The following is a 60,948-nucleotide window of genomic DNA, read 5'->3' on the forward strand; positions in this document are numbered from 1 at the left end:
CCAAGCCTCCAGAGAGTATTTCAGGAAATTCTCCTCATGGAAGAATCAAATAATCAAACTCAAATGCCTACAAGAATCATATCACAATAACCAAACTCAGAGAAGGCACAAAATAATTCAAAGTTCATGAAACCACCAAACCACATATACCAACACAATATGGCAGGGATCAAATCAAACCTCAGAGTCATTACCCTAAACATTAATGGCCTAAACTCATCCATCAAGAGACACAAACTAACCGGATGGATCATAAAATTAGACACCTCAATCTGTTGTCTTCAGGAAACCCACCTCACCACTAAAGACAGACACCTCCTCAGGGTAAAAGGGTGGAAAACATTATTCTAAGCAAACGGGAATAAAAACAAGTAAGCATAGCTATATTAATATCAGATAAAATAGAGTTTGTATCAAAAATAAGCAAAAAAGAAAAAGAAGGCCACTTCCTACTTATCAAGGGAAGAATCCATCAAGAGGATATTACAATCATAAATCTGTATGTACCAGACACAGGAGGACCACAGTTTAAAAAGCAAAACTTACTTGACAATAAAACAGAAATGACCACCAACACCATCATATTTGGGGACTTCAACACACCATTATTAGTAATAGACAGATCATACAAACAGAAACTCAACAGGGAAGAAAGAGGGTGCAACAAAATGATAGACAACTTAGACCTAATGGACATCTACATAACATTCCATCCCAAATCCAGACTACATATCCTTCTCAGCAGCCCATGGAACATTCTGTAAAATAGATCATACACTGGGTCCCAAGGCCTGTGTCCAAAAAATTAGGAAGAAGGACATAATTCCCTCTATGATATCAGATCACAATGCTATATTGCTAGAAATTAACAACAATAGGCCCTCCAAGAATACCACTGGTGCGTGGAAACTGAAGAGCACACTGTTAAACAATAAATGGATAGTGGACAAAATAAAACGAATTAAAAAACTTCTAGAAATGAATGATAATGAGAACACATTGTACCAAAACTTATGGTACACATGGCAGTCCTCAGGGGAAAATTCATAGCACTAAATGCTTTCACAATTAAGACAAAGAAATTCCAAATCAATAACCTAACCATCCACCTAAAGGCACTGGAAAAGCAAGAAAAATCCAACCTAAAAGCTCAAGATGGAAAGAACTAATTAAGGCGAGAGCAGAAATTAATGAATTGGAAGCTAAGATAACAATCAAGAAAAATGGCCAAAGAAAGAGCAGGTTCTTTGAAAAAATAAATAAGCTTGACAAACCTCTGGCCAATTTGATCAAGCAAAAAAATAAATAAATAAATAAATAAAGATATGCTTCAAATTAACAAAACTCAAAATGAAAAAGGAGAGATCACAACAGACATAAGTGAAATTGGGAGAATGATCAGGACTTATTTCAGTAACTTCTACTCCACAAAACTGAATAATGTGGAGGAGATCGATAAATTCCTGGACACATACCATCTATGAAAGCTAAAGTCAGAGTAGATTAACCTCCTAAACAAACCTATCACACTTATTGAAATTGAAAAAGTAATAAAATACTTCCCCCAAAAGAAGAGTCCAGGTCCGGATGGCTTCTCAGCTGCATTCTAACAAACCTTCATGGAAGAACTCAAACCAATCTTCCTCAAAATGTGCCACACAATTGAAGAACAGGGAAAGGTACCCAACTCCTATGAAGCTAGTATCACCCTAATCCCAAAACCAGGCAGAGATGCCGCAAGAAAAGAAAACTACCAGCCTACTTCCCTTATGAACTTAGATGTACCGATACTGAACAAAATCCTCGCAAACTGAATCCAACAACACATCAATAGCATGATCTACCTTGATCAAGTGGGATTCATCCCAGGAACAAAGGGGTGGTTCAACATATGGAAATCTGTCAATGTACTACACCACATAATCAAGGCTAAACACAAAAACCACATGATCATTTCTATAGATGCAGGAAAGGCTTTTGACAAAATACAATATGATTTCATGATCAAAACAATGGAGAGAATTGGCATGGTCAGTTCATATCTTAACAAAATAAAGGCAATATACAAAGCTCCTAAGGCCTAAATAATACTTAATGGAGAGAGAGTGTAGGAATTACTGTTGAGATCAGGAACAACACAGGGTTGTCCATTCTTACCTCTGCTCTTCAATATAGTACTGTAAGTCCTAGCTCAAGCAATAAGATAGGCGAAAGAAATAAAAGGGATACAATTTGGAAAGGAAGAAGGTAAGTTACCTCTATTCAATGATGACATGATTATATACGTAAGATACCCAAGAGACTCTATCCCAAATCCCTGAAGGTGATTAACTCCTATAGCAAAGTAGCAGGACACAGAATCAATGCACAAAAAATCAGTAGCCTTTCTACATGCAAATGACAAAAATACAGAGAAAGAAAAAAAGGGACATGGTCCCATTTTCAATAACAACAACAGCAACAACAAAAAAATAAAATCATTTGTAATAATGTTAACCAAGGAAGTGAAAGATATATACAAAGAAAACATAAAATCACTGAAAAAATACATTGAGGAGGACTTGAGAAAATGGAAAGAACTCCCATGCTCTTGGATAGGCAGAATTAACATTGTGAAGATGAAAATCCTACCAAAGGTAATATACAGATTTAATGCAATTCCAATTAAAATCCCAACATTGTCCTTCACAGAGGTAGAAAGAAATGATCACAAATTTTATATGGAAAGGTAGAAGGCCTAGAATATCCTAGCATTTCCTCAGCAAAAGAAATACCTCTGGAGGCATCACCATACCTGAGCCAAAGGTATATTACAAAACCATAGTAATACATGCAGCATGGTCCTGGCATATAAACAGAAGTACAGACCAATAGAATAGAAGTGAGAACCCAGACTTTGGGTCAATAAAGTACAGCTACTTGATATTTGCCAAAGGCCCTAACAATACAGGCTGGAAAAAGACAGCATCTTCAACAAATGGTGCTGGACAAATTGAATAACCATATGCAGGAAATTGAAACTTGCTCTGCACATCGCTCCAGGCAATACACTCAAGTCCAACTGTATCAAAGACTTCAATATAAGACCAGAAACTCAGCCACTACTGGAAGAAAATATAGGAACAACTTTCTATAATATAGGAATTTAAAAAGACTTCCTGACAAAATCCCAGCAGCTCGCGATTTTAAGCATTCACTCAATCAATGAGATCACATGAAGCTGCAGAGTTTCTTTATAGCAAGCAAACAATAAGCAAGGCCAATAGATTACCCACAGAGTGGGAGAAAATATTTGCTGATTATCCAACTGACAGAGTCCTAATCTCTACAATCTACAAAGAATTCAAAAACCTAAACAATAAAAAGTCAAACAACCCACTCACAAAATGGAGCAAAGAGCTGGACAGGCAGTTCTCAAGAAAGAAATACAAATGGCATACACACACTTAAGAAAATATTCATCATCCCTAATCATCAGGGTACTGCAAATTAAAACAATTTTGAGATTCCACCTTATCCCAGTAAGGATAGCAAACATCAAAAAATCAAATGAAAATAAATTCTGGCAAGGATGTGGAGAAGCATGAACACTAATCCACTGTTGGTGGGAATGTAAGATGCTACAACCACTTTGGAAAGCAATATGTAGACTCCTGAAAAAGCTGAGTATAGAGTTACCTTCAGACCCAGTTATTCCCTTACTGGGCATGTACCCTAAAACCTTTAAACCAAAGGCCAGAGATATTTCCTCAACCATGCTTGTAGTGGCTCAATTCCTAATAGCTAAGAGCTGGAATCAATACAGATGTTCATCTGTAGAAGAATGGATAACTAAGATGTGGTATATCTACACAATGGAATTCTATACAGCACTAAGAAAAAAATGACACTATGAAATTTGAGGAAAAATGGTTGAATCTGGAACAGATAATTCTCAGTGACCTTACCCAATCACAGAAAGATAATCGCCTTATAGTCTCACTCATCTAAACACCTACGCTGAATCTAATAAAGATGCCTTACATACTCAGCAAGCATTTTGAAGACTAGACAATAGGATGGGTGGGGAGGAAGGGAAGGTCAAGGGAGGGGGTGCAAAACACAAATCTAGACCCAAATTGCAATGGTACCATAAGATTCTACATCCTAAAAGCTAGACCAAATGGTTGAACCTTCACCAGGCCCTTAAATGGAACAACTGAGCCGCAACGCAGTAGAGAGGGTTGATGAAGACTGATTAATCTACTACAGCCTCTCTCTCTATCTCTCTCTCTCTCTTTTCTAACTCTTTTATATTAGTTAATTTTTCCTTCCTTTTCTTAGTGGGTGATGACGAATGACTCCCAGTACCAGCATGTGGCTATCATCCACCACCAGCTTTTGATCAGAGAGCCCTACAAGGTTTCCTAAGAGAAAGACAGATTTCTGTCAGGGTACTTGATGACCCACCAAAGGTTAGTGGCAAGACCCTACTGCTGAAGACACCATATGTCGTTGACATGTAAAATGGACTGACATGGCTGGAAGATGGAGGAAAATCAGTCCCCAGAGAGTCAACACGACTAGTGCCAGAAGGTGCTACATGGGCGACTGGGGGAAAATGACCAATATCTGTCCAAGCAACTCATGGTCTAACCTACTTAGCAGCAAATAACCTGCCATGATGCTCACACAAGTGCAATAGTGACACATAGCCATAGTGGGAAACCAAATGCTCTTAATTTGGCTAACTGATCCCCTCAGTGGAACGGGACCCATAGCTGGAGCTGGGAAACAACTCAGAACCATATCCAAACATGAGCACACTTTCCATTATTAAGCTACCACCAATCGTGGGCTACAAGAGTGCCTACAACTATTAAATTCTCTATAAAAAAAATATTGGTTATCTCATTTGTTTGGTGCTAACTTTACTCTTCTTTGGAGAATCTGCTTCTCTTTTTCAGATAGATGCAGATAGTGAGGAGAGAAGCACACTATCATACCTCAAAAGAGCCCCAGTTGAGACTAAGAATAATTGGCTTAACAAGCAAGGGTGCTGGTTTCTTGGTGAACTGGGTACCAGCACAAGGGTGAAGGAGATTTCCACAGAGAACAATCAATTTCTACCAAATAAGAGATCCAGAGACCCAGAGGCCCCCAACACCTCATCACTGAAGCAAACCAAAAATGAACCCAACATGGCTCAGGGCAATTTTGTGGAAGAGGGAGTGGAAAGAATGTTAGAGCCACTCATTGGGTCATGATATGCAGATACATTTCTCCTACCCTAAATGTGGTCTAATCCCACAATGCATGGCCCATATACCTCAACAAGGAGGGGTTAGGGAGAAATTGTAGGACATGGATGAGCCTAACAATGGTACCAACTTAACTGTATTCACTGAGTACAAATATAATTTAAAAAGATGGATCAGATGGTTAATACTGGGTTTTATGTGGTTTTGCATTATTTGAAATTCTTTTTCTCCAAAGTATAGCAAATATGAAATACTGTTTTCTCCTTTCTTCTATTTTCCTCTCTTCATAATTTAAGACATATCCTGAGTTTCACCCGAGAAAGGAGGCACTCTCACATAATATCATTAATGTCTTTTTTACTCAGCTCCACTCTGGTGGATGAACCTCCAAACCAAATGAAGTTGATGGGAAGAAGTGATTTATTTCAGGATCCAGGGAATGTTTCTTAATGGTGAAAGAGAAAAACCAACACCATTACCACCAAAAACAAGAGCAAAGTCAGCAAGTAAACTACAGGGAACCAAAGTAGAACTCATTGTGCATACCTTAGACAAGAATTCAGGTCTGCCCCCAGTAAAACCTTAGAGCTGGATTGTAGGAGCCACCTACATTGCACCTCTTCTAGCCGTGTGGATTGAAATCTATGTTACAAGCATTAATAAAACATTTGAGTTTATTGAGGGACATGAATTCAGACTACCAGATTGTTTAAATTATCTAGGGCATAATTTTGAATCTTTCTCTCTTTTTTGTTTAATTTTGGTGATACTGGGTATTAAACCAGGGTCCCATGAATACTAGGCCAATTAATACATTACAGTGAGTGATCTTTGCACCACTATCACTGACATTGTCTCAAAACATTTAATTTATACATGTAGCTTCCTAAAGCCAGTACAGGCTTGGCAGTGACTTATATGTCATCATACTGAAAGGCCAATGAGTCCCTGCAGAAATGGTGAAGCAATATTAAGGTGAGAAGTTGAGGTGGTGATTCACCTTTTTGATTTTACTTCAATACTTATTTTAAAACCCAGGTTGTAATATTTCTCTAAGGCTAGTACTGACATCAGTTCTTTCCCCGTGGACCATTGTCTACGCATTAACTCTCATGACACACCACAGAGATGGTACATATTTTCTCAAAATAACATCATCAGTGGCAGGTGATTTATACAATTCTTTTATTATTATTAACATGTTTCATATGGATACATCATGTATTGGTACCCTCTTTTGCTTTGTCCTTGTACCCATTCTTTTGGTGACGCTCCTCCATGGGTTGAAAGGTATTCACCATGGGGTTGTGGTTTATTTATTTTGGAATCAATAGTCAGTTAATTTTGGATGGAATGCTTCTGAGCATGATGTGTTAACCTGTGGCTCTTTACAATCTCTCCACCCCCCCTTCCATTAAATTCTCTGAGCCATAGTGGCTGAGTTTTAAGTCTACTTCAGCAATGAGTTCTTAAAAGCCTCTGGATCTCTGCTTTGGTAGGTATTGAGTATCCTTAGAGTCTGTCTCCTACACCATGACACGGATGATCAGGTACAGCATAGACGCAGTACTCTTGCTATCTTCCCAGTTCCTCAGTGGTTCCAGATGTGGCTTGGCTGACCTGTGAGAAATAGAAATTTGGGCCTAGAGTGAATTAGGAGATGTCACCCCACATGCCAATTTGCTCTAGCAAAAGAATAGAACTCTTAGAGGAAAAGAAACTTGTGTATAATTGGATTGATCTGTAGTGTCCCGCCTGCTGCCCACAGTACAGCATGCTACCAAAATAGATGGGTCAGGTAGACTGGCCCTGGAGTCTTCCCACCAAATCTACAAACCAACTGGGTCTTCTCCATGCAAACCTGAATCTGACAAGGAATACAGTTTCTATAGTATAAAGGCTTCAGTCTTCTTCCTGTCACTCTCTCTGGATTCTCTCTCTGCTTGCCTCTCCTTGCTCAGGCCAGTGGAATAAATGTGAGCCTCTACCCCCACCCAACCCGGAGAATGCAATACTGTTTCTTGGCCTGGAGGAATGTATTTTTCACTTGCTTCTACTTTTTTTCCCTCAATTTTTATTAATATTTTGCTTCCACTTTTTACTGTGGTGTAATTTGTCACCTTAATTATGCGTTTCATTTTCCTCTGGTCTCCAGACCTACCTTGTAGATGCTTTTACTAACTCTTGGCCTGTTACCTGTATCTCTAAATTTAGGATAATCATGGGTACAACTGTATATCTACATTAAGATATCTCATCTAAATTTCTTGGTCTCTGCTTTGGTATTTTCACTCTGTTTTTCTTTCTTAGCTTCCCACTATTTTCCCTCTTAATTTCCTTCCATGGGGAATCATAAGGTAGATACTTTACTATGTATGTTTCTCCTAAGTCTCCCTGCATAAGCTTCTGCATTCTATTCTCCACTGCAGTCTTTTGAAAGCCTCAGTTTCACTTAAAAGGGCTCTACTACCCTCCACATATTTTTTTTGTCTCAATATTAGTCTTTCCTTAAAAACCCCAATTTTTGTTAAATTATAAACTATGCTGTGTTTTCCACCCAAAGTGTGTTTCCTATTTCCCACGTGATAATGACTCTGCTCTAACCTTCTTCTTATATCCCAATATCCCTAAAATAAGACAAATTTGTGATTTCTCTCTAAATAAACTTAATACTTCATAATTTATCTGGCTTGAGTTTATTTTATCAATCCTTTGTTAAAAATAGATCAAGTCTGCAAATTTAGGTTCGTAAAGTTATAGGACCCTCCAAGCCCCCTGAAAACATGCATCATTCTTACATTTGAAATATACTTTGCATTACTTTAGCAATTAAGGTGATTGGGAGTCAAAGCATCCCAACAGTATTTCTCAGTCTGTTGCATGGTGCTGTGTATGCTGAACTCATGATGAAGGTTATCATAACAGTGGGAATGCACGTGAGTGCAAACTTCAAGGTGAGATGGTAATGAAGATTGAGGGAGGGATGGTTACTACAACACAGTAAGGCACACTTCTTAATGACTGATCCTCAACACTCTCTGCTCCCAAGGACACTTGGGAGACAAGTGACCTAAAATCATAGCCACTAATACTGGGGCATATTTATAATACACACACACACGCACACACACACACACACACACACACACACACACACACAAACACAACCATTACTATCCCATGTTAACAAATATGTAAGCAAGATGCAAGGATTTATGTCATGACAGTGTCATAGCTGCACAAGTTATTTATGATGGTCAGCCAATTAAGGAACAATTGTAAGCAATGATATCAATGTAATAAGGAATGTAAGGAATTCCTTTCTCCATGGTTTCAATATTTCAGCAATGTACATTTCTCGTTGACTAAAGTACAAGACCATAACAAGATTTGCAGAATCCAAGCCCTCACGTCATGTCATACAAAATTCTTCCTCAATAGGTATCATTATATTCATCATCCTATGGGTAACCAGTGATACTGAGTCCAACTTTATGTTCATGGATAGGTCATGTCCCTATGTGTAATTTTCTTATTTAAAACTCAATCAATCATTGTCTTTCTGATACAAGATTTGACTTGTCTAAGTAATTCATGTTAGACCACTCATATGATACATAACGATCGCTGAGAACAAATGAAACTCACTTGTGTGGGGGAGCAGAAAACTAATTGGGATTAAAAAATAATGTTATCATGTCTTCAGTCTCTAGAGCAACTTTAGTTTAAATTGTAAGGAAAGATATAGATTCAAGAATTGATTTTGTATGTGACCTTGGGAAGAGAAATTCTATCTCGTTGTAGCAAAATAATGTAGCACTTGGGGACAAAGATGCAACCCAATAACCCAGCACTGGAGGCCAGGATTGAAAAGACTTCCACAGCCACCATGAATTTTCCATGGCTGCTTTGGTAGACAGGGAGGAAGGTGACCCACACACTACAGAACACCAGCATGCTGAGGGTCAGGAACGTGGCTTCATTGAAGGTGTCAGGCAGGTTCCTGGCCAAGAAAGCAACAGTGAAGCTCACTATGGCTACAGATCCAAGGTATCCCAGGACACAGTAGAAGCCAGTGACTGAGCCCTTGCTGCAGACCATGATGATGTGTTCATATTCAGAGTGTGCATCTGTGTCAATAAAGGGAGGAGATGTTCCTAGCCACACTGCACAGAGAGTAATTTGGACCAGGGTGCAGGTGGGACTGATGAAGTTAGGTGCCCCTGATACCAGCAGCCCCCTCATCCTTCTTCCTGGAGTGGTGACCTTGAAGGCGAGGACCACAGTAACTGTTTTGGCCAAGACAGTGGAAACAGCAACAGTGAAGAGAACTCCAAATGTGATCTGCTGCAGGATGCAGGTAACAGTGTTGGGACGTCCAATGAAGAGCAAGGAGCAGAGAAAACAGCAGTTGAGGGAGATGAGCAGGACGTAGCTGAGGGTGTGGTTATTGGCTTTCACGATGTGAGTGTCTTGGTGCTTCCAAAACACCCCAAGAACAAGAACTGTGAGTACAGAGAAGCCTAGTGCCCAGCACACAAGAGTCATCCCCAAGGGGTCTTCATAAGACAAGTAGCTCACAGATTTCTGCAGGCAGTTGGTTTGCTGTACATTGGTGTACTAGTCACCTGGACACTTCACACACTGCTCCGTGTCTGAGGTAGAGAGCAAAGACTCATCAGTACAGCTCCCTTTTTCATGAGATGTCTCACATAAGTGTGTCTACCACGTTCCTTCTATGTTGGCATTGACAGAAAAATAAGTGGATTATCCTGAAGAAATGACTCAAAATTAATTGTTCTCACATGTATGGTGAAGGACACCTAGGAACCATTATTACTTTCACTTATCTCACATATGCAAAGTAGTTCATTTATCTTAATACTCCTTATCAGATTCATAATAAAAGTCTTAATTGCTTGGTGTGGTGCCTCACACCTTATATCACTCACTTGGAATGCAGAGGTTGGAAGACCACTGAGAGCTTGAGACCAGCCTTCAGTTACAAAGTGAGTTCCATGTCAGTCTTGGCTAAAGTGAATTCTTGCCTCAGAAAAAACTTGGAAAAAACTTAAACTTGGCAATTCATAATTTGTAAAAGTAATATATGTAATTATTCCGACTGTGCATTCCAACTTAGTGTGAGAGCTAGTACATTCTACTATCTGAATCTAGGTGGAGCTCTGTGGTGGTTACTCACAGTAGGGAAATTCAAATCTTCCCCTATTATTTGGTTAAGTGATAGTAACTTATGATTAAAAGTGGACACCAGGATATAATTATCATCAAAAGCTGTATACCATCACCTTGGAGCAGGCTTTTGCAACTTAATTTTGAGAGGACATGGTTAGCATATATGCATTTTATTGAATTTTACCTCCTATGTAATCTTTTGTCTTAGTAATTTATTCAGGACCTATTGAGAAAGCAGGATGAGAAATATCAATTAACAAATTACCAAGGAATTGATGGTGTGTAATGAGAAAAGGAAGAAGTTTTCACTCCTGTGAGATAGGTTTTGTTATGACATATGTGAATATTTAATTTTAAATATATTTGCTCATTAGATAAACTTGAAGAATAATTTTTTATATTGAATATGTACAATGAAGAAAATACCTTTATTTCTTTTATGTGTGTAAATGTGTGTGTATTTGTGGTGTGGGTGCATGTGTGCACACGCACGTACAAATAGCTTTGTGTTTTACATGTTTCTTTCTGTGTGTGCATGGACCTGGGTGAGTGGGAATTTGGAGACTAGAATTCAGCACTGGGTAGCCTTTTCAATTGTTGTTCTCCTTATTCTTGAGACAGGCATCATTACTTTGTCTGGAGCTGAGGAATTGGACTATACATCACCACCCACTGTGAGACCTGCCAACAGACAAATGCCTCCTCTGGTAAGGTACCACCAATGGAGGTGAGAGATCAGGGGACATAGCCAGGTAGATAATGGGTAGTTGATTACACTAAGGTAAAGCCTGATCAATATGGATATAAATATTTACTTGTTTATAATGATACCTTTTCAGGATGGTGGCAGCTTTCCTGACCATGCCTGAAACCTAGTCAAAGTGTGACTAAGGAATTGTTAGAGGTGATAATTCCCTGCTATGGGTTGTGCCTCCAGATTAGATCAGATAGAGGGCCTGCCTTTGACCAAGACATTGGAGATTAATTGGCAATTACATTGTGCCTATCATCCCCAAAGTTCCAGACAGGTAGAAAAAGTTAATCCTAGAGACTGATGAAGGATGGGTGGTACTCCTTCCCTTTGCCTTGTGGAGGGCCAGGTGTACCTCTTATGTAAAATGAATTACTCCATTTAAAATTATGTATGGAACCCCTCCCCCCAAATCCTGCCCCATATGGGTCTTGAACAGATAACTAACTTTACTAATGAAATGCTTCTTTCTATCCAAATCTTACAAAGAGTCCAAGAATCATTGTTCCAGCAATCAAGGCTGTTTTTCAGACTCACTCTGTTAGCCCCCATCCCTTTCAGCTTGGTGACAGAGTTTAAATCAAGAGACACCATATGGGGACATTGGAAGGGCCCCCACAATGTCATCCAAACCACTCCAATGGCTGTGAATGTAGAGGGGACAAAATAGAAGAGCATCAGACTTACTTTTTATGAAACAAGGGGGTCTATGTGTGGCTTTAGATAAAACTTATTGATTTTATACCAATCAGTTAGGAATAAATCCAAAATACAATGGCTTTAGTTAGAGAAAAGTATCAAAGAAAAAGAACTTCAGAGACAAGACACTAGTAATTGGTTTCAGTCTATGTTTCATTGGTCTCCATGGCTAACTTCCCTTGTCTCTTCTATTGCTGGCCCCCTGATACTGCTGCTCTTAGGCCTTCCCATAGGAGCCTGCATTATTAATGCTCTAAGTAGATATGTAAAGAATAGAATAAATTCCATTAAACTCATGGTATTGTGGACACAATACACCCCCTAGATGAAAATACCCTAGACACTGTTCTTCACAAATCAAGGATTTAAGTTAGTGTCATATCAGAGGGGGAAATGGAGAATGGAATGTGAAAGGAATGGGATGATCCCTCTGTGCAATGCAGGTGTTTACTGTTAGTTAAGGGATGAGATTATCTCTCTGTGCAGTGCACCATGACCTTCCTATATCTCTTTGTTTCTAAATATCTTTGTGATTACAAAGCCTAGACTGTTTCTTTCCTAAGTTCCTCCTATGTGATATATGTAACCTTGCGACTTCTTGTAATAGTTCTCACTTGTTTAACAGAATGTGATTCTGTGATTTAAGTCACAATCCTTTTTTGTTCATTTTTAAACTATAAACATCATGTGGTTATTTCCAATAAAAGTTGACACTCCTAACAGATCAAAGCTGCATCTTGAGATCTTGAATTCTGGGATGAAGCTTTCTTCTTCTTTCTTTTTACCTAATAAAACTTTGATACACACACAACATTAACAACAACAATGACAAAAGCAATGGATTGAAATAATAAAGTATGTATTTTTTTAGTAATTCAATAATTTATCCTTTTAAAAGTATATAAAATTATATAGGTCTCATCCACAAGGTATATATAAATAACATTCAATGGAAACCTTCCAGTTTTGTTTTTTCTTTCAAAGATTTTAATGTTCTGTACCGGAGCAATACTGAAGTTTTACACAACTCTCACATACTTTTGTACTCTTACACATTGTTTGCTATATATAAGAGAAGTTCACTGCAAAATGCTCATTGGAAAAGGAAATTCAAAATTTTCAAGAAATGTACAGATACTACTTAAAAAAAAAGATTCTGAACTATACACAGTAGTATGTCAGACAATTCTACCTTCTCCCATTTCTTTTTCTCACTTTTAGATTATGCCATGGTAAAAGTTCTGTTTGCTCCTGAATTTCCAAAACTAAAAATTAAACAAAAGAACTTCTCACTGTGTAGCAAATCCAGGGTTTGTACATTTCAGGTTATTTCTGTACAAATCTCAAGCGTAAAATAATGCATATTTAAGGGAAATCTTACATAGACTTTCAAACAGAAGTACATAGGAAAGTTTTTTTACAACGATGAGTTGAGTAATAGGGTGTACATATTTTAAGGGGCAATATTGATACATAAATTCAGTGATTAGTAAGACAGAAGAGATTCTTTTCTTTTTTGTTTTTTTCAAAGTATGTTTTCCCTGTAGCTCAGGCCGACCTGGAATTCACTATGTAATCTCAGGGTGGCCTCAAACATGCAGAGATCCTCCTACCTCTGCCTCCCAAGTGCTGGGATTATAGGAACATACCATGAGGCCTTGCTGATTTTATTCTTTTTTTTTTTAATATTTCAAAGGAATTTTACTAATGTGTAGAGGCTTCCCCCCCCCTCAATTTTTTTTAAAAATTTTTATTAACATTTTCCATGATTATAAAATATATCCCATGGTAATTCCCTCCCTCCCCACCCCCACACTTTCCCATTTGAAATTCCATTCTCCATCATATTACCTCCCCATTACATTCATTGTAATTACATATGTACAATATCAACCTATTAAGTATCCTCTTCCCTTGCTTTCTCTACCCTTTATGTCTCCTTTTTAACTTACTGGCCTCTGCTACTAAGTATTTTCATTCTCACGCAGAAGCCCAATCATCTGTAGCTAGGATCCACATATGAGAGAGAACATGTGGCGCTTGGCTTTCTGGGCCTGGGTTACCTCACTTAGTATAATACTTTCCAGGTCCATCCATTTTTCTGCAAATTTCATAACTTCATTTTTCTTTACCGCTGAGTAGAACTCCATTGTATAAATGTGCCACATCTTCATTATCCACTCATCTGTTGAGGGACATCTAGGCTGGTTCCATTTCCCAGCTATTATAAATGGAGCAGCAATAAACATGGTTGAGCACGTACTTCTAAGGAAATGAGATGAGTCCTTTGGATATATGCCTAGGAGTGCTATAGCTGGGTCATATGGTAGATCAATCACTAGCTGTTTTAGGAACCTCTACACTGTTTTCCACAATGGCTGGACCAGATTGCATTCTCACCAGCAGTGCAGAAGGGTTCCTTTTTTTCCACATCCCCACCAACATTTATGATCATTTGTTTTCATGATGGTGGCCAATCTGACAGGAGTGAGATGGAATCTCAATGTAGTTTTAATCTGCATTTCCCTGATGGCTAGTGATGTAGAAGATATTTTTAGATGCTTATATGCCATTCGTATTTCTTCCTTTGAGAACTCTCTATTTAGCTCCATAGCCCATTTTTTGATTGGCTTGTTTGATTCCTTATTATTTAACTTTTTGAGTTCTTTGTATATCCTAGATATTAATCCTTTATCAGATATATAGCTGGCGAAGATTTTTTCCCATTCTGTAGGTTGCCTCTTTGCTTTTTTCACTGTGTCCTTTGCGGTGCAAAATCTTTGTAATTTCATTAGGTCCCAGTGGTTAATCTGTGGTTTTATTGCCTGAGCAATTGGGGTTGTATTCAGAAAGTCTTTGCCAAGACCAATATGTTGAAGGGTTTCCCCTACTTTTTCCTCTAGCAGTTTCAGAATTTCCCGTCTGATGTTAATGTCTTTAATCCATTTGGACTTAATTCTTGTGCATGGCGAGAGAGAAGAATCAATTTTCATCCTTCTGCAGATATATATCCAGTTTTCAAAACACCATTTGCTGAAGAGGCTGTCTCTTCTCCAATGAGTATTTTTGGCATTTTTATCGAATATCAGGTGGCTATAGCTACTTGGGCTTACATCTGGGTCCTCTATTCTGTTCCACTGATCTACATGTCTGTTTTTGTGCCAGTACCATGCTGTTTTTGTTACTATGGCTCTGTAGTATAGGTTAACATCAGGTATGGTGATACCACCAGCCTCTTTTTTGTTGCTCAGTATTATTTTAGATATTCGAGGTTTTTTGTGATTCCAAATGAATTTTTGGATTGTTTTTTTCTATTTCCATGAAGAAAGCCTTTGGAATTTTGATAGGGATTGCATTAAATGTGTAGATTGCTTTAGGTAAGATTGCCATTTTCACGATATTGATTCTTCCAATCCAGGAACAAGGGATGTTTCTCCACTTTCTAGTGTCTTCTGCAATTTCTCGCTTGAGTGTTTTAAAGTTCTCATTGTATAGATTCTTTACTTCCTTGGTTAGGTTTATTCCAAGGTACTTTATTTTTTTTTGATGCATTTGTGAATGGGAGTTATTCTCTGATTTCATCCTCTGTGTGTTTGTTGTTAGCATATATGAAGGCTACTGATTTCTGTGTATTTATTTTGTATCCTGCTACATTGCTGTAGGTTTTGATCAGCTCTAACAGCTTGCTAGTAGAGTCTTTAGGGTCCTTTATGTATAGAATCATGTCATCTGCAAATAATGATAACTTGATTTCTTCCTTCCCAATCTGTATCCCTTTTATGTGTGTCTCTTGCCTTATTGCTATGGCTAAGACTTCCAAAACTATATTAAATAAAAGTGGGGACAGTGGACACCCTTGTCTTGTTCCTGATTTTAGTGGAAAAGCTTCCAGTTTTTCCCCATTTAGTAATATGTTGGCTGTAGGCTTGTCATAAATAGCCTTTATTATATTGTGATATGTTCCTTCTATTCCCAGTCTCTGTAGGACTTTTATCATGAAGGGATGTTGGATTTTGTTAAATGCTTTCTCTGTGTCTAATGAGATGATCATGTGATTTTTGACCTTCAACCCGTTTATGTAATGTATTACATTTATAGATTTGCGTATGTTGAACCATCCCTGCATCTCTGGGATAAAGCCTACTTGTTCAGGGTGAATGATCTTTTTGATATACTCTTATATTCTGTTTGCCAATATTTTGTTGAGAATTTTTGCATCTATGTTCATGAGGGAGATTGGTCTGTAATTTTCTTTTTTTGTTCTATCTTTGCCTGGTTTTGGTATCAGGGTGATGCTGGCCTCATAGAAGGAGTTTGGTAGAATTCCTTCTTTTTCTATTTCATGGAAAAGCTTAAGAAGCAATGGTGTTAGCTCTTCCTTAAAAGTCTGGTAAAATCCAGCAGTGAATCCATCTGGGCCTGGGCTTTTTTTAGTTGGGAGATTATTGATAACTGTTCGGATCTCCATGTTTATTATAGGTCTATTTAAGTGATTAATCTCATTTTGATTTAATTTTGGTAGGTCATATAGATCAAGGAATTCATCCATTTCTTTCATATTTTCATACTTTGTAGAGTATATGCTTTTATAGTATGTCCCTATGATTTTTTGAATTTCTCTGGAATCTGTTGTGATGTTACCTTGTTCATCTCTGATTTTATTAATTTGTGTCTCTTCTCTCTTTCTTTTGGTCAGATTTGCTAAGGGTTTATCAATCTTGTTTATCCTTTCAAAGAACCAACTCTTTGTTTCATTAATTCTTTGGATTGTTCTTTTTGTTTCTATTTCATTAATTTCTGCCCTAATCTTTATTATTTCTTCCCATCTACTGATTTTTGGTTTGCCTGGTTCTTCTTTTTCCAAGGCTTTAAGGCGAAGCATTAGGTCGTTTACTTGCGACCTTTCTAATTTCTTAATATAGGCACTTAAGGCTATAAATTTACCTCTTAGAACTGCCTTCATTGTGTCCCAGAGATTTTGGTTTGTTGTGTTCTCATTATCATTTGACTCTATAAATTTTTTGATTTCCTTTTTGATTTCTTCATTGACCCATTCATCATTTAGTAGTGTATTGTTTAGTTTCCATGATTTTGTGTATGCTCTATAGCCTTTCTGCTACTGATTTGTAGTTTAATTCCATTGTGGTCAGATAGAATGCAAGGAATTATTTCAATTTTCCTGAATTTGTTAAGATTTGCTTTGTGTCCTAATATATGGTCTATTTTAGAGAATGTTCCACGTGCTGCTGAAAAAAATGTATATTCTGCAGCCTTTGGATGAAATGTCCTGTGTATATCTGTTAAGTCCATTCCTTCTATGACCTCATTTAGTCCAGATGCCTCTCTGTTCATTTTTTCCCGGGATGATCTGTCAATTGATGATAGTGGGGTGTTAAAGTCACCCACTACCACTGTGTTTCATGTTATCTGTGACCTTAGTTCTAATAGTGTTTGTTTGACGAATTTGGGAGCCCCCATGTTAGGTGCATATATGTTTAGGATTGTAATGTCCTCCTGTTGGAATGTGCCCTTAATCAATATAACGTGACCTTCCTTATCTTTTTTGACTTACGTCAGACTAAAGTCTACCCTGTCTGATATTAGGATAGCCACCCCTGCTTGTTTTCTAGGCCCATTTGCTTGAAACACCGTCTTCCATCCTTTCACCCTAAGATAATGTCTATCCTTTGTAGAAAGGTGAGTTTCTTGGAGACAACAAATTGTAGGATCCTGCTTTTTAACCCAGTCTGCAAATCTATGTCTTTTCGTTGGGGCATTGAGGCCGTTGATATTAAGAGATATTATTGAAAGGTGTGTATTTATGTTTGCCATTTTTTGTGTGTGTGTGTTTCTGGTTCTACCTGTACTCTCTTCTGTTAACTAGTATTTGAGTATTGCTTGTTTTTTCTAGGTTCCTTATATGTGTGTTTTTCCTTTTCTTCAGCATGGAGGATTCTATCAAGTATTTTCTGTAGAGCTGGTTTTGTCTTCAAATACTCCTTTAACCTGCTTTTGTCATGGAATGCCTTTATTTCTCCATGTATTTGAATGGATAACTTTGAAGGATAAAGTAACCTTGGTTTACAGTTGTTATCTTTCAGAACTTGGAATATATCACTCCAAGCCCTTCTGGCTTTAAAAGTTTGTGTTGAATAATCTGCTGTAATCCTGATGGGCTTGCTTTTGTAGGTAACTTGATTTTTCTCTCTAGCTGCTTTCAATATTTTTTCTTTGGTGTGTGTGTTTGGAAGTTTGATTATAATATGCCGAGGAGAGGTTCTTTCTCGGTTTAGTCTGGTTGGGGTTCTAAAGGCTTCCTCTATCTGCATTGGCACCTCTTTCCCAATTTGGAGGAAATTTTCTTCTATGATTTTGTTGAAGACGCCTACTATCCCTTTGGATTGGAGTTCTTCTCCTTCTACTATGCCCTGAATTCTTATATTGGATCTTTTCATAGTGTCCCGAATATCTTGAAATTCCCACTCATACTTTTCTATAAGTTTGTCTTTCTCTTTGTTGGACTGTATTAGGTCTGCCATCTGGTCTTCTAGCTTAGATATTCTGTCCTCTCCCTCATCCATCCTACTGGTGAGGTTTTCTACAGAGTTTTTTATTTCATTAACTTTGTTCTTCATTGCTAGTAATTCTGACTGGTTTTTCTTTATTATTTCTATTTACTTATTTATGTCTTGTATTGCCTTCTTTATTTCATTAAATTGGTGTCCTGCATCTTCTTTGATTCCTTTGATTTCCTCTTTGATTTCTTCTTTGATTGTTTTCATGTGTTCTTTGACTTCTTTGAACATATTCATAATCATTCTTTTGAACTCTTTCTCAGGCATTTCCTCTAACTCTTTCTCACTGGAGGACATTTCTGATGCATTAATACTTTTAGGTGGATTTATATCGTCTTGCTCTTTAGTGTTTCTTGTGTTATAATGTATATATTTTTTGCATCTTGGATTAAGTTAATGCTTGGATTTTCTAGCTAGCTGTGTATTCTTAGCTGTATCAACTGATTTGATGTAATCTATTTTCAGGGTAGGACCTTAAGGTCTTAGGTGTGGCTCTTAAGACTCTCAGAGTATCTACAAAGATGTTCTTATGGGTTGAGTTTCCCTGCTATAGGAGTATTCAAGCAGGCTAAGTGGAATAAAATACAGGTAGATTCTAAAATTTAACTAAACACTGTACACATTCAATCAACAACAGCCCTGAGTATGTATGCAAGAGTAGTTATTATAATGACCAGATCCTCTATCAACAAAAAGGCTAAGATCTCTGGTTTATTGAGGGATCCAAGTCAGCTTGTGACCAAGTGAGACCCTTCCCTGGTGCAATCCCAGTTACCTTGGATGATTTTGGTCTCAGTCAAGTTGCTGCCTGGGTCGTCGGGCTGCTGTTCTGATTTCTGGAGCTGGGTACTTGCTTTTCCTGCGGGGCCAACCGAGCCTGGCAAGTGTGGCCCTGCAGATCAGCACCCCTGCTGCTGGAACTGCTGCTGCTCAAGTTGCCCCTGCTGGGTGTAGCCACTGCTGCTGAAGGTGTTGCTGCTGGACCCACCAATCCTGCTGCCTCTGCTGCTGCTGTAGCTGCAACTGCTGGAGCCACCACTGCTGCTGAAGCTGCTGCTGCTGTGTCCACTGTCGCTGTTCCCCCCGAAGCTGCTGCTGCCGAGTCTTCCGCTGCTGCCACTCCTGGGTCTGCTGCTGCTGGGGCTGCTGTTACCGGTGCTGGAGCTGCTGATGTTGCTGCCGAACTCTGCTCCTGCTTGGGTCCCGCTGTCGGCCCAAGTTGGCGTGGCCGAGCCCTGGGCTGCTGCTCTGTTCGCTGGAGCTGGGCTCAGGTGGTGGGGGAGGGGAGGGAGCCGCAGCTGCTCTGGTTCTCTCGCTGCTCCACGTGTTCGTCTACCTTGCGGTCTGCTCCTCCACTGCTCGCTGCCACTCTCCCCTGATGTTTCCCGAGTTGTGGAGAACGCGGTGTGAGGGGAAGTGCCCGCACCTGGCTTCTCCTGCGGCTGGAGCCAAGTCTGGCAGCTTTCTGGTGCGCCGCGGCTGCGGCGGTTGGCGGAGCTGCCGGAGCCACTTTTCCCGCCTGTGCAGGCTCTGGATGCTCTGGAACTCTTCTACCTCTCTGCTGCCACTTCAATTTCCTATACATGGCTTTACTAGCTCTTCATTTATAGTTTATATGGTAAAATCTGTGTTTATATTTCAAGTAAAGAAAAAGTTGCCAGACCTGGTAATGTATGCCTTTAAACCCATGACATGGATCACTACGTGTTGTGGCTACCCTGAGACAACATACTGAATTACAGGTCAACACCACCAAACTTAAGCATTATATGGAGGTCATCTTTCTCCAAAATCATTGAAAGTCACTAAAAGTTTCCTTGATTTACATTAAATTTATTTACTTATTTATTTTTAATTTTGGGGCAGTGTTTCTCACTAGCCAAGTGTGAACTGGAACTCATCCTTTGTAGCCTAGCCTTGCCTCAACCCACAGTAATATTTCTGTCTTAGCTTCCCTAGAGGAGATGTCTGTTAGCAAACCTCAGTCATAGTCTTTTTCATGATGTATAGACGCATAGAGTTTTACTTGCTTGGACGTGACAAAGTACAGAAAGTCTTGTAACTGAAACAAAGAATCCTAGAGGAATAGGCGTGAGCATGTCTTGTCAACATTGAGGATGACACATTTGTTGAAAGTAAGTACCACTGATTTTAAGACACTATACCTGAGTGCATGAACCATATTTCATAAACTCATTTCCTATCCTCTGAGAATCTACTTGTTGAAGAATCATTTCATGGAGGGCATGGGCCATAGCATACACAGCATTGTAGATGTTGTAAAACTCTTCATCCATGTCCATGTCAAAGCTGTGCTTTGAAAACCACTCCAGTGAAGGGTTGGAAGAATAGTTGTTCAGTGTTTCATAGTATGATTTGGAGAGAGAACAATTAAAACCCATCCACCTTGTTCTTAGAGAATTAAAGTTTTCTGTATATTTGGAAAAGTTCATTGTCCGGATAAAAGTTTTTAAACTAGAAATCTCACCATGGTGGTGTACGAAAGTGAAAGACCAACGGAATGGATAAGGGATGAAATCTCCCTCACATGGGAGGAGATCCCACTGTGAGGTGGTGACCCAGATTCTCCATATTCCTAAACATTCCCATTTTCTAAAGCTCATTTCCATAATAGGGTTAATGTTACCATAAATGACAACAGCATTTGCCAATGATGTGAAGATTGGATAACGCAAATTTATAAGAGCTGTCAATAATATATCTGTGTTTACAGGGATCATATTTACATATGCTAAACAGATGCCATATCTTTGCATTTCTACTCTCAGATTAGAGAGAAATTGAAAGCCTTGGTCATCATCTGAGATGAACAGCTCCACCCATGTCCAGCTGAAATGAAGCATCAAGGAGACCATGGCAAGGGGCAGGTTTGTATCCTTGGGGGCCACCTGATAAAGATAAGGAAACTTCTCCCGGTCACTTAGTGTAGGATGAAATGGTCCGTAGGAAATCTAAAGAAAACAGAACATTGGAATCTACAAAAGGAGAAGGATTTTGTCAGGTACAAGGTAACTTCTGACTGACCTTTTAAACCAGCAGAAAATGGAAGAAAATCTTGTTCATGCTATTACCATAGTCATATCTTATGTCCCAGACCCTGATAGGAAATTGCTGACCAGTGCGTCCTCTAATATATCTCATTTTCTCTTACATTGTTCTTCTTTTCTATTTGAAGCAAGTAAAAGTTAATAATCCACCAAATCTGAGTGTTTACCAGTTCAGTTAAAATCATGATCAACATAGGAATAAACCACTTGTCCAGTTACCATACAATGCCACTAGAGACTGAGTTTCAACTCCCTCTGTAGACTCAGACTCACCTGTGGCCTTACATAGAGCTGCATGAGCGGTCCTAGTCTGGCAGATCCTGCCCATGAGTGTCCTGTAAGTGCTATCTGACATAGTTTCTGCTCACACATATAGTTCGGAGCATCCTTCGTGAGATTTGGAATTTCATCTTAAATACCAAATACAGAAAAACTCTGACAAATCTTAGAAATGGGATGCAATTGCAATGACACATTGTGTAGTAGCTGGGAGTTATGGTTAATATCTTCCAAGGCAAAAATCAATGCCAGCACATGCTGGAACCTTCTGATTGGCAATCTGAAAGGGGAGCGCAATCATCATCATGGATGAGGTGTCATTCATAAGCTTCATATCAAGCACACTGAACATTATGTAGCAAATGACATTTTCCCTGAACTTCTCTTGTTGAATATGCTCCTTCTATTATGAGGATTGGGGGACATGACATCATTAGAAGCTAGTACTTGAAAACTCATAAGAGTAAAACAATTGTAAATAAGTTTATTCTCATTGTTGTGGTGGTGTGAATGTGAAATGTTCTCTGTACCCCATGTGTTTATGATTAAGTCTTAGACACAATGCCTAGATAGTGAAACGATTGGCAGGTGGAGCTTTGCTGGAGGAGGTGTGTCACCATGGGTGGGTCTGGCTTTTATAGTCCACTCCCTTGACATTACATGCTAGCTTACTCTTGCTGTTTCTTTCAGCTGAGGTCGAAAGATGTGAGTTCATGCTGTCTATTCTTGGTATGTGCCCACACTGTTATGAAAGTTCCCCTTATAATTTCTCTTAAGTTCCAGGGAGCTGAAGTAAACACTTTACTCTCCTAGTCTACTTCCTGTCAAGCATTTTGTCCCAGCAAGGAGAAGTTAACTGCTACTAAAATTGGTAATGAGAATTGCAGTGATTTTGGTGAAATAATCCTGACTACCTGGTTCTTGCCTTTTAGATCTGGTTTTCTGGAGGAAGGTGGAAGCATATGTAACTTGGACTAGACAAGCAATGCTAGAAGCATTGCTTGGTATACTATTCTAGTAAGTGTTTGAAAAACCTAAATGCAGATTGAGGTGAGAACTGGAAAGGCTTGCCATTTGAGGTTTCAGAGTGAAAAGAGAATGTTTTTGGGAAATTGGCTAGAAGCAGTTTGTGTGATATTATGGTAGAGAGGCTGGCTGAAGTCTACACATGGGCAAGAAATTTGGGCAACATGGAATTTAAGAGTAATGGACAATTGTTTGATGGAGGAAATTACAGAGTGGAAGGATATGAAGGATATAGAGTTTGGTATAGATGATTGTGTGGGCTGTTTTAGGCTCCTTTAGCTGAAATATTTTTAAAAGGTTAACATCATTGAGGATATGGAAGCTGTTCTCATCTTGATAGTAGGAGAAGTGCTGGTTCATTTCAAAGGAAGAAGGGAAGGAAGAATCCTGAAGGAGATGAATGTTCTTCAAAATCATATTGAATTGACAACTTTGCTGGTATTCCTTAACTGGTAGTGGTTTTGGAAGCATTAGGATGCCAAAAGTTTGCGGCATTAATTTATACCATTATTTCAGAAGTCATAGAGGGTAGAAAATATGAGGAAAGATAAAGGACCCTGTAGGGAGACCCCTGAGCCCATGATATGGGTTACAGTTGATACTACATAATTTTGAAGATGCCAGGCAACAACAAAGGAATCTTCTTGCTTAAGAAGACCCTATCCTGGCTACAAGCAACAGAGCTGGAGGGACATAGACACTGAAGTATTTCGGAGCCCTGAGGATTTCATCTTATGACTCTGATGACAGAGAGGAAAATTTAGATGTTAATGCCATATATACATATATATGCCAAATATATATATTTGACAGAGAAAGAGGGAGAGAGAGAGAGAGAGAGAGAGAGAGAGAGAGAGAGAGAGAGAGAGAGAGAGAGAGAATGGGCATGTCAGTGCCTCTAGCCAATGCAAATGAACTCCAGATGCATGCATACCCTGTGTATCTAGCTTAAATCGGTTCTGGGGAATCAAACTTGGGTCCTTGTCTTTGTAGGCAAATTCCTGAACCTCTAATCCATCCCTACCCAGTTCTATGCTTATTTTTTAAGCATTTTTTTTCATTTGAGAGAGAGAGAGAGAGAGAGAGAGAGAGAGAGAGAGAGAGAGAGAGAGACTTGTCACACTAGAGCGTCTGCCATAGCAATCAAACTCTAGATGCTTTTGCCACCTAGTGGGCATATAAGACCTTGCACTTGCCTCACCTTTGTACATCTGGCCTATGAGGGATGGGGAGAGCTGAACATGGGTCCTTAGGCTGTGAAGGCAAGATCCTTAGCTGCTAAGCCATCTCTCCAGTCCATCTACACTTATTTGTGATCTAGCATTGGTCCAGTCTTTACTTACTCTTCCCTCCTTTTCTTTTCTTTCTTTTTTTTTTTTTTTTTTGTGAATGGGAATGTTTCCTTGGTGCCATGATGTGCTGAAGGCCTGAGTGACTTTTGTTTTGATTTTACTGTGTTCACAGTTAAGATATGGTCTTGTGTCCCTGATGAGACTTTGGACTTTTGAACAGTGTTGCATTTGTAAAAACTATAAGGACTCTTAATGTTGGACTGAATGCATTTGGAGTCACGAGATGGCCATGAGTCTATGGGGCAAGTGGCCGAATGTGCTGGTTTGAATGTGGAGTGGCCCTCATTGCCTCAAGTTTTTGTGACTCTGCCTAACACTTAATGTCCTGCTGGCATGGCCTTCAGGAGACAGTCTTGCCAGAGGAGGTGTGTGGCTTGGGTGGGCCATGGTATTTATCATCCAGCCTCTCTTGCTTGTATTAGCTGCATCACTCTTGCTTCCTCCCAGCTGATGTGATACCTGGCTATCAATACTAAATATGCTTCTCTACCATACTGAAACTTCCTGTAAAAAAACTTTGTGCCAAAATAAACACTTTCCTTTCATAAGCTTGTTCCAGTTCCTGTTTTGTCCCAGCAATGAGATGGTAAATGCTACCATTCTGATAATCATTTAGGAGATTATTACATCTTTACCATATGATGGTCTAGGGGATTCTTTATTATTTTAATAATAAACATGAACATTGTTCTGAGCAGATAATTAGTTTGTCAATGGATTGATCCTGGAGTTATCATTCTTGAGAAACATGGCAAAATATTGGCATGCCAGCTACCATGTTGATTGTGTTTTCTTAATAGCAAACTACAGGAAAATCAGGACCAAATTAATGATTACTGTATAAATATTTGTGATGTGGCCTGGAGAGATGGCATAATAGTTAGACACTTGCCTGTGAAGCCTAAGGATCCTGGTTCAAGGCTCAATTCCCTAGGACCCACGTTAGCCAGATGCAAAAGTTGGTGCATTCTTCTGGAGTTCATTTGCACTGACTCTAGGCCCTGCTTTGGCCATTCTCTTTAACTCTTTTTCTCTGTCTGTTGTACTCAATTAAATAAATAAATAAATAAATTTTTAATAAATTGTTATATTTATTTCTATTTCCATTATAAATATCATGGCAATATGGTAAACTTTGGCTGTTTTGAGAATTTTATGGGAGTATTTAGGGTAATCATTGATCTATTTAAGAACCAGATTTGCTGCTTTTTTTTTTTCCAAAATATTTTACCTGCTGTTTTTCAACATTTTTTTAGGTTTGGGTCTGTGATATAAACTATCTCAGACTCAATCACGTGTTATTTGCTCCTGTCTTAAATGGTTACAAGGTCACACTCTTCCTTTTGTTTATACTTCAGCATAGCCACTCCACAGGTATTTTCTCCCAGATCAGATATATAAATGGTTTGCATATATTTCTGCCATTGCATCTCTAGGCTTTGATTGTTACATCTTTAACCAGTACAGTGATGTAATTTTAAAGGCAATCAGTTATATGAACAATTATTAGTTACACCTAGCTATTTCATTTGTATATTTAATGGGAATTTTATATGCAATTCAAGAAATTATGTTTTATGTTCCTGTTCATCTGATGAATTTACCCATAAGAATTTCAGTACCTAAGCAATATGAATCTCTCTCGTGGTAGCTTCAATAATACTTTATTATACTTTTTATAATACTTGTTTGGTGAATGAACATTGTAGCTTCTTTGATATAATTTGTGAACATTAAATTAGGGCTGTAGTTTAACTGTGTCATATTCTAAGAGCGATTGGATAGTATGTTTGTCACATGCTGGAATCTTGTGAGGTACTGAAGTGATGCACTGGGGGAAATTTCACATGCAGGCAGTGACCTCCCAACATACATTGTGGAGTCTCAATGTTTCCATCATTTTCTGGTTACATCCCTATAGTGTTTTGTTACACTACTTCCCTATGATCCTCTGGTTTTCTACATTCACAAAAGCACTAGATACCAAAACCTCAAATTGTGGGTTGAAATCTCCCAGGCTCTGAGGCCAACAAAACCTTTCCTCTTCTTAAACTGATTATCTCAAGTATTATGTTTTAGTAGACAAATGCTTAAATTTATGAAATTTTAAGTGTTCACATTGACATATATCATATTCATATGTTTGCTTCAGAAAAACAACAAATGAATTTTAACAATTTCCATGTCTAAATTTAATCTTTTCCTGAAAGGCTAAGAAATGCTGATTATTGATGGCTTTGCTTCTCACTTATTTTGCTATATACTTCTAACTTAAAATTTTTTTTTTTTTATTTTTACTTATTTGAGAGTGACAGAGAGAGAGAGAAAGAGGCAGATAGAGAGAGAGAATGGGTAGACCAGGGCATCCAGCCACTGCAAACCAAACTTCAAACGTGTGTGCCCCCTTGCGCATCAGGCTAATGTGGATCCTGGAGAATCGAGCCTCGAACTGGTGTCCTCAGGCTTCACAGTCAAGCACTTAACAGCTAAACCATCTCTCCAGCCCTATTTTTAACTTTTTTTGTGAAATTACACTTTAGAGTTTTGATTAAATTTTCATTATTATTTGTGCATGTGTAATTGTATATTTGCTCATGCTAATGCTTTATGTCCTCTAGTTGCCTTCAGCTTCCAGAATATTCTCTTGTCTCTGTCTCATATATTGCATCAGCCTCAGTGTGGTCGAACTACAGAAGCCTGCCACAGCTTCTGACTTACTAGATAGGGTCAGGGGATCAGAGCCATGTACCTGAGCTTCAGCAGTGAGTGCTTTATTCACTGAGCTATATCTGTGGACCCTCAAATAACTTTTTATAATTTGAACTTTTTTTAGTTTAACAAATGTTACTTGAGATATGTGTGTATTGAGTACACAAAGGTGATACTTCTTCACCGATATACCCACTGGTAACTTGCCCATGCTCCTATATTAACCCACATGTGTGCTCATGCAAGCAACTCTAGTAAAACTCGAGTGTCACATACACAAATACACACAAAGACATGGAAATAGAAGAGTGGTTAGTTTAAATGTAAAAAAGGGTCAGTTGAAGGGAGAAAGAGAATGTAAAGAGAGGTGATTATGTCCAAGTATCTATGACTAGGGAGTTGGCTCAGTGAGTGATGGTGCTTTCTTGCAAAGTCTGCCAGCCCGAGTTGAATTCCCCTGTACCCATTTAAAGTCATGTGCACAAAGAAGCACATGCACGTGGAATTTGTAGTAGCCAGAGAACCTGGCACCGTCATTGTCTCTCTGTCTCTCTGTGTGTGTGTGTGTGTGTGTGTTGCTGACACTCTTTCAATCCATTTGGGACTTCTGTCATTGCAACAAAATAAATAACATTTATAAAAATTATGTGCACTCTACATATTACTAATGAAAAACTACAAGTAAGCAGTGGTCTACGGTTGTTCTTAACAAACTATCACTATGACATGATTGGTGATTTTTATTTTTATATAAAATAAGGTGGACTATCAATCATAATTCAAACTTTTCTGATGTTTATAGTCAACTTCCTATACCTTCAATAGAAATACAGGACATTTTTTACTATAAATCTTCCATACATAAATGTGCCATCAGTCATGGAAATAATTGTATTCATTCATATGCTTCTTTTTGCATAATAACTACATTAGGTGACACATTTTTTTATAGTATTGTGATTCATTGAGACTTTGTGTATATACGTGCATTAAATATGACGGTACATATCCACGACTTCTCCTTCTTACCCTGCATCTCTTCTCTGTCTCTGTTGTTCTGTGACCCTGGCTTTATGGAACTTCTACTGCTATCTGATTACATAGTAGTAATATCCCACTTTCAGTATTCAGGAAGAAACTTGAAAACCTGTGGCTTTGTGTCTGGCTCATTGATTTAGCCTCTGAAATCCTGACTCAGTCTTCCTGCATATGACAGGAATGTATTCCTATTCATTTCAAAAGAGAAAATGTTAAGTATATGCACTATATTTTAGTCAACCATTCATGTGAACATAGGTGAAAATGCGTACTGCTTTACCTAGCTATGAGCATGCCAGTGCTTTTGATGTGTGCTGACTTTATTTACTGTATGTTTATACTCTGTAGTGACACAGTTGCCTCAAATAATATTCTTTTTACTTTAGTTGTAGTCAAAATATAGGTACTGACAGTGACATAAACTAATGACACAAAAAGTATAATATTTTACTTTTTCCTCATGTTCTCACTAGTGTTTATTGATTGTCATTTGGATATTGCACTCATATTCCCTTCAGTGAAATAAGATTTTTAATTCTTCTCTGCTTTGCATTTTCATGACTACTCAGCACTTTAATCTTTTTTATTTTTATTTACATATTTGAGAGACAGAGAAAGACAATGAGAAAGTGGCAGAGAAAAAGAGAGAAGGTGGATGGAAAATGGGTGTGCCAGGACCTCCACCACTGCAAGAGAACTCCAGACGCATGGGCCTGGGGAATAGAAACTGGGTCTTTGGCTTTGCAGGCAGATGCCTTTACCACTAAGCCATCTGTACAGCACCTTGATTACTTTTATTTGCATATTATTGTATTTCTCTTGAAATGTGTCTGTTCCTTTGATTATCCATTTATTGATTTGATTGTCTCCTTCATGGCAAATAGTTGATAGTTGTTTTATCTCCAGCTTTATCCATTGCAAGATAGTTAAGAAGAAAAAACAAAACAAACAAACAAAAAAAAACAGCTTTCCCCATCCTCTGTCTCTTTACTCTATTCAATGTTTATATTGCTGTGCAGAAGTTTCTACTTCATGTATTCACATGTCAATTTTGCTTTAAATTCATATCCAGCAATATTGGGCAGGCCAATATGTAATATGTTCTCAATGATTTTCCCTGGTAGCTACATAAAGTCAAGGATTTCTTAAGCCTTTCAAGACACATGATTGATTTCTGTTTGGTTCAGGAGATATATATCCCTTTTCAGTCTTGTTCAAGTGGTTATCCAGTCTTCAAAGATCTATTTCTGGAAGAGATTGTCTCTAGTGGAAAGAATGCTTTGACAAGTGATTGAATATTTTGACATTTGTATACAACTTCTATGTTATGTTTGTAGTTATACAAGAAATAATAACTGATCATTTAATTATCTTCATATAAGTGGAAGTATATAATTTATTTCAGTGGAAGATTTGTAATGTAAAAATAATCACACCTTGTAGTTTGTCTAGTAAATAGACTCAAGAATATGTCTAGTTGTATACTAATCTGCTTGCTATGCAATAAGCTTAACATTTTTATACTGATGGGCTTTAATTCCAGTTCCCATTCAAAATAAATTTTATGTGGATATAGGGGATTGAGTTCTTGTTTTCAAGAATGCAAGGCCGGCACCTTACCAACTGGGCTATTTACATGTCCCAAAATCTATTTCCTATTTTATTAAATTATAATAGCATGAACTATCCAGGCAATTTTATTTCATATTCTTTGACTGAATTAATTTCCTTTACTCTTTCCTACACAATTTCATTAATGCTATACTACTGCATAAGAATAATATGCAAAGGTGGTTAAGGAAGAGAATTATGGGCATGCTTTCCTAGACATTCCAATCCCAAACAGCATTTTACAGCCTTTTAGTTCACTAATGTGCCTATCAGAGTAAAGTGTTGTCCACCACATTCTGTTCCCTCCTCTTACATACTTTATACAAATATGAATGGAGTTTCAGAGCCTGATGACTCCCCTTTTCCTTTTTAATACAAGTGCAATATAGTGAATTTTAAATGAAAATGTTTGTTGTTGCTCAAAGAAAGAATTGTAATTATAAGAAATCAAATGGGTACTTACAACATTAGTGGTAGTTTATTAGCCTAGGATAATTTTACCACACCATGCAGAAAGTTCTTCCGTGAACTATAATTTTAATCATACATTGAGCATGAACAAAGGAAGAAATGCCATGAAAACGTAATAGGATGCCATTAGTTAGAAAACTGGACTGTACAGTGACTGATGGCCAAGTGTAAGGTAACTTGAAGAATTTGCTATTGATTCACATGCAAATTACCACAAGTAAATTTGTGTTTCACAGATTGACCAAGAGGAATCGGAAATCATATTTAATTTTATGTCAACTGAAATGCTTTCAGGAAAAAATAATGTCCCATAAACAGGAAAAATATCCATACCCAAAGCCCCAGATGTTCCTTAGATTAGTACATTGAAAGTAAAAACCTCTATATAAAGCATAGTAAAATACAAGACACCCTGCTCTTGTTTGAGGAGAAACAGCTAATGATTTTTGTTTTTTTTGGTCTTTAATCAGAGTACTGTGCAGACAGAGGTAGAGAGCTCAAGGGTTTTCTGACTTCTTATTCTTGCCTAATTGGTGAGATCCAGACCGATTAGTGGTTCTGTTTCAATAAAGGTGGATGGCATCTGAGTTTGAGTTTGACCTTTGTCCTCCATTTGCCTGAACAGCTATGTGCATACACACAGATACAAACACACATGAACACATCACACACACACACACCTGCACAACAAAAAAGCCTGACAGATGAAGGGACTCTAAAAACTGAAATTTAATCTGAAAGAATCAAAAATCCATAGTACACATGTACACTATTGGAAATCTAGATGATAATAGTCATATAGTTTTGAGTACATGACAGACTTAACATATGAAACAACAGAATAATTGATAAGAGTTAAAGGGGCTCAGGTATGAAAATCTGACAATGGAACAATAAATTCTCACTTTTTGAGATAATGCATAAAACCCAGATAAATGTGGTCTGGTATACTGGAAGTAGAGTACAGTATTAATGGAAATATGTAGAAAAATGCAAAAGTCCATGCCTCAATTAACACATTAATGATGAAAATACATCAGATTCCAAACCTCCAAGTTACCAGAAGAGATGCGGGGCATAAATTACTTATGGACAACTCAAAGACACATTATTAAAACCCATTCAAACAAATGTAAGCTCAATATGTTGACGTAATGTTAAATAACAAGGGATAAGTATTAGCAAGGATTCATTAATGAAATATTTTTCTACAGATCACATGCATGTAAATTGTAATGCCAAATACTTGCAGTCCATTACTTCATGCCTAAGACAGCAGGAATAAAATGAAGGAAGAGGAGGATGAAGAGGGAAAATAACTGCTACTTATAAGAGAAAAGTGTTTTTAATATTGACACATATGCTGACAAGAGGAAAACAGAATACAATATATAAAGAAACAGAGAAAAAAACTTTCATGTCAAATAATGCTTAAGACAGTAAACATAGAAAACAAAGAAAGAATACTAAGATCTACAAGAGAACAACAGATCATCACTAACAAAGGTAACCCATCTCAGTACATCAGATTCTGCAAATGGAAACTAAAAGCCAGAAGAGTTTGGCATTGACTATCTCAAGTTTTCAAAGACTGTTGATGTCAATCCAAAATATTATACTAGCAAAATTAGTCCTCATTATAGAAGATAAAATATCTTTCCATGGCAAATGCTGGCTTTATAAGTTTTTGAGAGCTAAACCAGCCCTACAGAGAAAACTGCAATGAATATTTCATACTGAAGAGAACAAACATACACAAAATCCTACAGGAGAGAAAAACAAAAAATCAATGATCAAAATTGCAGCAGACATAAAGCATATGAAGACAGGAAACTCAAAAGTCAAAAAGCCTTCAGTTTAACTGGGATTAACTCATACTTCTCAAATACAACTCTGATCATTTTTGGACTCAGCTCCCCAATCAAAAGACGCAAGTTAACAGGTTGAATCAGAAAACTGAATTCATCTACTTGCTATCTATAAGAAAAATCACATTTATGATTAAAGATAGACACTAACTTAAGGAGAAAAAAAATCAAAAAACATTCCAAGAAAATGAAAATGGGAAACAATTAGGTCCAGCTATTCTATAATCTGACAAAATAGACTTTAAACAAGAGAGGTAAAATTGACAATTTATACTTAGTAAGGGAAACATACAAGATATTTTTACCATCATAAACTTTTATGTGCCAAACACAACTGCATTAGAATTTTAGAGCAAAATTTATTTGATATTAAACAAATAAATATGAACACAACAATAATATGTCACCTTAATGCCACAACATAGTCAAGAGACAAACATTTAGCCAAAAACATAGAGAAACAATGGAGATAAAGAACACCATAGATCAAATGGATTTAACAGGCATTTATAGAATATTCCATCAAACCTGATAGCATACACATTCTTCTTAGCAGCTCATGGAAACGTCTCTAAAGCAGATCCTACATTATGGCATAAAGCATGCCTCTACAAGACCAGGAAAATTGACATAACACCCTATATTATATCTGACTGAAATAAATGAAACTAGAAATCAACAAGTGAAACAAAACAAAATATATCAACTCCTGGAGATTTAACAACACAGTATTAAACAATGATATTTAAAAAATCAATGATTTAAAAAATCAGTGTTTAAAAAACAATGATTTTAAAATATCCTGAACAAAATGTCAATGAATCATGAACTACGAAAACTTTTGGACTATAATGAAGACAGTCTGAAGAGGAAAAATGATACATCTAAATGCCCATATTTTAAAATAGAGAAATAAAAAATAAATAATTTAGCCATTCACATGAATACTTTTGAAAAATATGAACAATTTCAACCCAAAATACCAGACAAAAATAAATAATCATGGTAAGTACAGAAACCTTTGAACTCATTTTTTTGAACTGAAAAATTGTTGGTACTAGTAGATGATTTTTTAAAATTTAAACAAGATTAATAAACTAATGGCCAAATTTATCAAAACAAAAATAGAAAACATTATGAAAATGGTATTACAATAAATATTAATGAAATAGGGAGAGACGTTAAAACATACTTCAAAAACACGTATTCCAAAAAAATCGAAACATATGGAAAATAGGTAAACTTCTTGATTCATATCACCTACCTAATCTGAGTTTAAAAGAGACAAAATGCATGAATGTAGGTATAACATGTAATGAGATTGAAAAAGTAAATAAAACCCTCTCAAGAAAAATAGTTCAGGCCCAGATGTATTCTCCACTGAATCTACCACATCCTCATTGAAGAATTAAAACCACTTCTTCTCAGATTATTTCCCACAAATGAAGAAATGAAGGAAGGGCTGGAGAGTTAACTTAGCGTTTAAGTGCTTGCCTGTGAAGTCTAAGAACCCTGGTTCAAGGCTCAATTCCCCATTGCCCATGTAAGTCAGATACACAAAGGTGGCACATACATCTGGAGTTATTTGCAGTGGCTGGAGTTTCTGATGTGCCCATTCTCTCTCTCGCTTGCTCACTCGCTCTCTCTTTCTCTCCCTGTCTCTCTGAAGTAAATAAACTTAAAATAAACATGGAGATAATATCCCTTTACATCTTTATGAAGCTAAAATTATACTAATACCCAAAAGAGACAGAAACACAAGAAAAGAAAATTATAAACAATATCCCTCATGAACTTAGATGTGAAGATTATGAATAAAATTCTTGACAATTGAATCCACTAACATATTAAATGTATCATCCATTTGATCAAGTAGGTTTCATCCCAAGGACGCAGAAATTGTTAAACATATAGATAAACATGCCAGCTACCATGTTGATGCTGTTTTCTTAATAGCAAACTACAGGAAAATCAGGACCGAATTAATGATTACTGTATAAAATTTGTGATGTGGGCTAGAGAGATGGCATAGTAGTTAAGTGCTTGCCTGTGAAGACTAAGGACCCCAGTTCAAGGCTCAATTCCCCAGGTCCCACATTAGCCAGATGCACAAGGAGGTGCACTCATCTGGAGTTCATTGGCAGTGGCTGGAGGCCCTGGTGTGCACATTTTCTCCATTCCTCCCTCTCTCTCTTTCTCTCTCTTGCTCTCAAATAAATAATTTAATTAATTAAAAAATTGTGCTGTTTATTTTCCAATTAAGATACCTTTAACTTTCCTCTGCATTATCTCCTGGACCTGGTATATACAATACAGATAACTTGCCTTGTGCTCTATAGTTGGCTTTTTCCCCCATGACCTACTGATGAATTTTAAGTCTTCCCACTATCTGTTTCATATTTATAAAGCAAGTTTCTAACCAAGGATGAGACCAGGAAGGGTCAAAAGGCATAAGCATAGTTATTTAAAACATTTTTGTCAGGTGCACTTTCTCACATGATCCAGAGAATAGAGGGCTATCATCTCTAGAATGTAACACCTCTCTATTCATAGTCCTTTCACTAGGTTCTCAGAAGCAGGAATGAGCTCCCTTCCACAGGACAGACCTCAGATCCAGCCAGAGAGCATTTGTTTACCCCCATAGGCTATGTGCAACTACTACACTGGTGTGTACATCTTGCATTGGTTGGTTATTTTGTCCATGGTAGGATCTGCTTGTTCATGCTGTTGGTGACCACTATCACCCAGCGGCTCACAAAGAACCTTCCAGCATTATTAGGTCTAGCCATCAGGAATTTGCCTTCCTTCTCACTTCTGGTTTGATCTCTGTATGATCTCTCCATATACTGTGACTGCAACCTGTGGTGTCTTCAGCAATAGGGTCTTACCATTTAGATACGGTGTATAAACAAGTGGTTTGGCAATAGCTTGAATTTTTTTTTTGGCTTGGGGCTTGTGGGTTGCACTGACAAACAGCTCACTGTGTGGGGCAACCCAGTTCTCCATATGGGATTTATGAGCAAAACTTACAGATTTGGAGTTAAGCTTTCTCCACACCTTCTGTGGTACTTCAGCCTATACTACTCTTGCCCCTCTTACTAAGTATTATATCTTTGAGTTAACTAACCAGAAGAATGCTTTCTACAGTACTTGTTCATGACATCATTAGTTTTTTATATTTAAGCCTTCCAAACATTCAGTACCCAACTGTTCTGAAGATTTTAACCCCCTGGATTCTGTTGTTCCACTTCTCTCTCTAGTATCCCCTCCATTCATCCCTCCCTCCTTCCCTGTTCTCCTGGTGTCACTAATTCCTTGCCAATAATTCTTATGGTTATTACAACTTATACACAACTCAATTTGTTCCATGTTAGGAGAGAATATGTGGTTTTCTATCTGAGCCTATAACCTTGCTTAGTATGATTTTGTTCATGCATTTTCCTGCAATTTTCACTGTTGAATTTTTCCTTACTGCTGGGTGGCATTCCATTGTGTTTATGTAATACATTTTCATTATCCATTCATCAGCCTGTAGGTGCCAGAGATGGCAAGCATGCCACTCCAGGATAACGAGGAATTGAGCACTGAAGAGCTGAATGACACAGTTCCAACCCAGCTGTCTCTTCCTTGGAGTCCAGTGTGGCCCATCTATAAAAATATCTTTGGCTCTCTTTGCTATAGATATCTATGGTTTTCTGTATAATGTTTGTCTTTTTCTGTCTTTCACTTGGTGCACTAATTTCTAAGTTTACTTTCCCAGCAAAAATTGGTGTTAGGGAGGTGTTGGTCTATGTGTCTGAAATAAGTTCTGGCATAGAATTGGAAAAAGAAGAAAATGGGTCAGAAATAATCATTTTCCCTAAGGCCTTAAGGAAATTCAGGCATGGAGTGCAGTACACTGAGGAGGAAACAGTGAACCTCCTGGAGCAATGCAAAAATTGTTCTATGACTAATTTTTCTGAATGGTGGCAATTGCAGCAAACTATGACTCTTTACCAAGAATCCTTACATGAAAAGTAACCAAGGTCAGAAAGAGTTCAATTGGGGGACCAAAGTCTAAGTGTTGGAGAGACATCAAAAGAAATGTATGGGGGATAAATGGGTTTATTGGGTCAATGGTGGGAACCCCCATTTTGTGGTTGTTCTGTCTCTCACCTTTAATGTAGTGATTGAAAGTAGGAGATCAGGAAACCACAAGTGTTCGACCACACATACATGGGGAAAGTGTGAAAATAGTACATCATTATAGGGGCCTGGTGACTATACTTGAGTTATGGGATTGTTTGATGTAAAGAAATAGCAAAAATTTCTATGAATTCTGTGGAACTGTACCTTTCTTGAAGTTTGCTCTTAAATGACATTATCAGAAAATAAACAACTGAAGCTAAGAGCTATGACAGCAGAGAAAAATCAAAAAAAAAAGAGAAAAAAAATAAAAGAGAGAAAACAAGGGAAAAAGCAGAGGAAAAGAGAAACAGAAAAAGAGATGGAGAAACTCTGCTGCCTTCAGCATTAGCCTGTCAGCTTGCACCAGAACTTGACTCCAAGTCATTAACACCGCTCCCTTTCACACCTGTCTTTGGGGACCCTCCTTCAAGCCAGGGCTGGACGCCTACAGGTAGGCATCTCGGAAGATTCCAATTCTTATCGATTGTGAAAAGAGCAGCAAAATATATTGCTCAGCAAGTATCACTGTGGTAAAGAGCAGCACAGTCTTCAGGGTATTTACTTAGGAGTAGTATCCCTGGATAAATGCTGGATATATTTTCAGACTTTTTGTTTATTTTTTATATTTATTTGAGAGCGAGAGACAGACATAGAAAGAGGGAGACAGAGAGGAAGAGACAAAGAGATAGAGGGAGAATGAGCACACTAGGGCCTCCAGATACTGAAAACAAACTCAACATGCATGTGCTACCTTGTGCTTCTGGCTTACGTGCATCCTGGCGAATTGATCCTTGAACCATGGTCCTTAGGCTTCACAGGCAAGCGCTTAACTGTTAAGCCATCTCTCCAGCCCTATTTTCAGAATTTTGAGGCATTTCCACCGTGATTTCTAGGATTGTACAAGTTTACACTCCTATCAACAGTGAATGAGAGTACTTTTCTAACGCCTTTGCCAGTACTTTGTTGTTTGATTTTTTTTTTTTTGGTAATTGTTATTCTGACTGGTATGAGAAAAATATCAGAGTAGTTTTAATTCTCATTTTTCTGATGGCTAAAGGTGCTGAAGACCCTTGTTAGATGTTCATTGGGTCTTTGCATTTTGTTGAAGGCTTTCTTTGCATCTATTGAAATAATCATGTAATTTCTGGTCTTATCTCTATTTATGTAATTTATTATATTTATTTATATGTTTAACAATTACTGCATCCTTGGGATGAAACCAACATGATCACTTGGATGATACATTTGATATGTTGTTTGATTCAATTTTCAAGATTTTTTTTTTGGGGGGGTGTTCGGGTAGGGTCTCGCTGTAGCCCAGGCTGACCTGGAATGCACTATGTAGTCTCAGGGTGGCGTCGCACTCACGGCGATCCTTCTACCTCTGCCTCCCAAGTGCTGGAATTAAAGGCATGTGCCACCACGCCTGGCTCAAGAATTTCATTCATAATTTTCACATCTAATTTCATGAGGGATATTGTTTATAATTTACTTTTCTTGTGTTTCTGTCTGTTTGGGTTTTAGTATAATACTGGCTTCATAAAGGATGTAAAGGAATATTCCCTCCTTTTTAAATTTAAATTTTATTTACTTGAGAGAGAGAGAGAGGGAGAGAATGGGCACATCAGAACCTCCATGCAAGCGCCAGATGCATGTGCCACCTTTGTGTATCTGACTTACATGGGTACTGGGGAATTGAACCTTGAACCAGGGTTCTTAGACTTCACAGGTAAGCACTTAAACACGAAGCTAACTCTCCAGCACTTCCTACCTTTTTAATCGTGGGAAATAATCTGAGAAGAAGTGGTTTTAATTCTTCAATGAGGATGTGGTAGAATTCAGTGGAGAATACATCTGGGCCTGAACTCTTTTCTTGAGAGGGTTTTAATTACTTTTTTAATCTTATTACATGTTATACCTACATTCATGCATTTTGTCTCTTCTAAACTCAGATAAGTTAGGTGATAGGAATCAAGAAATTTATTTATATTCCATATCTTTCCATGATCTTGGAATACGTGTTTTTGAAGTATGTTTTAATGACAATCCCTATTTCATTAATATTTATTGTAATACCGTTTTCATAATGTTCTTTATTTTTGTTTTGATAAATTTGGCCATTAGTTTATTAATCTTGTTTATATTTTAAAGAAGTATCTAGTAGTTTCCACAATTTTTCAGGGCTTGAGAGGTGGTTTAGTGGTTAAGCGCTTGCCTGTGAAGCCTAAGGACCCTGGTTTGAGGCTCGGTTCCCCGGGACCCACGTTAGCCAGTTGCACAAAGAGGTGCACACATCTGGAATTTGAGTGCAGTGGCTGGAGGCTCTGGCAAGCCCATTCTCTCCCTCTCTGTTTCTCTCTCTCCCTCATTATCTCTGCTGCTCTCAAATAAATAAATATTTTAAAAAATGAGTTCAAAGGTTTCTGTGCTTATGATTTTTTCCTTTTGTCTGGCATTTTGGGTTTGAATTGTTCTTGTTTTTAAAAAGTATTCATGTGAATGGTTAAATTATTTAATTTAGATTTCTCTATTTTAAATTATGGCATTTGGAAGTATCAGTTTTCCTCTTCAGACTGTCCTCATTATAGTCCAAAAGTTTTGGTAGGTCATGTTTCATTGTCATTTTGTTCAGGATTTTTTAAAATAATTGTTTTATAAATCATTTATTTTTAAATCATTTATTTTTTAATATCATTGTTTAATAGTGCGTTGTTAAATCTCCAGGAGGTGGTATATATATATATTTTGTTTCTCTTATTGTTGACTTCTACTTTCACTAATTCAGTCAGATATAATACAGGGTGTTATGCCAATTTTCCTGGTCTTTTAGAGGCATGCTTTATACCATAATGTAGGATCTGCTTTAGAGAAATTTCCATGAGCTGTTGATGTTTGATGGAATATTCTATAAATGCCTGTTAAGTCCATTTGATGTATGGTGTTCTTTATCTCCATTGTTTCTCTATGTTTTTGGCTAAATGCTTTGTCTCTTGACTATGTTGTGGCATTAACATGAAAATTTATGGTTGTGTTTGTATTTATTTGTTTAATACCAAATAAATTTTGCTCTAAAATTTTGCTGCAGTTGTGTTTGATGCATAAACTTTTATGATGGTAAAAATCTCTTGTATTTTTCCCTTAATAAGTATAAATTGTCAATTTTATCTCTCTTTTTAAAGTCTTTTTTGTCAGATAATAATATAGCTAGACCTAATTGTTTCCCAGTTTCATGTTTTGATTTTTTTCTCCTTAAGTTAGTGCTATCTTTAATCATAAATGTGAGTTTCTTATAAATAGCAAATAAATGAATTCAGTTTTCTGATTTAGCCTGTTAACTTGCGTCTTTTGATTGGGGAGCTGAGTCCAATAATTATCAGTGTTATAATTGAGAGGTGTGAGTTAATCCCAGTTAAATTTAAGGCTTTTTCACTTTTGAGTTTCCTATCTTCATATGCTTTATGTCTGCTGCAATTTTGATCATTGATTTTCTTCCCTCTTGTAGGATTTTGTGTATGTTTGTTCTCTGCAGTATGAAGTATTCATTGCAGTTTCCTCTCTTGGCATGGCTTAACTCTCAAAAACTTATAAAGCCAGCATTTGCCATAGAAAGATATTTCATCTTCTATAATGAGGACTAAATTTGCCAGTACAAAATTTTGGATTGACATCAATGGTCTTTGAAAACTTGAAATAGTCAATGCCAAATTCCATTTTCAGAATCTGATGTACTCAGATGGGCTTACCTTTGTAGTGATGATCTGTTTTTGTTTTGTAGCTCTTAGCATTCTTTCTTTGTTTTCTGTGTTTAGTGTCTTATGTATTATGTGACATGAAATTTTTTTCTGTTTCTTTATATATTGCATTCTGTTTTCCTCATCTCAGCATATGTGTCAATAGTGCCAATACTTGTCTCTTGTAAGGTTGTTGAAGTGAATGGTAATTCCAGTAACAGTTATTTTCCCTCTTCATCCTCCTCTTCCTTCATTTTATTCCTGCTATTTTAGGTTATGAAGTAATGGATTACAAGTATTTGACATTATAATTTACATGCATTTGTGATCTGTAGAATAATATTTAATTAATGAATCCTTGTTTATACTTATCCCTTGTTAATTAACAATACATCAACATATTGAGCTTACATTTGTATGAATGGGTTTTAATGTGTTTTGAAGTTGTCCATATGCAAGTTATGGCCCACATCTCTTCTAGTATCTTGGAGTTTTGGAATCTCATGTGTTTTCATCATGAATGTGTTAATTGAGGCACTGTCCTTTGCATTTACTTTGGATTTTTCTACATATTTCCATTAATGCTGTACTCTAGTTCCAGTATACCAGAGCATATTTTCTGGGCTTCTATCTCATAAAGTGAGAATTTATTGTTCCATTGTCAACATTTCATACCTGAACCACTTTCACCTTTATTAATTATTCTATTCTTTCATATGTTAAGTCTTTCATGTACACAAAAGTATATGACTGTTATCATCTAGATTTCCAATATTGTACATGTGTACTATGGATTTTTGATTCTTTCAGATTAAATATCAGTTTTTTAGAGTCCCTTCATCTGTCAGCCTATTTTGTTGTACAGGTGTGTATGTGTGTGTGTGTGTGTGTGTGTGTGTGTGTGTGTGATGTGTTCATGTGTGTTTGTATCTGTTTGGATGCACATAGTTGTCCAGGAATATGGAGGACAAAGGACAAACCCTAACTCAGATGCCATCTACCTTTATAGAAACAGAGCCTATGGTTGGTCTGGATCTCACCAATTAGGGTATAATGAGAAATAACAAAACCCCTGAGCTGTCTGCACAGTACTGTGATTACAGGCCAAAAAATAAAAAAAATCATTGTCGATTTGTTATCAAACTTGGCATGCTGTCTTGTGTTTTACTGTGCTTTATATAGAGGATTTTACTTTCGACGTATTAATCTAAGGAACATATGGGGCTTTGAGTATGGATATTTCTCCTGTTTATGGTACATTATGTTTTCCTGAAAGCATTGAAGTTGACATAAAATTAAATATGATTTTCTGTTCCTCTTGGTCAATCTGCGAAACACAAATTTACTTGTGGTAATTTGTATGTGAATCAATAGCAAATTCTTACAAGTTAGCTTTACCCTTGGCCATCAGTCACTGGATAGTCCAGTTTTCTAAGTGATGGCATCCAGTTACATTTTTCATGGAATTTCTTACTTTGTTCATACTCAATATGCGATTAAAATTATATTCCATGGAAGAACTTGCTGCCTGGTGTGGTAAAAGTTTCCTAGGTTAATAAACTACCACTAATGTTGTAAGTACCCATTTGATTTCTTTTAATTACAATTCTTTCTTTGAGCAACAACAAACATTTTCATTTAAAATGCACTATATTGCACTTGCATTAAAAAGGAAAAGGGGAGTCATCAGGCTCTGAAACTCCATTCATATATGTATAAAGTATGTAAGAGGAGGGAACAGAATTTGGTGGACAACACTTTACTCTGGTAGGCACATTAGTGAACTAGAAGGCTCTAAAATGCTGTTTGGTATTGGAATGTCTAGGAAAGCATGCCCATAATTCTCTTCTTTAACCACCTTTGCATATTATTCTTATAAAACGGTATATTGTTGATGCAATTGTGTAGAAAAAAGTAAAGAAAATCAATTCAGTCAAAGGATATGTAATAATATTGCCTGGACAGTTCATGCTTTTATAATTTCATAAAATGGGAAATAGATTTTGGGACACGGAAATAGCCCTGTTGGAAAGGGGCTTGCCTTGCATTCATGAAAATAAGAATTCAATCCCCTATATTCACATAAAATTTATTTTGAATGGTAACTAGAATTAAAATCCAGCAGTATAAAAATGGTAACCTTATTACAAAGCAAACAGACTAGTATACAACTAGACATATTCTTGAGTTTATTTATGAGGCAAAGTATGAGGTGTGGTTATTTTTACACTCCAAATCTTCCACTAAAACAAATGTATATACTTTCACTTATATGAAGATAACAAATATAACATAGAATTTGTATACTAATGTTGAAATATTCAATCACTTATCAAACCATTCATTCAAGTAGAGACAGCCTCTTCCAGAAATAGATCTCTAAAGACTGGATAACCACTTTAACAAGACTGAAAAGAGATATGTATCTCCTGAACTAAACAGAAATCAATCATGTGTATTTGAAAGGATTAAGAAATCCCTGAATTTAAGTGGCTACCAGGGAAAAACATGTAGAACATATAACATATTGGCCCACCCAATATTGCTGGATATGAATTTAAAACAAAATTGGCATGTGAATACTTGAAGTAGAAACTCCTGCACAGCAATATTAACATTGAATAGAGTAAAGAGACAGAGGATGGGGAAAGCTTTTTTTTTTTTTCTCCTTAACCATCTTGTGGAGGGAGAAAGGTGGAGATAAAACAATCAACCATTTTCCACAAAAGAGAATCAAATCAATAAGTGAATAATCAAAGGAGCCGACACATTTCAAAGGAAATACAATAATATGCTAATAAAAATAATCAAGGAGTTGTACAAGTGGCTCAGTGGTAAAAGCATCTGCCTACAAAGCCAAAGACCCTGCTTCTGTTCCCCAGTACCCACGTGTCTGGAGTTCTCTTGTAGTGGTGGAAGACCTGGCACACCCATTCTCTATCCAACTTCTCTCTTTTTCTCTGCCTCTTTCTCATTGTCTTTCTCTCTCTCTCAAATATACAAATATAAATAAAAAAAGAGTAAAGTGTGTGTAGTCCGGAAAATGAAAAGCAAAGCAGAATTAAGAATCTATTTCACTGAAGGGAATATGAGTGCAATGTCCAAATGACAATCAATAAACACTAGTGAGAACATGAGGAAAAAGTAAAATATTATACATTTTTTATGTAATTAGTTCATGTCACTGTCAGTAACTATATTATGACTACAACTAAAGTAAAAAGAAAATTATTTGAGGCAACTGTGTCACTACCGAGTATAAACATACAGTAAATAAAGTCAGCACACATCAAAAGCACCGGCAGCTCATAGCTAGGTAAAGCAGTACGCATTTGCACTTATGTTCACATGAATGGTTGACTAAAACATAGTGCATATACTTAACATTTTCTCTTTTGAAATTAATAGGAATTCATTCCTGTCATATGTAGAAAGTTTGAGTCAAGACTTCAGAGGCTAACTCAATGAGTCAGACACAAAAGCACCAGTTTTCAAGTTTCTTCCTGAATACTGAAAGTGGGATATTAATACTATGTAATCAGATAGCAGTAGAAGTTCCATAAAGCCAGGATCACAGTACAACAGAGACAGAGAAGAGATGCAGGGTAAGAAGAAGTCATGGATATGTACTGTCATATTCATTGCAAATATATGCACAAAGTCTCAATGAATCACAATACTATAAAAATAAATTAGTCACCTAACATAGTTATTATGCAAAAAGAAGCATATGAATGAATAAAATTATTTCCATGACTGATGGCATATTTATATATATGGAATATTTATAGTAAAAATGTCCTGTGATTACATTGAAGGTATAGGAAGTTGAGTATGAACATCAGAAAAGTTTGAATTATGAATGATAGTCCACCCTACTTTATATAAAAATATATCACCAGGGCTGGAGAGATGGCTTAGTGGTTAAGCGCTTGCCTGTGAAGCCTAAGGACCCCAGTTTGAGGCTCGGTTCCCCAGGTCCCACGTTAGCCAGATGCACAAGCGGGCGCAAGCATCTGGAGTTCATTTGCAGAGGCTGGAATCCCTGGTGTGCCCATATTCTCTCTCTCCCTCTATCTGTCTTTCTCTCTGTGTCTGTCACTCTTAAATAAATAAATTAAAATTAAAAAAAATAAAAAATATCACCAATCATATCATAGTGATAGTTTGTTAAGAACAACTGTAGACCATTGCTTAATTTTAATTTTTCATTAGGAATATTAAGAATACATATAGTTTTTATAAATATTACTTATTTTGTTGCAATTGCAGAAGTTCCAAGTGGAGCGAGAGAGAAAGAGTGACAGCTCTACACACACACACACACACACACACACACACACACACACACACACACACACATACAGAGATAGAGTGAGAGAGAATGACTGTGCCAGGTCCTCTGGCTACTGCAAACAAATTCCACGTGCATGTGCTTCTTTGTGCACATGACTTTAAATGGGTACAGGTGAATTCAACTCGGGCTGGCAGACTTTGCAAGAAAGCACCATCACTCACTGAGCCAACTCCCCAGTCATAGATACTTGGACATAATCACCTCTCTTTATATTCTCTTTCTCCCTTCAACTGGCCCTTTTTTACATTTAAACTAACCACTCTTCTATTTCCATGTCTTTGTGTGTATTTGTGTATATGACACTTGAGTTTTACTAGAGTTGCTTACATGAGCACACATGTGGGTTAATATAGGAGCATGGGCAAGTTACCAGTGGGTATATCAGTGAAGAAGTATCACCCTTTGTGTACTCAATACACACATATCTCAAGTAACATTTTTTAAAATAAAAAAATTCAAAATTTAAAAAGTTATTTGAGTGTCTGGAGTGATGGCTCAGTGAATAAAGCACTCACTGCTGAAGCTCAGGTATAGTGCTCTGGTCCCCAGACCCTATGTTGTAAGCCAGAAGCTGTGGCAGGTTTCTGTAGTTCCACCGCACTGAGGCTGATGCAATATATAGGACAGAGACAAGAGAATATTTTGGAAGGTGAAGGCAAATAGGGCACAAAAAGCATTAGCATGAGCAAATATACAATCACACATGCACAAATAATAATGAAAATTTAATCAAAATTCTAAAGTGTAATTTCACAAACAAGTTAGAAATATAAAGCAAAAATAAGTGAGAAGCAAAGCAATCAACAATCAGCATTTCTCAGCTTTTCAGGAAAAGATTAAATTTAGATATGGAAATTGTTAGAATTCATTTGTAGTTTTTCTGAAGCAAACATATTAATATGATATACATCAATGTGCACACCTAAAATTTCATGAATTTAAGCTTTTATCTGCTAAAACACAATACTTGAGATAATCACCTTAAAAAGAAGAAAGGTTTTATTGGCCTTAGAGGCTGGGAGATTTCAATCCACAATTTGGGGTTTTGGTTTCTAGTGCTTTTGTGAATGTAGAAGACCAGAGGATCGTAGGGAAGTAGTGTAACAAAACACTCATGTCACTTTAGGGATGTAAAGAAGAAAATGATGGAAACATTGAGATTCCACAATGTAGGTTGGGAGGTCACTGCCTAAATGTGAAATTTCCCCAGTGCATCACTTCAGTATCTCACAAGCTTCCAGCATGTGACATAGTATCCAATGACTCATCACACAGGCTCTTAGAATATGACACTGTTAAACTACAGCCTTGCTTTAATGTTCACAAATTATAACAAATAAGCTACAATGTTCATTCACCAAACACTATTATAAAAAGTATAATAAAGTATTATTGAAGCTACCATGAGAGAAATTCATTTTGCTTTGCTAGTAAAATTCTCATGTGGAAATTCATCAAATGAACGGGAACATAAAACATAATTTCTTGAATTGCATATAAATTCCCCATTAAATATACAAATGAAAGAACTAGGTATAACTAATCATTGTTCATATAACTGATTGCCTTTAAAATCACATCACTGTGTTGGTTAAAGATGTAACAAATGAAGCCTAGAGATGCAATGGCAGAAATATATGCAAACCATTTCTATATCTGACCTGGGAGAAAATACCTGTTGAGTGGATATGTGGAAGTATAAACAAAAGGAAGAGTGTGACCTTGTAACCATTGAAGACAGGAGCAAATAACATGTGACTGAGTCTGAGATAGTTTGTATCACAGACCCAAACCTAAAAAAATATTGAAAGACAGCATGTAAAATATTTTAGGAAAAAAACCCAGCAAATCTGGTTCTTAAATAGATCAATAATTATCCTAAATTCTCCCATAAAATTCTCAAAATAGTGTTTTATGTAAAGCAAAGCTTACAATATTGGATCATGATATTTATAATGGGAATAGAGATAAAAATGGTAAAATTCATCTGTTTTCACAGAATATCCACAAATACTTAGATGTCAGGAGAAGGAAGCACAATACAAAAGGTTTCATTGTACCAGATTTCACACTATAGATTTCATACTACAGAGCCATGATAAGAAAAATGTGGCAGTCTCACAAAAATAGACAAGGATACAATGTGATTTAAAGGAAGTGTCACAATATGAACCAGGCTCTTACATCCAATCAAATTGTACATAGGTCACCAAAATGTATATTGGAGAAAAGTTTTAGTTCTAATGAATATAGGGAAAAAGAATATTCACATGGTGAGGAATGGAGTAATACCACCAGACCACATTTCATACAAAAATTAACTCAAAAAGAATAAGGCACCTTGACATGAGGCAAGGGATTCTTGCTAGGATAAAACCATGGAAATTACTTCAACATATAGGTGTAGATTTGGGACTTCTGGGAAACTATTCCAAGAATTCTAGGAATCTAGCAAGGTTTGATAAATGAGATTACATGAAAAATACAACCTTTCACACAGCACAGGAAACAAACCACACAAAGTGCCCTACTAAGAACAATTTACAGCAATTCATGGAGAAGAATTCATACAGAGAATATATTAAAATGCAACAATAAAACAGAAATGTATGAGTGAACCAAACAATAAATGGGTACATTGACCGGTCAGTCTGGATAGGAGAAGAGGTACACATGACCTGTAATTACAGAGCAAATGAATATAATACTTAATCATTAGGATAATATTTAACTAATGTCCACTTAACTCCATCTAAAACAGTTAAGTAACCATGACACACACAAGCAAAGTACAAGAAAGTCTGGTGAGGACCCAGGAGGAATCCCTGACTTTTCCTGCTGGGAATGTAAGCCTCTATCAATATCAGTATCATTAATGATCCACCAAAATTTTTCTGATGGTGATACAAAGTTCTGTAAATGGTTATGCACAATGCACTATAAACTCCTACAGTATCCAGCTCTACCTTCCTGTGCACATGCCTGAAGGGATATAAGTCAACCCAGTATAGAGTCACCTGGTATCCAATTCCTGTCAGCACTTTGCCCAGCAGCCGTATTATGGAATCATAGTAACTGCTCACCCACAGACAAGCAGATGTGGAATGTGGGCACATGTACACAATGAAGCTCAGCTCATTCAGCATGAAGAACACAATGATGGTATTCACTCTAAAATGAGTAGATTTGGAAATTATTATACTATGCAAAGTGCTGCAGCTAAGTTCACATTGCTGACACAAAACACCCAACCAAAGCCAGCTTGTGGGAGTAAATGGTTTATTTTGGCATAGCAACTAGAGGGTAAACTCTGTCATTACAGGAAACACTGTGGTCTGTGCAAAGGCTGGATATCACTTCCTGGCCAGCATCAGGAGGATAACAGCAACAAGAAAGTATGCCAAAATTACACAGGTAAGCCAGTGCTAACAAACCATCAAGGTTCACTCCCAGTAATACTCCTCCTTCAGTTACACTCCACCCCAAATTTCCATCAGCCAGGGCTCAACCTTGCAGAATACATGACTTTATGGGGGACAACTAATTCAAATCACCACATTCCTCCCTGGCCCCCATAAATTTCTAACCATGTTTGTAAAATGCAATGCATTCAGTTGAACTTTAAAAGTCCCCATAGTTTTATCGATCCTAACATTGTACAAACATCCCTGTAGTGCAAGGGCTCTTAATGGTTAGCTGTAAAAATAAAAATAAAAATAAAATAATGGCACAGAGTAAACATTAAAATTGCAAATGATGACATAGAAAAGTAAAGAAACATTGAACAAATACAAGATTTAAAAGAAATGGGCAAACAAATTCTGTATCTCCATGTCCAACAACACTAACAAGTGAAAATTGCCTGAGGTTTCCACTTTTGCCCTTCCAGATGGTCTGCTTACACACTGGGAAAAACTTTATCCCAAACCAGCAGTTCTCTTTAGCAGCCATCTCTTAGATCTGGTAACTCCATTTGGTCTCTAGTGCAGCCAAAGGTTCATGATCATGAATCCACTGGACCTCCATGCAGGCACTTCCAATAGTTCTTCCTCACATTACTCATGGCCATTCCCCACCCCTCAAGAAAACGCACCCAAAACCAGGTTGCAAATCCAAAGATCCTTTCTATCAATTGTTAATACTGCATAAGAAAGTACTAGACAGGCTGCCAATTTTGTTAATCCAGGAGATAATAAAGCCAGATTTAGGGGCAGGACACTCTTTCAGCATTCAGGCCTTTTACTTTTAATAGAGTCAGCATTTTTCTTGCTGTCCCAATGGAGAACAGCTGGACTAGTGTCAATTCTTATGATGTCTCAAACATTTGCAGCTGAACTAAGCTTTTCTCTTTGGCCCTAAGCTTTTATCTCTTTCTGTGCCATATCCATCTACTCAGACCAGTCCATTTCCATGCAACACAACCTTGAATAAATTCTCAGGGTATAGTCAATGAGAACATAGCAAGTATGTCATACATACTGTTTTTTGTTTGTTTGATTGATTGATTTTGTTTTGGTTTTGCAAAGTAGGGTATCACTCTAACCCAGGCTGACCTGGAATTCACTATGTAGTCTTAGGGTGGTCTTGAACTCACAACGATCCTCCTACCTCTGCCTAACAGCGCAATGCATAACCCAGTATCTACAAAGTTTCTCCTCCCTTCATGAGCCAATCCTTGTACTCCACAGTTCTCACTACCTTCAGTTCTTTCATCTCTGAAAGTAATTGTCCATTAAACTGCATTCAACACTGCAAGGTATCTCTTAGACTAACGTTTCAACTCCTTCCAAGTTCTTTCCACAAATGAGCCCCAAATATCATACAGTGTATATGAATGCAAATAATGTAATGTAGTATTTAATAGGTGACACAATATAATCAAGCCAGGCACTTGGAGCAGAAGAAAAGTCCACTAGGGTTTTATGACAAAATCTAATGAAAGACATTATTGAGGTCTGGAGGGATGGCTTAACAGTTAAGGAGTTTGCCTGCAAAGCCGAAGGACCCAAGTTCGATTATCAGGTCACACATTAGCCATATGCACAAAGTGGCACATGCATCTGGAGTTCATTTGGAATGGCTGAAGGTCATGGTGTGTTCTTATCTCAATGTCTCTCTACCTTTTTCCCAAAAAGATAACATAGGAGAGAAGCGGCTTTACATTCATGATGTATCTTACATCTTATTATCTCCACCTCAAAATATAATGTGAACATAGTCAAAATGAATACACTATTAGAACATTAGATAATATCTTAAATTTACACAAGTTACATTTATCTATCTATCTATCTATCTATCTATCTATCTATCTATCTATCTATCCAGCCATCTACCTATTATCTATCTATCTATCTATTTATCTACATCTTTATATGTATGTAAGATAATAGTTTATCAAAATACATAAACATGTTGATAAAATTGAACATCCATTTGTCATGGGATATTAGTATTATGGGAGGACATTTTGTCAACATTTTTTCCTAAAACTAAAAACAATTAAAAATAAGTATATAAGAGATCATAGATATGAAAGGTAGGTGACCTTCAGTATCATCAAAGTCTAAGAGTAAAGACTGGGTAATAGCTAAGTCAAAGAAGTCAGAAGTGAGATGGGTCAGAACAGTGGGAGGAGCATAGCTATCCAAAATCATGTACATGTATGAACCAAGAATAATAATATGTGTATGTAAGCTAATTCGGGTGTAGTAAGAGTTAAGCTACATGGTAGACATGCTAGTTAGACTTATGTTATATTTGTGAAGTCAACTTATTTGAGGTAACCCAGGCCAAGAAAGCCAATTGTCACATGTTCTCTCTCATATGTGGATCCTCATATGTGGAATAAAACTCAGTAACAGAGGTCAGTTGGCTGGAAAGGGGATATAAAAGGAATAAACTGGGAGGACTTTATAAGATGTTATAGTATAAATGTAAGCAGAAGAACAGTCTAATGAGGGGGGAAATGCCTAAGTGAGGTCAGTGGAAGAGATTGAGTGAAGGAAGGGAGAAGGGAGGGCTGATCCAAATCTAAGAGGTTATAAATAAGTCATATGGAAATGTACATTTTTGAACAATGGGACACTCAGAAGCCATAGATTGTTACTAGAAAATTTTCGGTGCTAGTGATGGGATACCTTCCAGTGAGGTATTGGCCAGGGAGGTCCCTGATGCCCCCAAAACATTACAGGCCATTGCCTAGGCCCTTGGTTTCCCACCAGGAATAGATGGTCAGACCCTATTGCTGAAGACTGCTGCAATGTCACTGAGAAGCCCTGCTGGAGCTGAACTGAAAGCCTCCTCCGTGTAGACCAGCTGACAGAAAGCTAGAAAAAGTCATGCTTCATGCAGTTCAATGAGAGAGAGAGAAATCACCAATGAAGATACTCAATAGTGGACACTGCATGACTTAAAGTTGGTGAGCCAGGCAAATGATCCAAAGAGTTCAATAGTGGCATGTCTGTTATAGGAGCAACAAGCTACTCTCTAATTGGTCTGGAGACCTGCTCCATGGGAAGTAATGCATCGCTGACACTGAAAACCTACACAGGGGTAGTCATGAGCCCTTGGGGTGTGGTGTCTGGCTAAATGTGTTCACTGTGTTCACCAAACTGCCTTGTAAGCACTTCTATTTATGTTCTTACCCATATATTAATGCTACTCTCACTTTTGGTTAGAAAATCTTCTCTTTTTAGATGCAATTACCTTGGGATAACTCAGAAGACACCATGGTGCTGAGAAGTAATGGAGGAGTGCTCAGTGCTGAAATATCTCTATCATACCTTCCAAGGCTCAGGGTCCATTTCAGAAGAGGTGACAGAAAGAATGTAAAAGTCAAAGGAAGGGTAGGAATCCTTACAATGCACTCCTCCAGATACAAAATGGCTTGGATACACATGATCTCACAGTGCCTGACACTACCTACAGAAGTCCTTCACAACAGGTGGACAAGATGATGATCGTAATATAAAAGAGAGACTGATTGAGAGGGAAATGTGTATGATGGAGAGTGGAGTGTTAAAGGGGAAAGTGAGCAGAGGGAGGGAGTTACCATGGGTTATTTTCTACAGTTATGGAAGTTGTCAATAAAAATTAAATTAAGGGGCTGGAAGTCCCCAGATGGTTAGCTCATCTAGTTCCAGAAGATGCTACATAAGCTACTGGGGGAAAATGGCCAACAAGGACTCCAGGTCTACTCAGCAGCAAACTACCTGACGTGATGCTCACCCAAGTACAAGAGTGGCACACAGGCATAATGGTTTACCAACTCCTGTTGGATTTTCTAACAGACCTGCTAAATGGAACTGAAACCCTAACTGTAACTGGAAAACAAGTCAGAATCATATCTAATTAACAAGTTTTTCTCCAATATCAAGCTCCAACCAATCTTGGGCTACAAGAGGGTCTACACACCTATTAAATTCTCTCTAAACTAATAATGGTTATCTCTTTTATCCAGTGCTGACTTAACTGTCCATTGGAAAGTCTGCTTCTCTGTCTCAGATGGATGCAGAACCTGAGGATAGAGTCAGCCCAGGGTACCTCACCAGGGCCCTAGATTAAATGATAGAGTAATTGGGGAGATAAGCAAGAATGCTGATTTCTTGGTGAACCTGGTATCAGCACAAGGGTGAAGGAGATAGACAAAGATAACAATCAACTTCTACCAAACCAGAGATCCAGAGACACAGAGGCTCCAAAGATCTCATCACTGAAGTAGACCTAAAAAAAAAAAAAAACCCAACATCGTCCAGGGGAATTCAAGGAAGAGGGGGCAGAAAGATTGTTGGATCCACAAGTTGGGACATTGTACACAGCAACATTGCTTCTTCCCCATAACTGATTGCTACCCCCACAATTCATGACCCACAATACCCATGGGGAAAACTGGCATCCCCAAATAGGAGGGGCCCTTTGGAGGGGCACAGGCATGACAGGAAGTATGGTAACAAGATGTGCTATTTACACACTGAATATGTACTTAGCTAATAAAAAATTAAAATTAATAGTAAAAAAGAGAAAGTTAAAATTAGTATATTTTGAAATAGACAAGTTTTGCTAAATTTGTTCATTAGGTAAAAGCTTGCTTCTTTCTTTTATGAAATAAGATCAAGAGATAAAAATTATTGAGAAAATTTACTACACGACAAGGAACAGAGGCATATATACCATATTACATAAGTGAGTTCTCTGTACAAATAAGAACTACAAATTGACCGATCCAATAGAACATGATGAAGGCAGATGTCACCTAACAGAGCTCTACTGCATTTGAAATGACATAGTCTAAGCAGGAGGAGGCCTAATGTCTTTGAGATGAACAATGTAAACTACAATGTATTGAGCATGTATTGTAAGCCAGGACCTTTATCTGTGTTAGCACATTTCAACCTTGTAGCAACCATAAGTACCACTTTTCTTACTTAAGAGATGAAGAAACAGAGAGAAAGCTTTTCTTAAATATCTTATATTTAAAGCATCCTTACCCTTTGGAATTTTCATTTTTCTGGGAGAACTTTATTATATGAACAAATTGTAAATTGGGCCCCAAATTATCATCGCAGTTGTACCTGTCCTATGTAAGATAACACAAACATTATTAACAGCTATAAAATTACATTTGGGAAAAATGATCATGCATCTTAGCCCTGTCTGATTGGTGAAATGTAGGCTAGCTGGAGCCTAGAGTATCCACTGAACATCTTATGTACTATTTTTCTTATGAATCGATAAAAATCTCATTCACAAAAAAGGAGAGGGGATGGAGAGATGGCTGAGCAGTTAAAGTCCTTGCCAACAAAACCAAAGGACCCAGATTCAATTCTTAGGACCTATGTATGCCAGATGCACAAGGTGACACATGCATCTGGAATTCATTTACAGTGGCTGAAAGCGCTGTTGCATTTATTTTCTATCTCTTCCTCCCCCTCTTTCTAAATCTCTCTCAAATAAATAAAATATATAAATATTTTTTAAAAAGGAAACATTACATTATGACCTAAATAATATGAATAAGCCCTGCAACAATACATTGATTTAAATTAAAGAAAAAAATGGTCTAGACACCTTTCTAAAAGCAAACACTTTTGTCTCACACAAGGTGGGGGTGTGAGTAGCTACATCCTAGTACACTATGAAGCTAACTGCACAGTAAGGCCTGTTGCAGTCAGGTTCGCATCACAGGCAGAAATCACCTGACCAAGAGCAGCTTTGGGGAATAAAGGGCTTATTTTGGCTTTCCGACTTGAGGGGATGTCCCATGAGAGCAGGGAAAAGAATGGGATGAGAACAGGTTAGATATCTCACCCTAGCTAACATCAAGTGGACAACAGGAACAGGAGACTATGCCAAACACAGGCAAGGGAAACCTGGTTAAATGCCCATCAGCCTGCCCCCAAAAGTACACTGCCTCCAAGAAGTGCTGATTCCCAAAGCTCCATCATGTGGTAACTTTGCAATCAGAACACCTATGGTTTTTGGAGGACACATGAATCCAACCAATCCAGTGCCCTACACTTGACATGATCAGAAGCTATGAACAGGGACATACATAGATGGACCTGTGAGATCTCCTCTTGTCATCAGTGAACATGGCTACAGGATCCATGTTTGAAATCCCATAAAATCAGAACAAGGTAATATTTCCACCATTATGATACCTACTTATATCTGGAATACTTGACAATTACAAGTGCAGTGAAATAGCAAGAGGGAGAACAAGAAAGGAGTTTTATTCACTTTCTAAGAACATGGAGCATGTGAGGTGCTGTGTGACCCACAGAGATGGGCAAGAGGCAAACCTGCATAAGCGGCAATGCACTTACCAAGGAATTCTCAAAAGATGTAATTAATGCATGAAAATGCTTTCCTTGGTTTAGTGTTCATTTTATTCCTTATGAATTTAGGGTTACTGAAACAAGACTTGGGACCCCTAGAATCCAGTGCTGAGAGGATGTGTCACCTGAATGTTAAAAGCCAGTATAATTGTAATTATATTCTTTCAGTCATAGTCAACATGCCCAGGGCACATGACTGGAAGAAGCAGTCACTGAGGCCCGTTGGTCTCTCAGATGAAAGTGAGAGCAGGAGAGGATTTGGAGGCACCCCCGTCTCACTGCTAATGAACACAAAAAATATCTCTACCCAACATCCAGCATTATAAAGCTGTTGCATCAAACTGAAATTACTCTGCTGTATTCAAAATCATTTCCCATTGTTAAATTTAGCTATGAAATTCTCTGACAATCTACCTTATATAGATGTCTGATCACTTGATATCCCTGTGTTCCAAATTCTACTAAAATTAACAATGAAACTAATATTTATGGGCTTGATATCTTACAGACCATATTGATAAATGCCTCCTTATTTTTCTTAATTTAATCTTTCTGAAACAACCACATAAAAAGTTGTTATTAATATTCCCTTTGCAAAGAGGTTAGAGCAGCTATGCATTTCATCCAAATCCTTAACACCTGGAAACTTGCAAAGTCATGTCAGTTTTTAACCATCCTTAGACAATGACTAAAAAGGAGCTCATGCTATACTGGCTGATATTATCTTTAGCAGACAGGAACTCATTCAAATGTACCATAAATTCAAAAATTAACCATGAGTAAATGGCACAGTAAAACAGGTTTGTTATATTCTACTCCCTGAAGTTGGAGTATCTCATGTCTGCATGTCTGGGCTTCAGCAAAGAAGTGGCAATGACTTCAGGTACTTTTTTTTTTCTTCATTAGTTATGCCCATATTCATTGTGTAAACAGCACATGTTGGTATCATCCTTAGCCTCCTCCCCACACCAAAGGGACCCTCCTCATTGGGAATGTCAGATATCCCCATGGGAACTGTGGGTCATGCTTTGTGGGGATAGCCATCAGTTAAGGTGAACAGGCAATATCTCTGTGCATAACTTCCAAACTTGTGTATCTAACAATCTTTACACCCATTCTTTCATGAATATCCCTGAGCCATGTTGGGTTTACTTTAGGTCTCTTACATTCAAGATGTCTTGGGTGCCTCTGTGTCTCTGGATCTCTGGTTTGGTAGGATTTCATTGTTTTCGGTGTCTATCTCCTTCACACTTATGCTGGTACCAGGTTCACCAAGAAAGCAGAACTCTTGCTCATTTTCCCAATTGCTCTAGGTTTCAGTTGGGGCCCTGGAGAGGTGCCATAGGATGATTCTCTCCTCAGGTTCTGCACCCATATGACAAAGAGAAGCAGATTCTGAAATGGAGACTGAAGTCAGGACTGGATAAATGAGATAACCATTATTAGTTCAGAGAAAATTCAATAGTTGTAGAACCTCTTGTAGGCCAAGATTGGTGGGAGCTTGATAGTGGAGAGCTAACTCATATTTTGGATATGATTCTTACTTGTTTCCAAGTTCCAGCCATGGTTTTGTTCCACTGAGAAGATCTGTTAGCCCATTCAAGTGCAGTTGGTTACCCACTATGGCTGTGTGCCACTATTGCACTTCAGTGAGCATCATGTCATGTTTTTTCCTGCTCAGTAGCATAGAAGAGGAGTTGCTTGGGTAGATGTTTGCCATTTTCCCCAAGTCGCTCATTGAGCACCTTCTGGCACCTGAAAAGCTAACTGTGTGGGGACTGACTCTCTTCCAGATTCCAGCTAGTTCTCTTCATGTTCTGTACCAACAACATACAGTGTCTTTGGCAGTAGGGTCTTACAATTAGCATTTGGTTTGTAATCAAGGGCTTGACTTCATCTATTTCAAGGAGGGATTCATATGGGTAGGTGGTGGCTCAAAATATTGCCAAAAGGATATAGAGATGTTGAAGTTTAAAGGCTGAGCCATGGATTTTTACCTTCAAGGTCACCCCACCATCCTCAGCTTAATTCCAAAATCAGAAAGTGCTTATCAGGGTGGGGAGATTGTTCAATGGGTAAAGTTCTTGCACACAAGGATGCGAACCTGAGTTGGGATCTCTGGTACCCACATAAGGTGATGAGTGTGGCATCACAAATTTGTAATCCCAGTGCCAGGGAGGTAGAGACAAGAGACTATCTAGGGGTTGCTGGCAATCTATTCTAGCCTGAACTGTCAGGTTTAGGTTAAGTGAGCAATCCTGAGTCAAAAGTAAACTGTAAAGTGTTTGAGGAAGATATCTGATGTTATTAATCTCTGATCTCCACATGCATGCACATACATGGGTGTCCAAATGTGCAGTGTGCACACACATACACAAACAGAAATTGCTGATGTCATGACCACTCCTCTGCTATGCAGTTAGGACTTGATAGTTGGAATGTGGACTCCATTCATAGAGCAATTTTATCTGCAGGAAGGTACTATTTTCTTCTTTCCCTGGCTTTCATAACTATCTCAATGGAGAATCTGCTTTACAGGCAGAAAATCAATGGCAAGGTATTCTGGGAAGTGTAGTTAGTAGATGTTCAGCCTCTGTAACATGGAAGTTGGTGGATATACCAGATGTGGGAATGAGTGCAGAGGGTTATCAGTGGATGTGTAAGGAGCATGGGCAACATGCAGGTCAAGATGATTGTCAGGAGAAAAGCCTCTGAGACTGTGCTACCAACTCAAAGAGGTCTGGCTAATTTTTTTCCTGCTCAGGGGTAGGAGTGGTTTTTGATCCTGTTTGAAGCCAACAGTGGATCTTCTTCCTAACAGATGGAATTCTCCTCATACATCATTAGCCACATGTGGTCCATAATCTCACTGCTGTGCCTGTTCTTGATCATTGCCACCTTCCTGCTATGTCATGCCATCCAGAATCACAACACCTACCTCCACCTCCATCTCTGCATATGTCTCTTCTTGGCCAAACTTCTCTTCCTCATAGGTATAGACATGACTTACAACCAGGTCAGAATCCCTTATACTATTCTGCTACCAAGCCTCTTCTTCTCTTCACTGTCTTCTTCCCACTCCTATCTCGATCCTTTACCCAGGGCCGTTGCACATGCTGTGCTCTCCTCAGTAACATCTCTTCTAGTTGACTTTTTTTTTTTTTTTGATAAGTGTCATTTAACAATCTGTTCCCTGGGGCTGGGAAGATGTCTCCATGGATAAAATGCTTGCCGTGACATATGTGCATCCATACTCACACAGACAGAAACACATAAATCATACATACGTACAACAAAAAATAATAAAATAATTTTATGATTATGTTATGAATTGCTTCAGTTCCTTCTTTTACTCAACGTAGCAATCAATGTTTCTCTTATATAGTAATTTTCCCTCAAGAGACAGTTGACAATGTCTGCAGACAGTTTTGGTGATCACACCTCTGGGGTTATGTTACTGGCATCAAGTGGACAGTGGTCAGGGATAGTGCTCATCATGGCACATTGTGAAGCATATCCTCTCTCTCAACCAGTATTAAAAATGAATAGTGATATGTCTCAGTGGGTAGGGAGATGGCTCATTATGTAATGTGCTTGCCATGTAAGTGTAAAGACCTGAATTCATATTTCCAACACCCTTGTAAAAATCTGGGTATATTAGTTCATGTCTCTAATCAAACTTCTGTGTGGCACAGAACAGAAGATCTTTGTCTAACTAGTCTAGCTGAACCTGCATGTTCCAGGCTCAGTGAGAGACTTATTTCAATACATAAGGTGGAGAATAAAGGAGACATTGACCTCTGGCTTCCCCTTGCATGCACATACATGTCCATGCATACCCACACACAAGTGCACCAATGAGCCCATGGGTATAGATACAGCATACACACATGCCACACACACACAATCTTCACTATGTGAACAAGTAACCTACAGGTTATACTTTGTGGCGTCTTCCCACAAGTTTTTCAGATTGTCATTAATATGAATAATCAACTGTATCATTGGGACAAATGTTTTCTAGCTGAATCAATAAGTGTCACATTTGCCGGGCTCCTCCCTGGTCAGGTAGTTCTTTGGAAGGACCAGGCCTGCTGGTTCCTCCCAAGGGGTTGAGGAGGTAGATGAGCGTACAATGAATCAGAAACCTCTCCTAGCCACTGGAGAAAAACCACAGTGAGTCAGGAGTCTTTTTGAAGCAGGAACTCACAGAAAAACTCACTTTATTGCTATGAGCAGTTGCCTATATCATGTTGGGATGAAGGGGGTGATTTTAGGATGGGCGGGGGGGGGGAGATGTAAGGGCCAATAGGAAACTAACTATTGAAATGGTTAATTTCAATTGCTACATGGAGGTGGCAGGCAAGAAGCCATTAGGCATCTTACTGAGTCCTAGCTGGCCAGAGACAGGTCACCAAACTTTTGCCAAGGCTCATGAAGTCCCACTAGGCCTCATGCCTGGACCTTTCAGGGCCCAACATTTCCCTCTTTTGTTTTAGTAAGAGCGTTAGTCACTGTGGCCCCTGTCTTAGGTTGTCCCCCTCTGGGGATCTTACCCGTCATTGGGTACCATGTGTTTAGCTCGTTGAGAACGCACTCCATGGCCTGTCTTAGGTTGTCCTTCTCTGTGGAGCTTACCCATCATTGGTCACATGGAGGACAGAGGCAATGGCAGTGGGTCATCTGAGGAACATAATTCCTGAGTTGTCAGACTGTGAAAATGTACTTTGACCTGATGTAGTTTTATTGCCTCTAGCCACTGGTGAATAATCTGTGTAATTTTGTTAATTACACAAGGCCCTACAGCGAGGAGAAGGAGAAGGGGAGGGAGAAGGAGAAAGAGGGGGAGGGGTCCAGGTAGAGGGAGAAGGTAGGGTAAGAAGTCATGTAAGCCCATCTGCAGCAGCTTGTCCTGGAGGTTCCATTGCCTCCTCTTCAAGTCTTCCTGGAGCCTCTTAATCTTGTCCTGGATGACTCCTAATTTATTGGTGTAAGGCAGCATTTTTCCTATAAAAACAAACATATGCCTCCCGTTTTGGCCATTAGTAAGTATAGTCCTCTCCTGTTTTGTAGGACTACCTTAGCCAGGGAATCTAGCTTCCAGGAATTATATCTACATCTGGGATTAAGGTGGCTGGGGCACAAAGACCTGTCCAATTGGTGGGCAGAAATTTTTAGGCCATCCCACCTCCACAAACATAAGCCATTCCATAAGGCAGGCAGCACTGAGCATTGGGCTCAGATGTGTTAAAAGTACAGAAGGAAGGATGAATGTTTCCCATATATATATTGGATTTATTAGGGGAAAGGGGGGCCCCAATGCCCAGAAGAAACATTGGGAAATCTGGATGGGGATGGGGAAGGTGGCTGAGCAATTTTTTAAGGTTGTATGGGCATTTGTACTGTAAGCAGCCAGGGAGGCCCAGATATTTTAGGTCTCTCGTTGGTAACCAAATGGATCTTTTTCTTTTTATAAAGATTTTTTATGAACAAAAATTCTATGAGCTTTATATAAGTTTTTATTAAAAAACTCCTTTCTGTTACAGAGTATTTGCACTTTAATTACTTCTTAGTACAAAGGTTGGGAAACAAATAAACACTTGGATCTTAATAATATAAACATAAATATTAAGGAATGGCCAGCTTTTATCAGTAGCACTGAATGTGTATAATCTTGTTTACATGTAGGTGTTAAAGTCTTGCTATCAAATGGCCCAGAGCTATGGATACAAGGCCAGCCAAATGGTTTCAGATAATTTCCCCCTTTTTACTTATTATTTTTAATGAACTGGGCCCTTTTGAGCCTCAGTGCAAAAAGACTGTGTCTGTCTTAGGTTGTCCTCTACAAGATTTAGGCCTTACCCGTAGTCGGTACATGAACTCCATCATTCATGCACTGTCTTAAGTTGACCTAACTCAAGAGAATCTTACCCGTCCTTGACTACCAGCCTATGTAGGGGCTTTAAGATGATGTCTCAAAGAGCCAGGGTTGGGTCCGTAGCTATATACCAAGTACTTCTGTACGATTTTACATAAAGGATCTTAAAAGGCTTTTAATGAGTATGGGCAGCAGACACATAATCAGTAAAAGATAAGCACCTGTAGTAGCAAAGCTTCCCATCCAAAAGTGAGAGAATTTTATCCAGGCAAGGCAGATGTAAAAGTAGATATTAAGTCATCAGCAGATTTAGCTGCATTAAAAGTAAGGTGATTATTTTGTAAAGACAAAATCTCTGTATGGAATTGTATCAGATCTAAAGAAATATTATCGTTATGTCAAATATCTCTTAAATGCATTTTCCCAACACTGTTGACTGTTATTATATTTTTTAGAAGTAACACAAATCCATTGAAAATCTACATGACACTCAAAATGAGTTCTAACTTTTAACCTTAGTATACAGAGTGTCTAACAGGTGAAACTGTATCTAGGGTAATGATCTAGCCCAAGATCTTAGAGGGAGGTACACTTTGAATTTTCTTAGGAACTACTTTAAAGCTGTGAGTACGGAGGATAGTTAGACATTAAAAGTACAAGCCTAGAGCCAAATGTCACAGTACACTTTAGGAACTTCTGCTAGGCACACTTTGTATATCTTTAGATTGAAATCTGAAACCCACCATCACACCATAAGATAAACAATTGAATATATTGGGGGCCATTTATTTAAATTACCACATTTCACCCATGGCTCCCAATAGATTTATAACTATCACACATTATAAATTGTTAGAAATATTTAAAAATATCTAGGGTAAATAATGGCTTTTTTAGTTGGTCATGTGGGGGTAAGGATTCCCCCTTTTGTTTTTGTAATTGAGATTTGAGAGTCTGATTATATCTTTTAATGATAGCTTGGCCCTGGGGGTTGTATGGGATGCCTGTGGAATGTGAGATTTTCCAGGTCTGGAGAAAATCTACAAAGGCCTTGCCAACGAAACAGGGGCCATATCTGTTCTAATTTGATCAGGCA

At 37.8% G+C, this 60,948-nt stretch overlaps 1 protein-coding gene across 1 annotated transcript; it reads right to left on the reverse strand.

Annotated features, from left to right (window-relative positions):
* Positions 1-8,990: 8,990 nt before the first annotated feature.
* LOC123455047 (vomeronasal type-2 receptor 116-like) lies at positions 8,991-59,860 on the reverse strand. The gene is given in 5 exon segments (XM_045134734.1): positions 8,991-9,962; positions 20,624-21,430; positions 21,800-22,085; positions 52,625-52,713; positions 59,837-59,860. Coding segments are annotated over 5 exon segments (2,178 nt in total).
* Positions 59,861-60,948: the final 1,088 nt, after the last annotated feature.

The sequence above is a fragment of the Jaculus jaculus genome, chromosome 15 (assembly GCF_020740685.1).
Source record: "Jaculus jaculus isolate mJacJac1 chromosome 15, mJacJac1.mat.Y.cur, whole genome shotgun sequence".
NCBI classification, from domain to species: Eukaryota; Metazoa; Chordata; class Mammalia; order Rodentia; family Dipodidae; genus Jaculus; species Jaculus jaculus.